This window comes from Garra rufa, chromosome 19 (genome assembly GCF_049309525.1).
Source record: "Garra rufa chromosome 19, GarRuf1.0, whole genome shotgun sequence".
Lineage (NCBI taxonomy): Eukaryota > Metazoa > Chordata > Actinopteri > Cypriniformes > Cyprinidae > Garra > Garra rufa.
Window position 1 is genome coordinate 26,729,008 of NC_133379.1, and position 72,089 is coordinate 26,801,096.

Genomic DNA, 72,089 nt, shown 5'->3' on the forward strand with positions numbered 1-72,089 from the left:
TCCTAAAATAAAAAAAAAACTGACATAAAAACACAACAAAATAATTAAAATTCTCACTAAAATGAAAATGAAAAGGAACATACAAAGATAAAAAACAAAACAAAATACTACTAATAAAACTATAATATATCAGCGATACTAAATGAATAGAGATTCATTTCCGCGAATCGGTTCTTTCGAACAGTTTATTTCAAAGAACCGTTCCATGGAAATCATGCCACCCATAAACCGTTTTTAAAGTGTGTTTATTGACATTTTTATGTAATAGTTCACATTGTTGCAGCTACTTCAGATAAATAAAGCATTTTGAACCTACATAATTTGCATTTACATAAAAACTTGAATTAATTTATATATCTACCTAAAATAAAAGCGTCTGGTAAATGTCTAAATGTAAATGTAATGTAAATATAAAATGCGTTTGAACAGTTTAATAAAATACAGTTTTTACTGTGTGTTTGATAAACCTAATAAACAATTAAACAGAAAAATATATATATTTCCAGCAATATTTGTAACATTTCTGCTTAGGCAAATTCAGTTAATTCAGCGAATTGTTCAGACGCTTTGTGAGCGGTTTCAATTGAATCATTTTTTTTTTTTTTGCAGCTAACGTTACCTCAGATAAATAAAGTATTTTGAACCTATATAATATTCATTTACATAACAAAAACTTAAATTCATTTATATATCTATTCTCCTTAAAAAAGCTTTTGCACTGTTTAATAAAATACTGTTTTATAACCTATTAAACAATTAAGCAGAAAAAATATATTTGTAGTTGTAATATTTTTTTGCTATTAGTGAATTGACTCGAGAGTCGCTCGGAATAATTCAGTCCGTTCAGCGAATCGTTTAGACGAGATCTCATTTTGCAAGCGGCTTCATTTGATTCATTGAAAAGATTCGACTCAGCACGGTGATACATCCGCGAATCGGACATCGCTAACTCAAACTAGAAACAGCTTGTTTAACGTTGTTTGGCATTATCAGTTATGGAGGTCACCGGTCCTGATAGTGATTGGAGAAGTCCAGCCTTTCGACAGAAAGTAGTGGCTCAAATGTGAGTATACAAATATTTTTTCTATATTTTATACTGGCGCATTCTGGAAATAACAGAGTGGAGCTAGCTTGTTAGCTGCTAACTAGCGGATGCTCGGATCAGCAAGTCTGTTAACACGGTCGAAATCTTCAATGATAGGCTGTTTGTGTTTTTATACGTAGTATTTATCTAATCACGGCAATATGGTTATTAAATGAGAAGACGTATTTTCAGCTTGTTTTGAGCTTGTTTAGCTATGCGGCTAGCTAATATAAAGTTAGCCTCATTAAAAATCTACAAGCGAAACAGTCTGCAGATATAAATATTGTTTATTACTTAATGCTCATTTCGCACTTTTAAATAACAAATATCCACTTATTTTGTAGTTGAGCGTATCGCAAAGTGTTTTGAATGGACTTTTCTAATATTTTTAAAAGGAACTTAAGATTCCACAAAAATGTGGAAAAATTGTGGTGACTGTAAACACAGCGTTTTTATATTAAAGAGATTAAAGAGAAGTTCTGTCATATATTCATCTTGCACTTGCTCCAAACCTGTGTGAGGTTTTTTCTTCTTCTGCTAAACACAAAAGAAGATATTTTGAAGAATGTTGGTTGCCAAACAGTTGACTTCCATAGTATTCTATTCATTAAAGCTATTTATTCCCGTACTGTAGAAGTCAATAGCTACCGTCAAATGCTTAGTTACCAACATTCTTTAAAATATCTTCTGTTATGTTCAGCTGCTGAAAGAAATATATACAGGTTTGGAACAACTAGAGGGTGAGTAAACGATGACTAGATCTTAATTTTTGATTATTTCATTGCAAAATATTACATTCATAAATGCAGCTTAACCCCTTAACTGTCACCCCCATTTTTTAAAATAGGCATGAAAGTGCACTATCCAAACTTCAATTGTTGTAATTCATGAACACTTTGGAATACAGATCTAAGGTTGGTCTCTTTTTAAAGAAGACAATCGGCAGATTATTGCAGAAGTGGAATTTTTTCAAAAAAATAAAGTATCAACAAATTATAGAAGTTTAAATTTACTGTAAACAAAATGCACTGTACAATTTTTATTATATTTTATATAAAATACATATTTTACATAACAGGTTTTATCCTAAATTTGATATCAAATTGAAGCCTCACATCTAAATAAGTTATGTTCCAAATTTGAAGTTGATATGAAAAAAATTAAGGTCCCTGTCAAAGTTTGTTAAGGGCGTTATACCACAAACAGCCACCGGGTGCCCTCCAAATGCCATTTATATTTTTTCTGTCACAAAAGTCTAAATTTTTCTGAAAATTTTTATTCAATCACAAAATAACCACCAAATATGCAATTCTGAGACACAGACCTTTCCAATGATATGTTTTTTGTCAAGATTGTAAAAAGTTGTGATTCTAAAAGACCGTAATGCATTTTGTAATATGACACCGCTAAGGGGGAGGAGACCGCCAAATGATTTTAAAGTAACATTTCCATGGTAACGCAATGTCCAATTTCAAAATGGTTTTCACTGGATGATTCTTCAGCTTCTAAGCTTTCAAATGATATATAATTTATGATGGTTACTAAAAAATTTGATAGAGAAAAAGGACAACGAAAAAAAGAGCGCCAAGCGTCCCACAGGTGGGACGGTGACAGTTAAGGGGTTAAGATGTTAATATATGTTGGAATTCTTTGAAAAACTGAATAATAAATAAATGGAAAACAGTTCCTTTAATAGTGCGCATGTTCCCAATATTTCTTAGATGATTGATAGTCAGTAAACAATAGATAAAACTTCTTGTTTCTCATGCATCACTTTTGAAATTAATCAGACTTCTTCTTTATTAAATTGCAGAGATGAAGCCATGAGAAAAGCAGGAACTGCTCACACAAAGTCCAGTACTGACATGGAAAGCCATGTTTTTATCAAGGCAAAGACCAGAGTAAGTATTACTTTTAAGTGTATGCCACAGTCCAACAGAACAGATTTTACCTATGTGTTTGTTAAAAGTGCAGTAAACCAAAAAAAACGTTTTTTTTTTTTTAACAGGAGGAGTATTTGTCTTTAGTTGCGAGACTGATAATTCACTTTAGAGACATTCGTAAGTAGCCAATTCTCTGTTTTCATCTTTAATTTTTTTGTCTTATTGCTGTGATGTTTGTAAATGTACTATGTATTGATCAGTTTGTTTTTCATTGCAGATAAAAAGTCACAAGGTGGGCCTGGTAAATTTAAAGAGCTATTTATGATCTTATCTCTACTATTAAACTGTAAGAATTAATTTTCTGCCCAATTTCATTGTGTTACTGTTTATATTTAGACCCCATGAATGCCCTGCAGAATTTACCAGGAGTGGGTGGAGGTGGTCCTGGAGTTATCGGCATTGGACCACGACCCCCTGGTGCACAAATGGGTGCTATGGGGTCAATGGGGCAAATGCAAATGGGTCAACATGCCATGCAGGGAGTAGCGGGAGGCCAGCAGGCTGGTAAGCTCAGTCGATTGTGAGACTGCGAGACTGTGTGGTTTAATAATCTTAGTTTTAATTCTCATACATTGCCTGTAATGCAATATCAACCTCAGCAGGTGCTCCTGGGCAGATGCCGATGATGCAGCAGCAGCAGCAACAGCAGCAGTCCATTCAGTTTCAACAGTTCCAGTCGCAGCAACAGGCACCCATGCAGCCTCAGCAGCCAGCAACTATGCAGCAGAATGCCATGCAGTTCCAACAGATAAGGCAGCATCATCAGAATCAACAAATGCAGCATCAAAATCAGCAACAGCAGCAGGCGCAGACTCAGCAGCAACAACAGAACCAGGTAATGGAGAGATTCATGTTTGCTCCACTTACAGGGATTCTGTCATTATTTACTCACCCTCATGTTGTTCCAAACCCATAAGACAGCTGTTCATTTTCGAAACACAAATTAAGTCATTTTTGATGAAATCCAAGAGCTTTCTGACCCTGCATAGACAGAAATGTGACACGTTCAAGGCCTAGAAAGGTAGTAAGGACATTGTTAAAAAGGTCCATGTGACATCAGTGGTTCAATCTTAATTTTATGAAGTAACGAGAATACTTTTTGTGTGCAAAGAAAACAAAAATAACTTTATTCATCAATTTCTTCTTTTCACATGAGTGCCATGAAGCGTATGTGTGGTGCTGCTGACACAGAGGAGAGGAAATTGTTAAATAAAGTAAAAATTTTAGTTTTCTTTGCACACAAAAAGTATTTTTGTAGCTTCATAAAATTAAGGTTGAAACACTGATGTCACAGACTGTTTTATTGATGTCCTTACTACCTTCTTGGGCATTGAACATGTCAGTTGCATTGCTGTCTATGCAGTGTCAGAAAGCTGTCGAATTTTGTAAAAACAAAAAAATAAATAATTTGTGTTCAAAAGAAGAGTCTTAAGGACTGGGTTGACAATATTGATCAAACTGTTTGAATTGTTCTAAATTTTGCTAAACTGATTTTCAGATGAGCTGTCATTTTAAGTCAATACTCAAAATGTATAAAAACATTTAAATTGCACATAAGGCAGTACATAAAATTTTTAATGATAAAATTACATTTCTACTTCAGTTCGTTGTTGAAATATAAGGGCTATTCTACAGAATTGTTGCAAACCCCTGTTCCACAAACAAAAAACGTGTGGAAAAAGTATTGTTTACTAAGATCCTATTATTATCTATTGAAACCCACAATAATATTTAAAATATTAGTAAGCTTAATAAATAAAATCATCATTTATTGGGTACTTTCAATTGGGAGGTGGCTGTCCCGAACCCTAACCCCTAAATTTCAACCTAAAATAATTTCCATTGCTGTTTTTAAAAGTGCCTTTTTGATTCTTTTAATAAGTGAAGTTCAAAAAATTATTTTAGATTTTCTTTGTAAATTCTGAAACGTAATGCAGCATTTTTCATGTCACTACCAAAACAGTGTATGTTTTAGTAAATTTTTCTGCAATTAAGCTCCTCGAGCTAGGTTCAAAGTATCTCTAATTGTCACTACTGAAACAGTCATTTCCAAAACATTTGGTGGTGTTGCGGTAGTGACATCTTTGTTTTTTGGGGTGTTATCCCATAAAATTGTCACGACTGAAACAGTCACGACTAGGGATGCACGATATGAAAAATTCTAACCGATACCGATAGCCGATAATTAAGTCCTTCTTTTGGCCGATGCCGATACCGATACAAATAACCAATACATTCATATTTTTATATGATAATTTTGTGCACACAGGAGAATACAAAATCTAAGATAAACTAATGAAATTTATATTATATATCTGGGTCTAACAATCATAGCAAACAGTCCTGACTCTTCAAAAATGTTTTTAATTTTTTGTGTAAGGCACCGCAATTCTAAATAAAATAAAATGCTTTGACATTTTGTCAACCTGGAAAAAATGAAAAGTGCATCATGGAGTAAAGTCAGATGTCCAAATGTTTGTGGTAAAGCTTACATGTAGTCCATTCTTATTGATCATATTATGAATGTGTGCAGCAGCCAAATCGTACAAGGCGGGGAATAAAACATCAGAATCGAGATAAAAACATCTCAACTCTTCAGAATGCTACAAGCGCAACGCAGGTCATGTGACATGAACCAACCAATCAGCTTCATCCTTTCCCTTAATAACACTGAAAGCACTGGCAAGGTGGAGAAACAGCTTATCAAAGCTGTACAGGAATAAACATTTTTAAATAAATTTGCTACTGCAAGCGATTTTTAATGCTGAAAATCCATTTATTCTTTGCTGAAACTACCACGTCTTTATGGAGAGCGCATGTCATGGCTGCTTAGCAACGGCAGACGCCACTGGAGCTCAAACTACAGAGCGGTTTGGCAAAGACTTTGGGTTTGGAAAGAAAGAGAAGGCGGCGCTTCAGCGTTTTCCACGCGTTTTTAGGCGCGACATGTGAACGGCCCCTAAACCAGATTCACCGCGATGCCGACCGCTGAAGTGAGATATAAGATTGTTAAAACTTGACGGCTTTTTACCTCCTCTCGGAATCCTTGCTAAACATGTGTTGCAAATAGCAGTAGCATTGTCCTTCTCTGCCACCGCGAAAAACTTCCAGACCTGCGAAGGCGATGATGACCACACAGATGATGATGTATTAAACACGTCAAAGGCCGAGAGTCACTGCAGTTTACAGCTGCAGCACTTGCACTCGGAAAGCAGATGAATCTCAGATAAACCAGACTGATTGATTGATTTTACCAGCAAGAGTACTTTATCAGATCGGGTTTCATTTATTTATCGGAGCAATAAAAATGACGTAATTTTTACCCATATCGGTCGATAATTTATCTGTCCGATAAATATCGTGCATCCCTAGTCACGACTAAAACATGTCATCATTGTTTCAGTTGTGACAAAAGGGAACACATAGTCCTTTATTTGGGGGTAAAAAAACAAAACAAAATTTTACTACAGTTATGCAAGTTTTTTTGTGTTTTAGTAGTGTTTTAGTTTGCAAGTAAAAATTCTATAATGTGACCAAAACAGTCACTAATGACACTGTGTTGTCACTACCGAAACATGGGATGTTTTGTCAAAAATAAAGTATACTAAATTGTTAACTAAATGTTATGATAGTGTTAGGTTCAATGTATATTCAAACTAATTAATCTTTAACTTGGACATCAACATGATCAACTTCATCGTTATTGATTTACCTCTGAAATAAAAAATAAAAAATGTACAATGTAGATGCAAGTAAAATGTTAGTAGGTCAATATAACCCTTCTAATTAAGTATCATTACTGTGTTTCAGTAGTGACAAATTTGGGGATTGGACAAATATTCTACATTCAATTAACTGCACAATTACTAGAAATGTGTAAGTTGTATATTATACATCTTTTTAAGACTTTTCCAACTCTGTAGAATGGCCCATAAACATTTGAACAGTAGCTAACTTGTCTAATGTATGTTTAAATAGCATCACTAGCTGGTTAACTAAAACTTGTTCAATTTAATGTTTTTATACAACTCTGTTTTGAGTATTGATGATTATAACTAAATATAAATAGCAATTGGGTTATGTGCAACAAACTTCCATATTCTGTAAAACAGGATGTTCAACATATACCCCACTGATTTTGGAAACTTGTTAGTTTTAACCTTTTAAAATTATAGTAATGTACCAAATGACACGATACCCTGTATAGTTTACAGTATTAGTAGAAAGATCGGAATTGAATTAAGAATTTGTGAATTGGAGTTCTTTTAGTGATGTTTAATTTCTCATTGAGGATTTATTGTTTTAATGGCTTTGACTCCAGTTGCATCAAACAAGACTGCAGCAGCAGCAGTTAGCACAAATGCAGCAACTGCAACAACAACACCACCAACAACAACAACAGCAGCAGCAGCAACTGCACCAACAACAGGTCCATGCTCAAGCTCAAGCGCAAGCTCAGGCCCAGGCTCAAGCACAGGCTCAAGCACAAGCTCAAGCGCAAGCTCAGGCACAAGCTCAAGCACAGGCTCAGGCGCAAGCCCAAGCTCAAGCCCAGGCTCAAGCCCAAGCTCAGGCCCAGGCCCAAATGCAGCAGCAACAGCAGCTTCAAGCTCAAGGTCAAGCCCAGGTCCAGGCTCAAGGAGTGGCAGGTCAGATGCCCCCTCACTCACAGCAGCAGCAAGTCATGGTGCCCCAGTCATTAGCACAAATGGCTCCCGGACAGCATCAACCTCAGCTCAGCTCACTCACCCAACAACAGCAGCAACATCTGAAGCTCCAGCAGGCAATGCAGGTAAAGCTTATCTGCCATTATAATGCAAAAAGCATAAGAACCTATAACTGACAACCGGTTGATGGGATCATAAGTGGTCAGATGAGACCTTGTTGTCTTATATACCTTCCTATTTGCTTGTGTTTACAAGCAGGCGAGAGTATTACAGCAGCAGCAGCAACAACAACAACAACAGCAGCAACAGCAACAGCAGCAGCAGCAACAACAACAGCAGCAGCAGCAGCAGCAGCAGCAGGTTCAACAGGTCCAGCAGGCAAACCAGCTCGCTGCAGTCTCTGGCCAGGTAAGCTCAGTGCAAGCTGCGGTGAGGATTAAAATAAGAGCGTGGAGTGATTGCATGCTACCAAAATCAACACTTGAATTTCTTTTGGATGTCAAAACTGTTTATTCTTTGCCTGGTGGTGGGTTGTAATGCACATGTCCTAATAACAACAGAAGGATTCTACATCAATATTATTTTTTAGTTGTGGGCCTCATTCTGTGGTCGATATATATGCACATAAAATAAGGGTCAGAGACGAAAAGGGATTTTCAGGCATCAAACCTAAGTTGAACACAGATTTATTTATTTTTTCCTGTACATTAGATGCCTTGTTTAATTTATTATTTTTTTTCTGAGCAAAGAACAATGACTATTGTACATTTTTACTATGATTTACACTGCCATTCAAAAGTTTGGGTTAAGATTTGTAATGTTTTTAAGGCAGTTTCTTATGCTCATCAAAGCTATTTATTTGATTAAAATACAAACAAGTAATATTATAAAATATTGTTGTAATTTAAAAGAACATAGTTAAATTTTAACACACTTTAAAGTATAATTTATTTCTGTGATGCAAAGCTGAATTTTTATCGGCCATTACTCCAGTCTTCAGTGTGACACAATCCTTCAGAAATCATTGTAATATGCTGATTTATTATAAATGTTGGAAACTGTTGTTAATATTTTTTTTGAAACTGTGATACTTTTTTCAGGATTCTTTAATGAATAAAAAGTTCTAAAGAACAGCATTTATTAAAAATAGAAAACTATTGTAGGTCAATAAAATAAAAGTTTTATTTCTTTCAAAGAAAGAAGGAAAGAAAAAAAAATACTGACTCCAAACTTGTGAATTGTTACAAAAGATTTCTATTTTAAATAAATGCTGTTCTTTTTAATGTTTCATTCATCATTTCAACATTGATAATGAATCAGCATATTACAATGATTTCTGAACTATCATGTGACACTGAAGACTGATGTAATGATGCTAATTCAGCTTTGATCGCAAGAATAAATTCTATATATAATATATTAACTTTAACTTTAAACTGCAATAAAAGTTCACAATATCACTGTTTTTTCTGTATTTTTAATCAAATAAACAGCCTTGATGAGTAAACCACTAAAATGTAACAGTAGTTCATATACCAACAAAAATAGGCATAATTAGAAAGGGGATCATTAGATGACATTACTCTATTGAAGGATCACAGCCCTCAAAAACTAACGAATTGTCATTTTAATTCTTTACCAATTTTTCCACTATCCTTCAAAAGGTTTTACCTATTGTTCTGCAAGATTTAAAATAAAAATACTAAAGAATAATACAAGAGGGATCATACAAAATGCATGCTAGTTTTTATTTAGTACTGACCTGAATAAGATAGTTCACATAAAAGACTTTCACATATAGTCCACAAGAGAAAATAATAGTGCAATTTATAAAAATGCATTAAGAGCTGGGGGTGAAAACTTTTTGAATTTGAAGATCAGGGTAAATTTAACTTATTTTGCCTTCTGGGGGAACATGCAAGTAGCTTCTGAAGGGCAGTACTAAATATGATATTTAGGCAAAATAAGAAAAATATACACATCCTCATTCCATTCAAAAGTTTACACCCCTGGCTCTTAATGCATCAGTGAGTGTTTAAGCCTTCTGTAATAGTTGCATATGAATTAAAAAATAACATGCATTTTGTATGATCCCTCTTATTTTGGAAAAATAATGGACATTTTGCAGATTTTGAAAGGTGTGTGTACACTTTTGATTTCAACTCTATGTATGCGTCTTTGTGTGTTTAAATCAAAATGTACAGGTTGAAACTGATTCTGATACAAAAAATCTCACTGCTGAAAGCATAGTTAGCTCCACAGCTAATATTACATAATAAACGTAAAACACTACTACAAATGCATTCTGGAGGCTATTTATGCTGTATTTGTTAGCACTTGCCATTAGCAGGTACATATAAAGCACATCCTGTTTGTACCTATATATATATATATATATATATATATATATATATATATATATATATATATATATATATATCAGCTAAACTAGCTGCCTGTCTTACTTAGACATTCATTTAGTCATATCTCTCCCTCAAAAGGATTACCCTCCCATCTGTGAGCATTCGGCGGATAACTTTTGCTTCATGTTGCTTTCATTTACCTTGTCCCATATGTGTGGCCACAGTTTATACTAAATACAGAGATGGAAATACTATACCATAGAGCTGTGAAAACCAACAGAGCAGTCAGTTTAAGTTTAAGTAGCAGCGTTAGTTTTTAATCTCATTTGCATTATGCGTGTATGTGCGGCTAACAGCTTGACTGCATGCTTGCTCTTTTGAATCCACAAGCACTTTCTGCATGCACCTGACAAGAAATGCTTTCCTTTCTAGGTTAGCTGTGTAAATTTGCAATGAATGGTAACAAACTGTAATATTGTCATTTGGGGCTTTAAATGATTTCCTGAACGTATTTGCAGGAAGGTATTGATGGTTGAATAGCATCCATGTGTCGTTTGACCCGTTCGAAAGCCATTAGTACATGGCAAGCTTTAATTTACAGTTGAAAGGCTTGTTGGAGATGCAGAACCCATTGCATCTTTTCTTGCCTTGCATGATTCTGGTACATAAAAGGATGGCATGAAATCCATTGGCCTGTGGCTTGCCTTGCCTTGCTTTGTCTTGACAAACAGTGTTGTTAAAGGAACATTTCAGGTTCAATACAATTTAATCTTAATTGGCATTATTTTAATTGACCACAAAAAAAACAAAAACATAAAACATTACAACAAAGGTAAATGAAGCCATCTTTTGTAGGATTAAAAAAAAAGTGAAACCTAGAATTTTGTAAAATTATGTCCTTTTTTAGCTTAGCTTTAATTAGAAAAGTTAGTAAGTGACTTTTCCCACTATGTTAAAGGAATAGTTTACCCAAAATGAAAATTCTGTCATTAATTACTCACCCTTATGTCGTTTCAAACCCGTAAGACTGTCTTTCATCTTTGGAACACACATTAAGATATTTTTGATGAAATCAGAGCTTTCTGACCCTCAATAGACAGCAATGGACTGAAACATTCAAGACCCAGAAAGGTACTAAGAACATTGTTTGGGCCATTAGCATGTACATAGGTTAGAATATACTCTCAAAATATTATAACTTCAATCTTGTAATTGCTACAAATGACTTTATTCTCAAAATATTTTGGCTTTATTTTCATAATTTCGACTTTATTCACAAAACACTTCAACTTTATTCTCGGAATTTTAGATTTTCTATTTGAAATATTTTGACTTTATTCTCAAAATATTTTGCCTTTATTTTCATAATTTCGACTTTATTCTTGTAATTTTGACTTTATTCTCTAACACTTCGAAAAAATTTGACTTTATTCTCAAAATATTTTGCCTTTTTTCATAATTTTGATATTCTCGTAATTTCGACTTTATTCTCTAAATATTTAGACTTTATTCTCGTAATTTCCACTTTATTCTCAAAATATTTAGACTGTATTCTCAAAACACTTTATTCTCATAATTTAGATTTTATTTTCGAAATATTTGGACTTTATTCTCGTAATTCTGCTTTATTCTCAAAATATTTAGACTTTATTTTTGTAATATTTCAACTTCATTTTCGTAATTTAGATTTTTTTTTTCGAAATAATTGGACTTTATTCTCGTAATTTCGGCTTTATTCTCGAAATATTTTGCCTTTATTTTCATAATTTCGACTTTATTCTCGTAATTTTGACTTTATTCTCTAACACTTCGAAAAACTTTGACTATTCTCAAAATATTTTGCCTTTTTTCGTAATTTCGATATTCTCGTAATTTCGACTTCATTCTTGAAATATTTAGACTTCATTCTTGAAATATTTAGACTTCATTCTCAGAATATTTACTTTATTCTCGTAATTTCCACTTTTTAATCTCAAAATATTTAGACTGTATTCTCAAAACACTTTATTCTCATAATTTAGATTTAATTTTTGTAATATTTCAACTTTATTCTCATAATTTCAGCTTTATTCTCAAAATATTACGAGTTTAATCTCGTAGTCTTAATTCTTTTTTTTAACATTGCACTAAAACGCAGTTGTATCAACATGTTCACAATGCAAAGAAATTGTGAATAAAGTTGTTACTTTTGTTTTCTTTAAGCACAAAAAGTATTCCTGTAGCTTTATAAAATTACAGTTGAACCACTGATGTCACATGGACTATGTCCTTACTACTTTTCCAGGCATTGAACATTGCTGTCTATGCAGGGTCAAAAAGCTCTCAGATTGCATCAAAAATACCGTAATTTGTGTTCTGAAGATGAACGATGGTCTTACGCATTTAGAACAACATCAGGGTAAGTAAATAATGAGAATTATCATTTTTGGGTGAACTATCCCTTAACTATCCCCACTCACTTGCGCACAAGTTGCTGTTGTGCTTAACTTGTATGGAACCCAGGATATTCTTTTACATGCACAAGTGGAACGAGAGGAAGCTCACTATACTGCCACATTATTTTATTTTTGGAGAGCCTTGTTTTGCGTAATTGAATGTGACTTTATGTGCATCTGTGCTTGCAGACTTGTCGAATCTATTTCTGTTTGCATTCTTGCATGTGCTTCCTCATGTCCGCTGATGCACTGCATTTATTGTTTTGCTTGTGACATGTCTGTTGTCCCCTCTGTCCTCCTCAAAGATGATGCCCCGTCCTGGGATGCAAATGCCACCCCGGTTGCCCCGCGCCACCCCGAACTCTGCCATTCCTCAAAACCCTGTTGCCATTGGAGGACAGCAAATGCCACAGGTATTTACCGCAGGGCTGAGTGCTGGGTCTCAGCGCTGCAACCCAGTGGGTGCGTACGTCTGTGGCTTTACACTAGAGTGAAGGCTGTCCATAATCCACATTCATTTGCCTCTCTTTACCCACCATTCCCAACCCCAACTAGTTTGAAAATCAGAAACATTTAGTCAGGAATGACCCAGGCAGCATAAAACTGAAATGAAAAATGTGTGGCACAGGTAAGTGAACTGGATTTAGGTATTCTCTTAAAGTGACTTGCTAGGACAGCTAATAAGAAGCAAACATCTACTGGTTTTATAGCGCCATCTACTGGTGCTGTACAGTCAAAGCAGGTAACTAGGTAACTGGCTTCACCAGTGCAGTGCCAGTTTTCCTCCACTCACGTGGTTACGTTGAACGTGTTTTCATTTTCTCTCTCTCCTAACTTCTTCAAAGGGTCAGCAGATGATGTCATCACCCTCCCCAGTTCAGGTGCAGACGCCCCAGCCGATGCCACCTCCTCCACAGCCCCAGCCGTCCCCCCAGCCTCCTTCATCTCAGCCCAACTCTGTGAGGTATAGTAAAATAGTTTAGTTTTCCCTACTATATTTAAATAACTGCAAAAGTTTAATTAAACCTTTTTCACTCTAGCTCTGGTCCGACTCCGTCACCAGGAGGTTTCCAACCCAGTCCCTCTCCTCAGCCGTCCCAGAGTCCTGCATCTTCACGCACCCCCCAGAGTTACTCCCTCCAGGTACCTTCACCTGGACCTCTCAATACACCAGGTACAGTACTGCTTTCTTGTTATACTCATAAAATAGTTTTTTTAATACACTTCCAGACAAAAGTTCATGATTTTTAATGTTTTTAAAGAAGTTTCTTCTGTTTGCCAAGTGAAATGATTCTGATTTGCTGCTCAACAATATTTTGTATTATTATTAGTAGTATTAGTATAATTATCATCAATATTAAACATTTTTTCAGGATTATTTGATGAATAGCATTTATCTAAAATAAAAAGCTTTGGAGTCTGTATAATTATTTTGGGGAAAGAAATTATAGAAATTCATATTTTTTTTTTAGCAAGGATGCTTTAAATGGATTAAAAGGATAACGACATAATAATGTTACAAAAGATTTCTGTTTTAGATAAATGCTGTTCTTCTGAACTTTCTATTCATCAAAGAAACCTGGAAAAAATTCTACTCAGTTTTCAACATCATAATAAAAGTTTTTTCATAATAAAAGACTGGAGTAGTGATGCAAAAAATTCAGGAATAATTTTAAAATGTACTCAAACAGAAAATTTTAAATGGTAAAAATATTTAAAAAGAAATGACTGTTTTTGCTGTACTTTGGATCAAATAAATGCAGGCTTGATGAACAGAAGAGACTACTTTAAAAAACATTAAAAATCTTACTGTTCAAAACCTTTTGACTGGTAGTGTATACATTAGTTAATATTGAATGTTTAATTGTGCACACTTGTTTTCTCATAATTATTTGATTCATTTATTTTTTTGCATTAGTCAATCCAGGCTCTCTGATGAGCCCTGCAGGGGCCTCGCAATCTGAGGACCAGCTTTACATGGACAAACTGAAGCAGCTGTCGAAGTATATCGAGCCGCTGCGCAGGATGATAAACAAAATAGACAAAAATGAAGGTACTGGAGACTTCTAATCTTTTGATGCTGATTTTTGTCCCCACAACTTAATCTTAAAGATCATGCTTTGTTTGGACTTCACAGATAGGAAGAAGGATCTGAGCAAAATGAAAAGTTTGCTCAACATTTTGACTGACCCCAACACAAGGTAAGAAACCAGATGTATTGTATATTGTCTCCTGTGTCGAATCTTTGTCTTGTAATAAAGGTTGCGTTAATGTTTTCTTCCACTAGATGTCCACTTAAAACCCTACAGAAGTGTGAAATAGCATTGGAGAAACTGAAAAATGACATGGCAGTGGTAAGTATCAAGTTTTAAGATTAAAGGAGTAGTTCACTTCCAGAACAAAAGTTTACAGATAATTTACTCACCCCTTATCATCCAAGATGTTCATGTCTTTATTTATTTAGTCTTCTTGAGGGAAAACATTTAAGGATTTCTCTCCATATAATAGACTTCAATGGTTCCCCCAAGTAGATTACACACTTCTTCCTCAGCTGGGATCATTTGGAGCCATTTGAAGCTGCACTTAAACTGCATTTTGGAAGTTCAAACTTGGGGGCACCACTGAAGTCCAATATATGGAGATAATTCCTGAAATGCTTTACTCAAGAAACAATTTATTTACGACTGAAGAAAGAAAGACATGAACATCTGGCAAGGGTGACAAGGGGGCGAGTAAATTATCGATACATTTTTGCTCTGGACGTGAACTAATCCTTTAAAGTCAAGTTGTGTTGTTCAATGACGTCTGACTTTGGTTTGCAGCCGACTCCTCCCCCTCCTCCAGTGCCCTGTACTAAAAAGCAGTACCTGTGTCAGCCGCTGCTGGACGCTGTCTTGGCCAACATCCGCTCGCCAGTTTTTAACCATTCACTTTACCGCACATTTGCTCCTGCTATGACAGCAATTCATGGACCTCCAATCACGTAAGATCAACAGCTGAAAAAATATACATATTTACTTATTCACGTCAGTTATGTTCCTTAAAAGGATAGTTCAACCAAAAATGAAAATTGTCATTAATTACTCAACCTCATGTCGTTCCAAACGCAAGACCCTGTAAGACCTTCGTTCATCTTCAGAACACATATTAAGATTCTTTTAATGAAATCTAAGAACTTTCTGACCCTGCCTAGACAGCAACGCAACTTACACATTCAAGGCCCAGAAAGGTAGTGAGGACATTGGTAAAATAGTCCATGTGACATCAGTGGTTCAACCATAATGTTATAAAGCTACAAGAATACTTTTTGTGCACAAAGAAAACAAAAATAACTTTATTTAACAATTTCTTCTTTTCTGTCAGTTTTTTATTTGATCAAAATATAGTAAAACAGTAGCATTGTGAAACAAGATTTAAATTTAAAATTTGGGCTGTATTTTAAAATGTAATTTATTTCTTTGACAAAGCAGAATTTTCACAAATCATTATTCAGCCTTCATGATCTTTCAGAAATTATTCTAGTATGCTGATTTGATGCTTCAGTAACATTTCTTATCATTAATGTTAAAAGCAAGTGTGCTTTTTATTATTTTTGTAGAAACAGTGACACAGTTTTATAAGGATTCTTTTGAAGAATAAAAATTTTGAAAGAACAGCATTTAGTTGCAATAGAAATGTTTTGCACTTGATATTTTGTCACTTGATAAAATGTGTCATTGCTGAATGAAAGCAAAAAAAAAATCTTAATGACCAAAAACTTTTTAATGATAATTAATGATAATGATAATCTATAATAATATCTATTATTAATATTACAATAGTAGTAATTTTATAATGAAGTACAGCAACATCGTAGTTATTTTATATTACATAGCCATGTTATACATGTATTTAATACTTGTTAAAGTTTTTCACAATATGTTACCCTGGACCACAAAACCATTATAGGTAAATTTTTTAAATTGATATTTATCATCTTGATAAATCAACTGAAAGCTGAATAAATAAGCTTTCCATTGATGTATGGTTTGTTAGGACAATATTTGGCAATATAAAAAGATACAACTATTTGAAAAACTGGAACCTGGGGGATTAAAAAAATCTAAATATTGAGAAAATCGCCTTTAAAGTTGTCCAAATGAAGTTCTTAGCAATGCATATTACTATTCAAAAAATTATGTTTTGATGTATTTATGGTAGGAAGTTTACAAAATATCTTCATTGAACATGATCTTTACTTAACATCCTAATGATTTTTGGCATAAAAGAAAAATCGATAATTTTGACCCATACAATGTATTTTTGGCTATTGCTACAAATATACCCGTGCTGCTCAAGACTGGTTTTGTGGTCCATGGTCACATATATATTTTTGAGTTTAAAATGAAAAGCAGTGTATGGCATATACCACCGTGCATTAACTCCTAAATTTAACCATTAAAATGCATATTCTTCCATTCCAGGGGCCCTTCAATTCCTTCCCGTAAACGGAAGCTGGAGGATGACGAGCGCCAGACCATCCCTAACATACTTCAAGGGGAGGTGGCTCGACTGAACTCCAAATTCCTGGTCAATCTGGACCCGTCTTTTTGCAGCAACAATGGAACAGTGCATCTCATATGTAAACTAGGTCAGTTCAGACCTTGTGGCTACTTTATTTAAAATATAAAATTTACAAATGGCCACGACCATATTTACGGGAAAAATCTGACTAATCACTCCTGCCATTGTCTCTGTCTAGATGACAAAAATCTTCCCAGTGTTCCCCCTCTTCAGCTGAGCATTCCAGCCGACTATCCCGATCAGAGCCCACACTGGGAAGATGATGGTCAGCAGTACGGTGAGTCTAAGCCTGATTTGTGCATTAAATGTCAGCATGCTGCCTTTTACAAATGTAAACACTCGTAAGCCCCCAATTTAAATGAAAATCCATAGGCTGTGAAATGTATTAACTCATCACTTCCTTACCTATTTTCAGAGGCCAACCCCTTCTTGCAGACTGTGCATAAGAACATGACCTCTAAACTCCTTCAGCTTCCTGACAAGCACTCGGTGACGGCGCTGCTGAACACCTGGGCTCAAAGCGTGAGGCAGGCTTGCCTTTCAGCTGCTTAGAAATGTTTTCCCATCAGCACTAGTGTAATCCTTGCACCTCTATGGAATGATGGCAATATATTAATATTTTCTTTGTCTTTTTTTATTTACATGAATTATCAGCTGTTTTGTTTAGTCCAGTACACTAAGGCCTTAACTGTTTGTGCATTGCTTCAGTAATAAAGACATTTAAACTGCTGTTTCGATCTGAAATGTGTGGAACAGAGGTCATATAAGTAGTCATGTCACCACATGACTGGTCCGTCAGCGTATAGTCCTCTGTAGACGACGTCTCTGCATAGCCTGAGTCCTCCGGTGTCTGTCTGCGATGTTATTGAGGGTCTGTTTGAGGGCGGGGAGGATCACTTTCTCTGCTTTACTAGCCTGAGACACAGGTCTGTATAAATAGTAAAAGAGCAAAGGTTGATATCTCCAAAACTTAACTGTTTATGTCAGACAGTTTGGAAACAATATATACAGTGGAGATTAAAACTAGAGAACAATATTTGATTTCAACTAAAATTTGGCGAGGTACAGCTTTCAGAAATTAGTAAGTGTAGAGGCCCTTGCTTTGAAAGACCTCAGCATATCTGCGGCCACAGGACATCACTAGGCATTTCAGACTGCACTGGGTTGATCTTGGTGCACTCATAGTTTGGTGAATGAAGTGGATTTCTTAGCCATAACTTTGAGATTTTCAAGAGACCCAACTCCTGCTGCAGAAAACATCTCCCGAACCATCTGGCTTCCTCCTCTACCTTTCTCTTCAACTGCTATACGCACTTGGGGTTCCTCAGATTGACACTGAACAAAATGTTTTCCATCAAACCCAAATAAAATTAAACTTGCTCTTATCACTAAAGTGAACTTTGGACCAGTTCTTTCTCCCCACAACATGCTTCTCAGCAAATGTGAGTTTGGCCTTTTGATTCTTTCTGCTGAAGAAACCAGTTCACCATTGAGAGTCTCTGCATTATCCTTTCTTCACGTGGATGACCAGCCTTTTTGAATTTGAGTTGGTGTCTACAGCTGCATTTCCATTACCCCTTAAACTACGCATTGAAAATACGCCTAATGAAAACGCGTCAATTGCGCAAAAACTCCCATATAATGCAAAAACAATTTTACGCTCGCATGAGGTGGTTTTTCAAGCAATTTCGAAAAAGGAATATTTCACAAAACAGCAATGGAAATGTTTTTTTTTTTTTTTTGCATTTACAGGTCACATTCGATTAATATAGCCAAAATCCCACAAAAATCTGTTGCCATGACTTATAAAGACTTTTTAGTTACATAACATTGGTTAATGAAAATGCCGTCATTTTGTAATACTTTTTAATCGACATTCATAAAATATTGCCAAAGTTTTGTGCAAATCTGTAATGGAAACACGTCTATTGTTAACCTGCAATATATTCAAGAATAAGGAGATTTGGAATGACCAACTTCTCTTGCAATGGCTGAAAGGGTCATCACTTTGGCCTTCATCAGTTAAATAGGGTTTGTCATATAATTAAGGAAATTAGCACCAGGTGCCAGATTAACACTCTTAACTTTGAGGTATCTTGTGTTCTCTAAATTTGATCAGAGTTCTTTTTCAAATATGTCATTTAAGTTTTTTTATACTGTGCTTCAGAATACAAATAATTTATGAAATATGCTTATGTAAGGACAACTTCAAATAGTACTAAGCAGTGACAAATTCTAGGTTCTCTAATTTTGATCTCCACTCTATATTTTAAATACAGATATTTACAAGCAATGACTTACAGTCCTTTAGGCAGTGTTTGGAGAGAAAGCTGAGGAAATGTGTCTGAATTGTCAGCTCTGTCAAAAATAAAAGAAAAAAGATTAAAGGCCATCTGGATATATCTCCGAAAACAAAAAAGGGTAATATTTGCTCAAACTTTGTGACGTCATACTCATAACTCACAATATAGCTTCTCTATAGCTTTTGTGAGAACTTGTAATATTAGCTACTCAAATGTCAGCACATATATGGGCTAACTGTATGTAGGTGTAACATCTCAAGCTAATTCTGTTTTCTAATAGAGGTTTAATTGTGTTAAAAAACAGCAATGTTGAATAGGGGCTGAATAATTATGACATAGCTGTGTTATTAGTAAATCCTAAAACTTAAAAATAATTCTTTTGTTTTGAATAATTTTAATTGCAACTATATTCTTGCAATCTTGGATTTGGGGTGAGATGCGAAAATGAAATTACCTTTTACCATCAGCAAGATATGCCTTGGTCAAAATGTAATTCTCTGCAGTTATTTTCTTGTTTAATACAATGTCTTTGAGAACAGCTTTCACACGTAGGATCTGAGAGGAGACAAATTAAAGTTGTAAATTATATAATATATTGAGAGGAATTAATATATAATCTCACCTCCTGGGACTGCAGGCTGTTAGCGCTGTATAGCTGGCGTATGATGACCTCACATTCGTGTAGAGTTGGAGGTCGAGGAGCCTGAAATGGACTACATTGGATCATCAGAGGCTGTAGGGAAGTGATGAACCGTGGTTTGGCTTCTGAAGGACCTTCTGTTCTGTCGGCCGTGAGGGAATTTGATCTGCTTTCTCTACATTGTAAATGACTGCTGTAGATATGAGAAGAATGTTACTAGTCCATGTATGTAATACTTCATAATAATAATAATTAATTAATAATATCTTATATGTGACCCTGGACCACAAAAACAGTCCTAAGCAGCACGGGTATATGATTTGATGTATGCATTTTTAGTTTTGTGGTCACCTTTTCTCTGTGGCTTGTGGTGAGCAGGTTTCCTCCAAAGTCTGTTCCAGATAGTTCCTTCCATCTCTCTGGAACTTGTTTCTTTCTGTATGGTGCTTCTTACAGATTCTACGGCTGGATCCTGTCATGAAAGTGTGGTGCAAGTTAAACAAGTACCAATACATCTATCCAATGGTTTTGTTTGAGAAGATGTAAGCGAGAAAATAAGTGTCACTCAACCTTTACTGCTTGACTTTGGAAGCTCCATTATCAGCTTATACTGCAACTCTGTAACCACATAATTACATAACAAATACACAATGGAGAATGATGTGTAAATATGATACATAAAATGTATGTATGTGTCTTGTTAAAAGACCAGGGCTAGATGTCATACATTTCACTTTGTTGAATATTTCTCAGAATAGGGAGTTTTCACGATGCGTCATCAATCGGCCATATTGACAGCACCAAACAGAACACGCAAATTTAGCTGAAAATGATCAGTTATTGTCATGTTTTGGGCTGTACTAATCAGTCAGACTAGGAAAAACACTTACCCCGAGTTTCACAGACATGGCTTAAGCCTAGTCCAAGACTAAAATGTAAGTCTGAGCTGTTTCAACTGAAAGAAACCTGCACTGACTTATCTTAAAATATATTGGTGCTTTTGTTTTGTCTCAAGATGTTGAAGTAATGTTTTTTTTTAGAGATGCACCGATTGCAATTTTCTTGGCCGATTCCGATTTTTCAGTAAGTGTGACCTGCCGATTCCATTTTTTGCCGATTCCGATTTTATTTTTTTAAGAACTGTAATGAAAGCATAAGCCTATACAGAAATATTTTCTTTAATTAAATTTACTTTATAATAAAATACATTTTTAAACATTACAGGATCTTCTTACAACAAAATAACTTTAACAACAAAATAAAGTGAATCAAAATAAATATCGGCTAGGAATCGGCAAGAGGAGAAATTGACCGGCCGGTCACCGATCCGGGCCTATCATGTGAAAAATCGGCTGATTCCGATCACTAGCCCATCAATCGGTGCATCTCTATTTTTTTAAAGCACTTTTAAAAATTACTTAAATGTCTTAATTGAACTATGGCCTAATTCTGGCTTAGTCTAAACTCTGTCTATGAAACCAGACCTTTAGAGTACTATAGACTGCCAAAAGTCAACAAATCAAGGAGTAAAGTACAAAAAACTGAGAAACAAAAGGCGTTTGTGGTTGGCCAAAGTGAACCAGGATTTCTAGGGCAAGAATCTTGACAACAGTCATCTTTGTTCTTATTATTTCCAGTCCGGTAGGTGAAATAGGCTAATATCTTGATAAATACTGCTTGTACGTATCTTTACCACATGTTAACTTTAGTTTGTCAAAATATTGCGCCCTTTTCTTGCTTATTAAGTCCTTCTCTATATTATTTAGCAGCTTCCACGCGTTTTTTTTGTGGTTTAAAAAGCATAAACTAGCACAACAATGTATTCAGTAGTACATTAACTGCAAAATACCTTTGCATATGATCAAACAAATCTCCTTTTGACAGTCAGAAACAAAACACCAAAACGTTTGTCTGTGTAAACCGATACTTTGCCACCCACAGAGGTTACAAACGCCATTCTTTCATTTTCCTCATTCAGCAACTCGACGTCACCAGGCAACCTGTAGGCTACTAGACTAGAGTATCAGCTCTGATACACCTGCCAGCAGGCGTCCATCCTCATTAAACCTGAAAAAGCACATTCTGTCATCATTTACCAACTCTCGTGTTGCTCCAAACCTGAATGACTTTCTTTCGCAGAGAAGAAGAGATGATTACAGTATCAGTCTCTATTCAGTTTCAATCCGCTTAACATTTAATTTGTATTTCAAAAGAAAGAACATCCTACATGTTTTTACAATATGAGTGTGAATGAAAACAGAATGGGCTAAAATATGCCTTTAACTGATACATTTAGGTAAGCAGAGATTATAACAGCAAAACAGACATTATTAATGAATCTTGTCACATTTTTAGTAAATTCATCAAATACAATAAGAATGATAAAGTTTGTCGTAAGTGTACAAACAAATACTACCTATGAAACACAAGAAAATATTTAATAGTTGAAGCACACTTGTCCCATCGACGTATCGTTCATTAATTCTGTAATTTATATTAGGAAATGTATAATAACTGTACCTTTATTTTCCCGTTTCAAACTATCTATTTCACTGTGTAATTTCTCCAGAGTTTCTTTATGCTGCTTTTGTAAGAAGTCAATATTCCTCCGCAGTGAAGCAACGCGCACATCCATTTCTCTGTGAAAGAAGTTCCCCCAATTCTGATACTTACGTGACAAGCGTCTACTTACGCGGATGACGCTTCACTGCTACGTTGCGTCATAACTCAAGTTTTATCTATAAACCTACGTGTACACGTGTTTGAAAAAGCCGGTTTGTTTTCAAAGACTATACACTCCTCTCCCACTGGAACTTTTAATTTTGTAGTGGCTGCTATGGTAACAGCACTACTTCCTCTAATACTGCTGGGATATAACAAATTTAAAAATGTCAATTCAATACTAAATTCATTTAAAATTACCTGCAGTTCTTATCCACCTTTTTCTTTAATGCGAAGTAAGCCAATGGGCGTGACTTACAGATTGTTACCATTATAGAGAAATAATGAGAAGAATAACATGCAGTAAGGTAAAATTGTTTTCATTACAAACCTGTGTTCATAATTAAAATAATATGGTAAGACACCAATTTGCAACATAAAGGAGCAAAACAAGCTGTTTGTACAGCTAAAAATAGCTTCACGCGGATGAGACCGGAAGCCTGACCCATAAGATTTACAAATAAAAAAAAAAGGTGGATGTACATCTGTTTCTATAGCAATCAAAATCCAGCAACTTATTAGACATTCATTATGTCCTTTTAATGAAATGCAGTCAATTAAGTGCAAACTTTAGATTGTTCTGACAGTCACATTAGCAAAAATACACCATTAAAAATGAACTTAAATGACTGAAAAGATGGATTAGTATTACCACCTCTCATGGATAAAAAAAAAAAAAAACACTGTGCATTGGATACAACATTCCCAGTTCAATTTTCTATCATTATAAATGTACCGATACACTCGCAGTGCAAATACTGTGTATAAAAACCTTCATGCACCTTTGAGAAAAGGTTGCTAGAAGTTTAGTATTGACATTAAAAAAATAAAATATAAAAAAGGCATCATGAATCCTTTTACTGAGTCTTTAGTTTTTCATGAAAGAAACGCAACAGGAGCTCATATAGAAAGCTGATGATGAGAACGAGTCCAGTGCTGGAGAGAACACTGAATGACATTAGTGCAAACAGGATGTAGAGCAGGAGGAGGATGGCGAGGGTGCGATAGCTGGCTAGCACCCGCAGGCTGAGACGGGCTCGTTGAGGACGTTCTCTGATCTGCCGCGTCACTGGACTCTTCCGCCGTTCCACTTTTGAGGAACTGCTCAGGTAGTGTCGTCCTATACTGCCCAGGAGGTCCGGTCGAGAACACAGCGCCTCCATGTGGTCTCCAAACTATAGGACACAACCAATAGGGTCATGTTTGATAGGTAAAAAACATGAGAGAAATACTTTGATGAGCAATGAGCAATAAGCAATAGTCTTACTCTTGCATTAATGAAGGATGAGATCTGGAACATCATCCGAACCAAAAAAGCACTTTCGTAGCTCCTGATAGGCTGAAGCTCTGGATCTCCTTGATACTCGATTTCAAATCTGCGAAGCCCATTGATGATCTGTAAAATATAATGAAATTCAATGAGTAGAATATTATTTTTATGACTGGCAAAATTAATGTTGAAGATCAACACACTAAAACTCACCTGCAACCTGCCTAGGTCTGTTAAAACAAGGCCATTTTCACTCGGGATGCAGTCTGGCAGTTGTTTAGACGCCCCTTCATCGTCTACAGATGCCACATTGACCATGAGCTGAGACAGCTGCCCTGCATTCAACTGTACGACATATGAAATCAATTAGGAATGAATACAGGGATAGTTTACTCAAAAATAAAACTTCATTAATTACCCACCCTCCATTCATCTTCAGAACACAAATTAAGATATTTTTGATGAAATCCGAGAACTTTCTGACCCTGCATAGACAGCAACGCAACTGACACATTCAAGGCCAGTAAGGTAGTAAGGATGTTAAAATAGTCAATGTGACATCAATGGTTCCACTTTAAATGTTATGAAGTTATGAGAATACTTTTGTGTGCAAAGAAAACAAAAATAACTTTATTCAACAATTTCTTCTCTTCCGTGTCAGTCTTCACCACGCATTCACAAGAGTATCACTACGCAACGGCTGAATCACTGATGTCACATGGACCATTTTATCTATGTCCTTACTACTTTTGGGCATTGAAGCGGTCAGTTGTGTTGCTGTCTATGCAGGGTTAAAAAGCACTTGAATTTCATCAAAAATATCTTAATTTGTGTTTCAAGGATAAACGAAAGTCTAACGGGTTTGGAACGACATGAGGGTGAGTAATTAATGACAGAAGTTTCATTTTTGGGTAAACAATACCTTTAAAATAAGCAAAGACATTAAACTGATCAAAAGTGAAAATTTAAAATGTTACTATTTTCATTATATTCATCAAAGAATCCCATTTTTCATTGGCTGCTGAATATTCAGCTATGCCTTCACAATAATATATTACATAACTACTATTTGTATTGTATTTTTGATCAAATAAATGCAGCTGTGGTAAACTTATGAGACTTGACAAAACATTTAAAAAAATTTAACCGACCCCAAACTTCTGAACAGCAGCTTATGACATACAAGTTGAATTCGAAAGTTTACATACACCTTGCAGAATCTACAAAATGTTAAATTATCTTAATAAAATAACATGCATTTTTGTATGATCGCTCTTATTTTGCTATTTAGTACTGACCTGAATAGGATATTTCACATAAAAGATGTTTACATAAAGTCCACAAGAGAAAATAGTTGGATTTATAAAAATGACCCTGTTCAAAAGTTCACATACACTTGATTCTTAATACTGTGTTGTTACCTGAATGATCCACAGCTGTTTTAATTTTTTGGTTTAGTGAAAGTTAAAACTAAGAAAAATGTACACATTTTCATTCTGTTCATAAGTTTTCACCCCCGTTGTGTTTCTTTCTGGAGCATCAGTGAGTGTTTGAACCTTCTGTAATAGTTGCATATGAGCCCCTCAGTTGTCTTCAGTGTGAAAAGATGGATCTTAAAATCATACAGTCATTGTTGGAAAGGGTTTAAAATACACAAAAAGGCTGAAAACCCAAAGAATTTGTGGGACATGAAGGATTTTTCTGAAGAACAGTGGGCTGGACAACTGTTCAGGACAAACAAGGGACTCATGAACAACTATCACTAAACAAAAAAAGCACAGCTGTTGATCATTCAGGTAACAACACAGTATTAAGAACCGAGTACATGTAAACTTTTGAACAGGGTCATTTTTATAAATTCAACTATTATTTTCTCTTGTGGACTATATGTAAATGTTTTTTATGTGAAATATCATATTCAGGTCAGTACTAAAAACAAATAACATGCATTTTGTATGATCACTCTTATTTTGGTAAGATAATTAACATTTTGCAGATTCTGCAAGGTGTAAAACTTTTGACTTCAACTGTACATCTTAAATAAAAGCAGTTATAGACTGACCCGGAATATCTGACAGAGGTAGTCCAGAGCTTTGTCTAGGAACTCATGAGTTTTCTTCACACCCTCTCCCATATCGTCCATCTCTCCTCCGGTAAAGGTGTTGTTATGATCTGAGGAGCCAACACCAAACCATGAGAGAAATGAGCTGTTTGCAGCCATTTCCATGGAATGATCCGACATCCGTTTAGCTGTCTGTCGGGCTTGGGCGATAATTTGGATGAGCTTGAGCACCTGGAATTGACAGAAGGATATCATGATAACATGACTGCTCATCAAATGCATCCATTATTGATTTTAGCACTAGGTAGATCTAGCATTAAAGGGATAGCTCACACAAAAATGAAAATTACTCCATGATTTACTCACCCTCAAAGCCAACCTAGGTGTATATGACTTTCTTCTTTCAGACAAATACAATCGGAGTTATATATATATATATATATATATATATATATATATATATATATATATAAAAAAGTCTTGGCTCTTCCAAGCTTTACAATGGCAATGAATGGGTGTTAAGATTCAATAAAATGCATCCATCCATCTTTTATTAACACCCCCCCCCCCCCCCCAGGAATCTTTTTTAATATAACTTTGCATTTGTCTGATAGAAGAAAGTGACACACCTAGTATGGTTTGAGGGTTAGTAAATCATAGGATAATTTTCATTTTGGGGTGAACTATCCCTTTAATTGTCAACTTACATTCTTCCGTAGATCAGGACCGAACATTAGGTTGTACTGGCAGTCCTGTCCTTCCAGGCTGTAAACGTGACTTTTGACTTTGAAGACACTGTCAGTCCCCACTGGTTGACGGGAAGAGAGAAAGCTGCCACCATGTGAAGGTGTCAGAAAGACACGGTTCTGTCGTTGCAGGATGGCATGCTCTGGCTCTAGGAACAACTGCTCACCTGGAGATACAAATTCTCAATGATTTTCTCATAATAAAGCAATATATCATATCATATATATAAGAAAATCTCTCTCACATACCCTTTTGGATCATCTCTGACAGGTTTGGTTGAACAAAGACTTTGGCAACCCTAAAGACCATCAGGGCGTTTTTGGCATTGACCAAGTCTGTGCGCATGGCTCGGTTCAAGAAGCCCTGGAAAAGCTTTGTGTACATAAGCAGATTCTCCTGGACAAATGAGGCCCTGTGAATGACAAAGACCCTAAATCATTCCAAAAATCATTAGGACATTAAGTAAAGATTCATGTTCCATGAAGATATTTTGTAAATTTCAATCAATATTTTGTTTTTTTGCACCCTCAGATTCCAGATTTTCAAATCGTTGTCTCCTAACAAACCATACATCAAATGAAAGCTTATTTATCAGCTTTCAGATGATGTATAAATCTCAATTTCAGAAAATTAACCCTTATGACAGATTTTGTGGTCCAGGGTCACATACAACGCTTAAACATTAGTGTATGTAATCTTTTACCAAGCACCCTATATATAAAATACCATTTATCGGGAACAGTTCGGTTCTGGCCATCTGCTTGTAATGCTTGCACATTATTTTTCTCTGCAGTGTATCTCCAGGGCTGTATGTAACTAAGCCACGTCTCTAGTACCTAAAACACAAAACAAACACATTAGATAAAATTTAATACATCTATTTAGCATCATAGCCCTCACTATGTTATGAACAGCGCATAATGTTTACTGCCAATGTATAAAAGTAGGCTCCAAACATCAGTGTGCACTCAAGGACATTTACCGCTCTGAATGAGGCATCCAAAGGCCAGTGACCAAAGCAGTGTTGTAGGAAGACATACAGCTTTTGCTGGACAAACCTCTGTACCACCACACTAAGGGAGACAGAGAGTGGAGGCTTATTGACAGAGCAGTAAAACAGAAGACAGCTCAATCAAGTCGGCGCCTGATCGGGTGAATAGCTCCTCTTTACGACATGCCAGCTTAGATTTACAGATGTTTTAGTTCTACAGCCTGATTCTCTGAAAGAGTTGACAGAGGCTTGCAGGCTATAAAAACCCACCGCTTGAGCTCTTCCAGAGGACTGCTGTGGGAGTGTGCAGAAGGTGAGGAAGAGATCGACTCCTGCTTCAGGCTGCTGGAGAACGCGTGCAGATGCTTGATCAGGAGACGCACAACAAGGACGTGCTCATCCGAAGGCGTGAAGGGCTCCTAAGACATTGTCCAAACACAAGGCAGATTTTTACGATTATTAAAATCTCTTTGAGATCCCATTTACACCTGGTATTATCTGGTTTGTCTGACATTTACATGCAGTGGCAGAGTTAATTTAAAGGATTAGTTCTCTTCCAGAATAAAAAAAAAATCCTGATAAATTGCTCACTTCATGTCATCTGAGATGTTCATGTCTTTACTTCTTCAGTCAAAAAGAAATTAAGGTTTTTGAGAAAAACATTCCAAGTTTTTTTCTTCATATAGTGGACTGCAATGGAGATCAATGGGTTGAAGGTCCAAATTTCAGTTTCAATGCAGCTTTAAAGGGCTCTACACGATCCCAGCTGAGGAATAAGGGTCTTATCTAATGAAACGATTGGTTATTTTCTAAAAAAAAAGAAAAGAAAAAAAAAAAAGAAAATTTCTATAGTTTTAACCACAAATGCTTGTCTTGCACTTGCTCTGCAATGCCCATCTACAATTTCACACATCACACAATTACATTGGAAAGGTCTCACGTGCTTAGTTTGTCTGTGTACTTTGGTTCAAAAAAGTAGGGTGAAAAACTCCACCTCGTTTTCTCCTCAAACTTCAAAATCGTCATCAACATCGGTTTACCTTTTTTCTTTGCACATTCGCTTTGTAAACTCTGTACTTCCACCTACGTTATGCGTGACCTTTCCAATGTGATTATGTAATGCTAGTGCAAGCATTTATGTTTAAATGTCTAAAAATGTATTTGTTTTTAGAAAATGACCAATTTTCTCCAAGTTTTGCTAGATAAGACCCGTATTCCTTCGTGTAGAGCATTTTAAGCTGCATTGAAACTGCAATTTGGACCTTCAACCTGTTGATCCCCATTGTTTCATCCCCAATGTTTTCCTTCATTTCTTTTCGACTGAATAAAGAAAGACATGAACAGCTTGGATGACAAGGGAGTGTGTACATTTTTATTTATCCTTTAAAGATCCTTATCATTGATTTCAATAGAGTAGTATTACTACACAAAACACTTTATTAAATATATATATATATATATATATATATATATATTATATATTAAATTAATTCTAAATTATACCATGCAAAACTTTGCACATTTGAAAAGTCATTAATGACAGGTTAAGATATAATGTAGTTTTTGTTAAAAAGAAATTGTTTTATAAGCTTATTTCAACAAAAATGCATTACTTATTTAAACAAAAATAAATAAAATATGTAAATAATTTTTTTAATGGAATTTAAATACTCTTTAAAAAGAAAACTTAAATAAAATTAAAGAAAACTAAAAAGTTCATTAATGATGTTTGTTACTACCAGGTGTAAATGTCATTTGTCTCATCTATCCACTTTTGATCAGATCGGTTGTCAATACCAGGTGTAAACAGGCAACATATATTGATTGACAACAACAACTTACATGACATCCACATTGTAAGTGTACTTTATCGAAACCATCATATTTGAAGCTTCATATATACCAACAAGACATTTTCAAAAAACAGTAAACAAAAGATGTCTGGGCAATTTGGTCTGCATATTCTGTGTAGTGTTGCAGTAGTGTTTGCATAGTTGAAGGCACAAAAACAAACACTCAAAAACGATAAATAATAAGAGCAAATCACATAAAATGTGTTAAAATCTCCATAAAAATAGACATGCTTTAAAAAAAAAAAAAAAGACATTTCTCACATTTACGAGCTGTCAACATCACAATATCCTAATAATTTAGTGAATCACAAGACTTATTAGTCACATTAATTCAATCACACACTATAATCAGACCAAATCTCCCAATTTAAGACTGGCCTAAATCATTAGCGTTAAAACCAACCCCTAGTCTAACTCCTATCTAATCTTAGGTTACCTCCAGGAAGCCCGTGGAACTGAATGAAAAGGTAAAAGTACTTGGTATGTGTGGAGGGTCCCAGAGCCTGGTGGGGCGGGGGGTTGGCACAGCATGCTGGACATACTGAGGCGGTACTGCAACAACGCCAGCTGAAGGACCCATCACAAACGGGTGGAGGGGAGGGGAGAAGGAAGAAAGGAGCACAGTGGGGGGAGGAAAGGAAGAAAAAGGGGAGAGGAGCAGGGCAGTGAACATGAGAGTAGAAAGGAAAAAAGGACAGAGTGCAATCCAAGAAAAATAGTTGGACATAGTCAGGACCGAAATGGGGGTGTAGAAAAGGAAAGAAAGAGACAAATCGATATTGACCACAAAAGAGAAATGCAATGAACATGAAGGTGATGCAGTTGTCCTTTTCGCACTGTGAACCTCTAGTGTAACATTGATTTTCTATCTGAAATATTGCCAAAGGATATATTCTTAAGAAAATGGCGTCTGTTCTACAGCAAAAAAGTAAAAATTTGGGAATAATGCTAACTAGAATATAAACTATAGAAAACTTTGACTATAGAATAATTGTTTGCCTCAGAAAGACTGAAAAATGTAGTCAAGACAACAAAGAAATATCATGTGTAATCTAGGCCTTGATTCTCAAGTGAAGTGTCTGTTTGATGAAGTATCTTATATTACCTTTGGCTTTGCAATTTTGTCTAATCTCTATGATTTTAAATAAAACCAAATGGAGCTCATGAAAGAAGAAAAGGAGACACTGCATCTTTTTTCACCATGAAACACACTGATAGGAGTCACCAATTTACTCTTTTTTAGACAAATTACTGACTTTTGCTAAAATTTAGCCCATGCAAATGGCTTTATATATTTGTGAATAGTTCACCCCCAGAAAGTTTGGGATCAGTAAGATTTTTAATGTCAAAAATACAGGAAAAAAATTATATTATAAAATATTATTGCAATTTAAAATAACAGTTTTGTATTTTAATATACTTTAAAATATAATTTATTCCTGTGATGCAAAGCTGAATTTTCATCAGCCATTACTCCAGTCCTCAGTGTCACATGACCCTGCAGGAAATCTAAGCATTAAGGCTGCATTAATTTGATAAAATATTATTGCAATTTAAAACAGTGGGTTTATATTTTAATATACTTTAAAATAGAATTTATTCCTTTTATGCAAAGCTGAATTTGCAGCATCATTACTCCAGTCTTAATTGTCATATGATCCTTCAATTCTAATATGCTGATTTATTATCAATGTTGAAAACAGTTGTGCTGCTTAATATTTTTTGGAACCTGTGATACTTCTTTCAGGATTCTTTGATAATTTTTATTTTTTTTTAAAAGAACAGCATTTATTCAAAATGGAAATATTTTGTAACAATACAAGTCTTTACTATCTTTACTACAATTTAACACATCCTTGCTGAATAAAAGTATTAATTTCTTTCAAAGAAACTTTAAACGGTAGTGTATATTGTTTCAAAAGATTTCTATTTTAAACAAATGCTGTTCTTTTTAACCTTCCATTTATCCAAAAATCACAAGTTCCAAAAAAATTAAGCAGCACAACTAAGTATCATGTGACACTGAAGACTGGCGTAATGATGCTGAAAACTCAGCTTTGCATCACAGGAATAAATTCTATTTTAAAGTTTATTAAAATAGAAAACCACTACTTTAAATTGCAATAATATTTTACAATATTACTGTTTTTTTCTGTATTTATAATCAAATTAACGCAGCCTTAATGAGCAGAAATGCCTTATTTAAAAATAAATTAAAATTGTACTCATCCAAAACATAAAATGTTATTTTTTTTTGTTGTGTTAAAATAACAAAATAGCATCATAGAGGTTCAGAACAACATGAGGGTGATTAAATAATAACTGTTTTTTTATTTTATTTTTTTTGGGGGGGGGGTTAAACATCTCTAATTCTCAGTAAACTGGTGACTTCCAGTTCATAATCTCTACCACAAAGATGTAAAATAAATGATGCCAGACTTAATATGCTCTGGGCTGACTGGAGGGAGACTTGCACTGATTTACTGACTGTAAATAACACACGGAGAGGCAACAGACTCTAAGCCAGAGACACCAAAAGCTTACATACACCCCACAGCCAAAGAACAAAGACAGAAGAAATATCAAGGAGCCAGCGGGCTGCATCATGCAGACTCAAACATGAAGCATTAACTCGACCACTTCAATCACATGCCCAGTGTTCTACGCTTATTCTGCCCAAATCATCAAACAACAGAGAACAACGCAAACATGAATTAAAAAGCTGTAGCTTTTTCTCTTTTATCCTCTTCTATGTTTAACAATCATATGACGTTGGGTTGATTTTAACTGTAAGTCCTTGAGAACAGAGAAAATAAAATTTCATTGAGAATTCATGTTGTACACAACTGCAAGAGTCAGAAACCACTAGGGGGCCTCAGTAAACTTCAAGATGAACAAAACATATGAAATACATCAGCAATATGGTTAAAGCATGTTAGCACTGGATCAAGAAGATGATGAAGTACCCAAAACCAGCTATAAAAGACAATAATGTTCAGTTAACATTTAAAATCAAGCGCTTACGCAATCTGAAATGAAGCTGATAACTGGATTAGTTAGAAAACTCCCAAAATTATATTCATAATAAGGTAATATAAAGACATAAAGAAAAAAAAACTACATGGAAAACCTTGATTGTTTATGAATTTCTTTTAGTAAGGAAGCAGAAGTGAATATAATACATAATATACTTCAACCAATCTGTTTGCGGTATATGATGTAGTATATATATATTGCACAAGAAAATTAAACTTTCTTTGTACATTTTGCAGCAAAAATTTATTAAAGAATGAAAGAAGCTGGGACAACTGCAATGACTTAAATATGATTAAATATATGAAATGTTTTAAAAAAAAATCTGTTTAATTTTTTTTCTAAATTCCATTTTAATTTTTTTCCTAATTCAGTTTTTTTTCTGGTTTTATTTACTCTGGATTCCATTTTTTCTGTTTTAAATTTTCTAGACTCTGTTTTACTGGTAATAATTAAAAAGCATGTCTAATTAATCAAAATAATAAAACTTACACAATTTAACAGAAATTTATTGAAAGTTTAACAAAAACTTAATTCTTAAGGCTCTATAAAAACATTTTTCCCCTCAAATTCAGTTTTATTTATTCTTTGATTTCCATTCATTTTCTGGATTCCACTTTAATGGTTTTTATTAAATATTAACTAACAAAAGCATCTTTAAATAATCGATTTTATAAAAAAAAAAAAATCTGAAATACTATGTTGTGTATTTACATTTTTCTGGTAAATATTCCTTTAAAAAATAATGTTTTAATATTATTTCTTTAAATAATAAGTTTCTATATATAACAACAGTTATTCTCAAAAGAAACAAATTGCGCCATTCAACCATATAGAGACGCAGAACATGCAGGATTCATATTTAAATATTATTTTTATGGCTTAATATTTACAGACACTATTCCATATTGCGTTCTAATTTAAATGCACTAAACTAGTTTTGATTTATTCATTCAAAAATTGGCAAATTTTGCATTATACAGTAAATTCCATTTTTATGACTGGATTCCTCAATTTTGCAAATCATAGGCCCTTATATTAACAATAATTTAAAAAATGACTACTAATATCTCAGAAGTAGTTCTAAATAGTTTTTACAGGTTGATTTAATAAAAGCAATAAAAGCTTAAAATGTCATTATTAAAAAAAATCAGAATAAGAATTAAGAATATTAGCAGTGTAATAGCACAAAAAATAACACATCTGTTAAAATGTGGAGGACTAGTTCAGATTCAGTCCAAGCTTTAAAGGGCAAAACGTTGTGGTATTTATACTATCTGTTCAGTTCTAATATTTCTGATTCCCATCTTAAAAAAAAGCTTACAAAAATGCCAATATTGACACTATGAATGACAAAAGGTATATCTGTAAACAGAGCAGAAGTGTGTCATTCACAGAGGGAGAGGAAGTGCATGAGTCAGGGTGGGTGTCGTGCAGCAGTCCCTATGCAGTGCGGGGAGTAAAGGGTTGGAGCCAGCCAGCCGTGCGCAGAGGAGGAAGGGAGTGTGTAAGTCTGAGGGCCCGTATCACATTCTTACCTTCACCTGAGGAGACTGCAGCTTCTGGTACATCTCCAGAGAATAGTGATGGAGCCACATTTCCACAAACACCTTAAGAAACACACACAACTGTGAAGTTCATGCCAAAACATGAAGTAAACGCATCACTGAATGACAATTAAAAACATGTGTTTTTACCTGTAGTAGTGTCTCTGACCTCCAGATCTCTTGAGCAGCAGGGTCAGCATTGACTGAGGGCTGATGGGTAATATGACGCTTCAACAAACTGGTGCTGTGACCACCATATCCAACATAAGGCACGCTGGGAGACCTAATACAGGACGAATATAAAACTATATAAAACTGGAGATTATTTGCTGAGAAAATTATATGTTGAAAGGACACCATGATACCTTGGAGCAGGAGAGGCCACGTTTCCCCTGGGGTCTGAGAAAGGTGATGGAGGCACATTGCCTTCTGTAGGGAGAAAGTACTTGAGGTAGGTGTCGACAAGCACAAAGTATGCGCTATCTGAACAACTCCCATGCTGCCCTGGAGGGTACATCTGAAAAGGTTATTAAACAACATTTAAATGAACTTATAATGAGCGTGTAATTCTGTTAAATAACCATCAGGGTGTTAAAATCAAGTAAACAGTACATTTGTCTCTTGCAAAATGACAGCAGAAGAGCTTTTACCTTTGGTGCAATGAGACTTGAGGCAAAGTTGAACATATAATATTCAAAAGGATCTGAAAGATTAAAAACAGTTATGTGAGAGAAAGACATGGAGTGATGAAACAGCCTTGTAATGTTACACGTTATATAATGGATTTTATAGCATAATACAAAAGTGAGGGTGTAATGAGCCAAGACGTACTGAGCAATAGAAGGCCTGACATGGGGAACTGGATTTTATTGTGAAACAGAGGGCAGTCCGGCAGAACCCCAGCGTGAATTGACGACTTTATAGGGCCCTGTGCAATGAATATACATGTTAATGCAGACATGGTTATTAACGCCTTTACCACTTTGAAATTAATTAGGGATGATGCATTAAAACCTAAATGAATACACTTACTGGCAGATAACTGACTGGAAACTCATACTTGTATTCCTCAGCTTGTAGTTTGTACACCAGTTTCATCATAGGACCACTGTTGAATAAATAATAACATTTGATTACAACAGAGCAACAGTTTAATATCAACACTATCATTCAAAAGTTTGGGTCGGTAAGAGTTTTTAATATTTTCAAAAAGCACTTATGCCCTTATGCTCACAAAAGCTGCAACTATTTTATCAAAAATAGAGTAAAACAGAAATATTGTGAAATATTATTACAATTAAAATAACTATTTTAATATATATATATATATATTTTAAAATATTTCTATTTTAATATGTAATTTATGATGGCAAAGCTGAATTTTCAGCAGCCATTACTCCAGTCTTTAGTCCCACGTTTTTTTTTTTTGTTTGTTTTTTTTCCCCCCAGGATTCAGCATTTTTCTCAGGATTAATAAAAAAGCAAAAAGCAAAAAGCAAAAAAAAAAAAAAAAAAAAAAAAAAAGCAGCATTTATTTGAAATAGAAATCTTTAGTAACATTACAAATGTCTTTAGTATTACTTTTGGTCAATTTAATGCACCATTACTTAATACAAATATGAACAATTAAATAAAATACATTACCAGTTTTTTTTTTTTTTTTTTTTTTTTACAAGTCTCTTCTCATCACTTTTTAAAACAACTGTCGAATATATTTTAAAAAGTATACATAAATGAATAAATGTGTTTATTCCTGTGATCAAAGCTAAATTTTCAGCATCATTATTTATTATAATAATAATTCTAAAAAGTTTGATGAATAGAAAAATCCAAAGATCAGCATTTATCTGAAATAAAAAGCTTTTGTAACATTATACACTACACAATTTAAACGCTTGGAATCAGTGTATATATGTATACATGTATGTATATATATATATATATATATATATATATATATATATATATATAACTAAAACACACACACACACACACACACACACACACACACACACACACACACACACACACACACACACACACACACAAGTTTGAGAATTACATAAATATTGGAAATTGGAAAAGTTGCTGCTGAAGTTTTTATAATAACAATTTGCATATACTCCAGAATGTTATGAAGAGTGATCAGATGAATTGCATAGTCCTTCTTTGCCATGAAAATTAACTTAATCCCGAGAAAAACTTTCCACTGCATTTCATTGCTGTCATTAAAGAACCTGCTCAGATCATTTCAGTAATCGTCTTGTTAACTGAGGTGAGAATGTTGACGAGCACAAGGCTGGAGATCATTATGTCAGGCTGATTGGGTTAGAATGGCAGACTTGACATGTTAAAAGGAGGGTGATGCTTGAAATCATTGTTCTTCTATTGTTAACCATGGTGACCTGCAAAGAAACGCGTGCAGCCATCACTGCGTTGCATAAAATTGGCTTCACAGGCAAGGATATTGTGGCTACTAAGATTGCACCCAAATCAACAATTTATAGGATCATCAAGAACTTCAAGGAAAGAGATTCAATTCTTGTTAAGAAGGCTTCAGGGCATACAAGAAAGTCCAGCAAGCGCCAGGATGGTCTCCTAAAGAGGATTCAGCTGCGGGATCGGAGTGCCACCAGTGCAGAGCTTGCTCAGGAATGGCAGCAGGCAGGTGTGAGCGCATCTGCACGCACAGTGAGGCCAAGACTTTTGGAAGATGGCCTGGTGTCAAGAAGGGCAGCAAAGAAGCCACTTCTCTCCAAAAAAACATCAGGGACAGATTGATCTTCTGCAAAAAGTATGGCAAATGGACTGCTGAGGACTGGGGCAAAGTCACATTCTCCGATGAAGCCTCTTTCCGATTGTTTGGGGCATCTGGAAAAAGGCTTGTCCGGAGAAGAAAAGGTGAGTGCTACCATCAGTCCTGTGTCATGCCAACAGTAAAGCATCCTGAGACCATTCATGTGTGGGGTTGCTTCTCATCCAAGGGAGTGGGCTCACTCACAATTTTGCCCAAAAACACCGCCATGAATAAAGAATGGTACCAAAACACCCTCCAACAGCAACTTCTTCCAACAATCCAACAACAGTTTGGTGATGAACAATGCATTTTCCAGCACGATGGAGCACCGTGCCATAAGGCAAAAGTGATAACTAAGTGGCTCGGGGACCAAAACGTTGAAATTTTGGGTACATGGCCTGGAAACTCCCCAGATCTTAATCCCATTGAGAACTTGTGGTCAATCCTCAAGAGGCAGGTGGACAAACAAAAACCTACTAATTCTGACAAACTCCAAGAAGTGATTAAGTGAGCAAAAGAGACTTCTTCAAAAAACATTAAAAATCTTACTGTTCAAAAACTTTTGACTGATAGTGTAATTATTTCAAATAGCAGTATATATCAGATTTGTACTCTGAATAAACAGTTGTAATACTAGGCATGCATATACAAATACACAAAATAATACAAAACAAAAAGAACCTTGGGTTCAGAAAGTCCATGGCGATGTTGTACTCTGCAGAGCGAGCCTGCAGAAACCGCAGGTTCCAGCCAGTAAGGATTCCATCCAGGCTCCCGAACACACTCTCCACCAACCAGGGAAAGATTGCATGCAGCTCCTAATCAAACATATGTCATATAAACACAAACAAGACTTTTCATGGCTTTCTTAATACAAAGAGCAGTGGCGCATGCATGCCATCCTCTAAACAATCCAGGCAAACACGGGCCTTACAAGTGACTAAGCCAACAAATGAAGCAAGAGAACAGGCATGTGTGGCCTGCACAAATGCTCAAATAAATCTGAGAAAGGAGGTCACAGAGATCAGCACTAAACAAACATCATTCAGACAGCACTGAGTTCAGTCAGGGTGAGGGGGAAGTGGCGCCAGCAGGACAGCAGCTGGTCCAGTGCCATGTGCCAAGCGTTTAATGTCTAATACACGGGCAACGGCACATTTGCCTTAACAGATTTCTCTGAGGAATTTAACAAAAAGCTGCCTGTGTTGGGTGCAAAAATAAGGACTTTATAAATGGTTATAAAGTGTGTCACAACACTGTTAATAATATCATTAACCATAAATGTACTATTAAACCCTGGTGAAAAAAACAGCTAAAACCAGCCTAGGCTGGTTGGCTGGTTTTAGCTGGTCAGCAGGCTGGTTTTAGAGGGGTTTTGGCCAATTTTCCAGCCTGGTCTTAGCTGGTCAGGCTAGGAAACCAGTTAAAAACAGCTAAGACCAGCCAATCAGCCTAGGCTGGTTTTAGCTGTTTTTTCAGCAGGGAAGATGAGTATTTCAATATTCTTCTACATATTAAATCAGAAGCCGTACCTTTGCAGGATAATCGTCTATAATTTTTCTCAACTCGTGACATCTTTGATGAAGAGGTTTATTGGTCCAGTCTGCCTTTAAATTGGCCTGCAGGGATCAAGACAGGAAGGTCAGACAGAGAAATAAACATAAGTAGACTGTAAATATAATATATAAACAGCTCTAGTACAAACCAGAAAATAACTGGGCTGTTGCAGGGCAGGTGCAGCCATGAAAACTCAGTCCACAGATCAACACCAAACCTGAAAATATAACGTTATAATAGTCACATTTCAAAACATTCAGCATCTCTAGTGAGGTAACGTTACTTAAAATAGCACTCCAGTGCCAGTCAACGTTATCAATGAACAAATAGCGTATTTCATGCCTGCTACTAACACATATTAGCTTATCCTTAAACATAACATTTTAAGTTTATCTAAGTATGTTTTTATGCAAAAATGCCGCTTAGAGGTTAGCCAGCTAGCTCCACTATCTGCTAACTGTGTAGCCTGCACATTATTTTTCCCTCTGTGAAAGAGCTAAACGCTCAGTCGGTTTCATGTTCAATTAAAACAGACATTAAACATGTCACAATAGTTTTTGAGTATATTACCTTACACGCAAGAGAGAGGAAAACAATATTTCGAATAAATTCCAATAGACCGCGCTTAGAGCCAAGAAGAGTCAAAAGCGTTGGTTATGATGTCATGTCCGCCTAGCACTGTAACAGCGCCGTCTATAGGCTGAGGGCGGAGAATGACGTCACGAATAAAAATGAACTTCCTAATGTAAATAAAAATAGATGTCCTGTGTCTAAACTATTTTAATCCAACATTGGCTCTTTTATATTCGACGCCGCCAACGTTATACAAACTTTTAGTACAAAAAACATTATTTTTATTATTATGATATTAAAAGTAAACTCATATTGTCATTTTTTTATTCTACATGCTAAATATTTTATTTATAAGTAGTTCGAATCCCATCTTTTCTCCTTCTAAAAAATGAATTATACAAATTTCTATAATTCATTTTGCTTTATACAGTACTTTATACAAACCCCATTATAAATATTATCTTAAATATTCTTTAGAAATATTTAGGTGCTTTCCCTGTGTATGTATGTTTTTGTTTGACATATAAATGCAGTAGTTTGTTTCAGATAAGTTTTTCATAAAACTTTCAGAGTTTTATCTTGCTTTCTCTCAGATGTCATTCTTCATTTTTTTTTCTTTTTTTTTTGTATTTTATTATAACTGTTCTGGAAATAGTTGTAATATATAATTTTTATATTAATTGTAACAAAAAAAAGAAAGAAAAGAAAAAAAAAAGAAAATGGATTTAAATGGAATTTATCAAATAACATAATTTAAACTCGGAATTAATATATGTAAATATAAAAACTTGCTGTTCTACAGATAAAACATTTCCAGTTAACATTAAGAACATACGTTTCCATTTTTTTTAAAAAATGGCTTAAAACCTGTATTTTAATTTTTTTTTTTTTTGATTAATTTAATGTGATTACATTTTTTTTTTTATTCAAACATATTAGTCTTGCATATATTTACAAGAAATATAATAAAAAATACATTAAAATTCTTTGTTTTACTTTATAAAAAAAGTAACAGGCTAAAAACACATATTTTATATAAAAAAAAACATTAAAATGCTTTTTATGATTTTATTTTTTTATTTTATCCAAATGTTTCCATCTAGCATATGTTTAAAATTAAAAAAATGTCACAGGCTCAAAACACATATTTTAGGAAAATTGATAGGCTTTTTATACAAATTTAATGTAATGTAATATTATTTTTTTATTTAATTTAATTTAATTTAATTTAATTTAATTTAATTTAATTTAATTTAATTTAATTTTATCTGTTTGGATATGCTTGCAATAAAACAATGTCACAGGCTGAAAACACATATTTTATGAAAAAACACATTAAAATTAACATGCTTTTTATTAAAATTTTATGTAATATTTTATTTTATTTTATTTGTTTAAAGATTTCCATCTAGCATGTGTTTACAATTAAAAAATGTCACAGGCTCAAAACACTTATTTAAAAATGAATATACTTGTTTTTATAAAATTTAATTTAATACTTTATAATTCATTTATTTTATTTTGCTTTATTTTATTTATCCAAAGATATCAGCCTTGCATATGTTTGCAATAAAACAATGTCAAAATGCATATTTTATGGAAAAAAACACATATTAAAATGTCCATGATTTTTTATTTTATTAATTTTTTTATTTTATCCAAATGTTTCCATCTAGCATATGCTTACAATTTAAAAAAATGTCTCAAAACACATATTTTTAAAATGAATATACTTTTTTTTAATTGAATTTAATATAATTAAATATTTTATTTTATTATTTTATTTTATCCAAACTTATATCTGTCTTGCATATGTTTGCAATGTTTGTCACAGGCTCAAAACATGTATTTTGAAAATTAATATGCTTTTTATTAAAAGTTTTATTTAATGTAATTAAATATTTTATTTTATCCAAAAAAATAATATATAATATATAATTTCTTATTAAGTTCAAAGTTAATTCAAAATATGTGGAGATGACTGATAAATTACTACTTAATTACTTTACATTAAATTCCTGCTTTCTATTGCACTTACACCTCAATCTAGTAGTTGACTGATGAATATTTAAAATATGTATTCATAAAAAATAAATACTTTTCACCTTTGAACTAAAGATGGCAGATCATTCCAGTCCAATTTAACTCCTGGTTATAACACATGTCAGCTTTGAACCTGTTTTGTAAATATTCTAGTTAAGATAACTCTTGGAAATACTGTTATTCTATTTCCAAAGTTTGACATGTGAATGATGCATCTGTCATAAACTATGAATTTGTAAAATCTTAAATCTTTTATTAGGTTTATCGGATGAAAATGTGCAGGATGAACCACAGGCCCAGCTATGGGAGGATTCAGAGGAACATAAGACTATGTTAGTCATAAAACCCCTAAATTTGGATGCAAATTAATATCTAATCTATGTGATGATATGAAATTCAGAGAGCAATAAGGACAAGTCTGTGGAAAACATCTGTCAAACTGAATAGACTTCAAAATGAACCTGAGGCAAAATAGCACCGATAACACAAACAGCAGTCTAATGTAATAAAAGTGTGGCATGTCCATCAGCTTTAGATATTTCTGTATGTCTCAGTCTATCATATGCATTTATTCAGTTTGGGTTGCAATCTAGCAGACACATAGTGACAGTCTGGATAAGTGACAGTAATATTTGGAAAATAATAATCTGGAAAAATTGCTTTATATGAGCTCTCAAATTGGCTCGGTTTTTGAAACAAATGTTAATCTCGCACTAGCAAAACTCAAAGAGCAAAGAAATAACAAAGAGCTGTGAACTTCTCATCTCTAATTCAGAGCCATGTCTGTGCCAAGTGAATGTGGTTAGTAATTGGTTTTATATAAGGCTCATCTTGCATTTGAAATACAACAAAATAATGAGGCCTGTATTGAAAGAATGTCACTAATGCGGAGAAGTATGCGAGTTGTATCCCACTCGGTTTTCATTTATTATTGTTTGAGTCTCGAGATGAATTTGTTCATCATTTCAGGAGAACTTGCACTTCGGAAGAGATTGCGTTTTGAGTTGCAAATGTTCCAAAATGTGTATTAAAAAAGAGAGACACATAAGATAGAGGCTGTTACTGATCTTTCTTTTCTCTTACACCATTCTTATAGACCATTTCAAGGATGTAAACAATAACAAGCGCGTTGGAACGTTACTGCGCATGTCCGGTCCTGAAACATTTCCGGTAGCGCTATTTCTCCGATCTGTCAATACGAACACATTCTTTTAAAATCTAGCGAAAAAGCTAGTTAAGGTAAAAAAAGCTGCTCATTAACTAATCGATGCTGCGTGCGTGTACACGGGAGATTGCTAAAAGCATATCACATGAACGGAAATATTGTGAACATTTATTCGTACAATGGATGTCATCAGTCTGAAGCAAGCAGTGCAACTTACTTCATGTTTTGTTCCCAAGATATCCGGAGGTTGTTCGTGATTAATTTACTTGCATTGCGTGGTCAGTCTGTATTTCTGTTTAAATATTTGTTTTCATTAGTACATTACTTTTCACAATACATATCGTTCCAAACAACGCTAAATGTATGCTATTAAAACTAAGCGCTCGATGCTATTATTACGTGTTGAATTCATTTCAACATGTGTTCAACGTTAGTTTGGTCAAGTTTGTTGCTGTGGAACAGTGCAAGTGGAGGGTATGAATGCTCCGAGTCATCATGTGATCACAAATAAACAAGATCGTCGCAATTCAATGATGGCTAACGTGTTTTACATAAACCTGTAGATCTGCAGATTAATAAATGCACACACAAACACACATAAAGCATTCATATATGTTTTTATGCACGTATTTACTGTTCACACCCACACAAATTTTATATATATATATATATTCATGTGAAAATGAATACTGGTGTAATGTAAAGGCTGATGCTAATTCAGCTTTGCACAACATTTTTTATAATAGAAATCATTTAAATAATTAATCATGTTAATAAACATAAAATACTTATTTCAAAAACATAAAAAAAAAATACTTTGTCCAAACTTTTGACCAGTACTGTATATAAACAAAAAGCATTCTCTCACTTTCAACTGTTTTTATTTCCAGCACATGTATTGATATGTAAATATTTGTATGAACATAAAATGCTTCAACAAATGAAAGAACAACAACTGAAACAACATTTGAACTGAAATGGAGTACAAAGGGGGAACAAATGTCAAAAGCAGCAGTCTGTATCCGGCCTGGTCATCAGTCGCTTTAAGTACTACACTAAATTACTGAATACTACACTCAAGTTCTCAATCACATCTGGGTGTTGATATGGTCAGATGTGGTTTGTCACTGCAGGATGATCAGCTGTCCTTGGGTGTCTACAGATGATGGCTCTCCTTACACTGCCTTCTCAGATTTGGTGACCCTTCTGTATTTCTGCAACGGTTTACATCAGTTTAGAATACTTTCTAGAAAACAAAACAAAGGATATTAGCCATCATTATGAAAATGTATATAACATTTAACCAATTCTATGGGAATTACAGGGAGCTAACAAATTTCAGTATTACACTGTATTGTCAGATTTAGTGACCCTGCTGCATATTTACAACTGCTTACATCAAAATGCTTCCTTGACTAAGAAACAAATGATATTAGAAATCACCTGTATGAATTTTGTTTACATTATATAAGGATAAAAGTAGAAAAACAATTATTTAATATAATGCACAATATAAAAAAAAATAATGCTATTATTGCTTAATACGTCAGTACATCTTGGAATTAACATTACCAAAGCTTATGTGATGGAAAATAATATTTACCATAAACATTACGTTTTGTAAACTACTGCCGTTAACTGTTACACAATACGACATTCACGTACTTTCATGTTACTCACTGCATTTGTCAACTGGCAAAATAACTAGACGACTAATATGAATTTAACCCACATAACACTTAGCAATAAAACAGAAATAAAAAAACTTGCCTTTTTTCATTAACGTTACACACGAAAGCTAGATGCATATGTAAACAATGACAAAATGCTACTTTAAATTATACGGCATCATACTTGAAGAGTTAACGTAAAGATATACAAATAAACTGATTAATTAAAAACGATATTTACTTGCCTGAATCGAAATGTGCGCTGTATATCCTAGAGTTGCTTGTTGTTATCCAGCCTTCTCCTTCACTGCCGCAACACGGGTACGTTTCGCGGAAATCTACCGTTAAACACGTCTCAGAATGTTAGTACCGCCCCAGAGGGAGCACACAACCACCGAACGACAAGGATCTAATTTTAATTTAGACATTTAAGCAGGATGTTTGTATATATATGACCGCAATCCCACTGTTCATAAAGCGCTTCTCGCCATTGTTTTGAATGCGCTGGACCACTAACCGGAAACGTCCTGGGACCAACGACGTCACTTCCTTAAGCCGCCGAATAGCGCTTGAAATGGTCTATAAGAGGTTAATCTTATTCTCATCATGCTCAATCAACACATCTAAAATTACAGAGGAAATATCAAGTGCAACATGAAAAAGTCTCAGTTGTCATTTCCATCTTCATTAAAAAAAATTCCACTGAAATTCTGAATGTCATTATGAATCCTTAAGGTTCCATTACAGATAAATGACTTTAGTCTTTGTTTCTTCACTCCAAAAATTAGACTTTTGGCAGGCATCATTCAGAATTATTACGGTGTGCACCCTCAGTTGAAAGGTCATTCACATGGGATGTTGTCCAACATTTTATAGATGAATAGTTTTGAATAAAATTAAATAAAATTAATTTTTAATTGAAATCATATTTATTTTTAAAGTATATGTTTTGAGCCTGTGACACTGTTTTATTGCAAACAAATTCAAGATAAAAAATAAAAAAATAATAAAATAAAATAAAATAAAATTAATTAATTGAAATAAAATATTTAATTACGTTATTTTAAAGTGTAATAAAAAGTATATTCATTTCTTAAATAAGTTTTTTGAGCCTGACCATTTTTTAATTGTAAATATATGCTAGATGGAAATCTTTGGATAAATAAAATAAAATAATTAAAAAATAATCAAATATTACATTCAATTCAATTCAATTTTAATAAAAATCATATTCATTTTTAAAATATGTGTTTTGAGCCTGTGATATTTTTTTATTGCAAGCTAATGCACGATGGATATATCTGAAAAATAAAATAAATTGAAATAAAATATTGAATGACACTGAATTAAATTTTAATTAAAATTATATTCATTTTCATTTTATGTGTTTTGAGCCTGTGACTTTTTTTATTGTAAACATAAGCTAGAAGGAAATCTTTGGATAAAATAAATTAAATTTTAAATTAAATTAATCAAATTCTAATAAAAATCATATTAATTAATAAAATACGTGTTTTGAGCCTGTGACACTTTTTTTAATTGTACACATCTTTGGAAACATCTTTGAAAATCTTTTTAGATAAAATAAAATAAAATAAAAATGTAATAAAATATTAAATTACGTTAAATTAAATTTTATTAAAAATCTTATAAAAATAAAATAATCAAATAAAAATCATATTAATTTTTAAAATACGTGTTTTGAGCCTGTGACTTTTTTTAATGGAAACATATGCTATAGATATCTCTGAATAATAAAATAAAATAATTAATTACATTAAATTACATTTTAATAAATATATAAAATTCATTTTTTAATTGTAAACATATGTTAGATGGAAATCTTTGGATAATTAAAATAAATAAATAAATAAAATAAAAAATAAAATAATATAAAATTTTAATAAAAATCATATTAATTAAAAAAACATGTTTTGAGCCTGTGGCATTTTTTTTATTGTAAACATATGCTAGACAGAAATCTTTGGGTAAAATAAAATGAATCATTTTACTAAAAAGCACATTAATTTTTTTAATAATTAATTTTAAAATAATAAGAAGAATGTACCCCTGTGTAAATTACCCTTTCCTTCCAACCAAAGCTGTGTGAAACATTGTTGGACAGTAAGACACTTGAATGCTTTGTCACAGATACCAGTCAAACAGAGTAATGTTTCTTTCATATTGACTCTTCACATTATTTCTCCTGTTTTTTACCATTTTTTTCCTTCACTTTGTGGTTGAGACAAATAAAGGCAACTGCCGCAATTTCATCCCCATTGCCCCTAAGGTAAATTGGCCCTTTATCAAAGGCAGGCCTCATCTATCAGTGCAAAGACGGGTATTGAAATTGCTCTGCTGGCCACAAATCAGGCCAATGGATCAGTCCCTTATCTGGAACAAGGCCGTCATCACTCTCCAGCTGGAAAAAAAAGAGGAAGAACGCTGGCACGAGGACCTTTTTCGTAGCTGGACTGATGGATATGACCTCCCTTGACCTTTGGATGACCAGTTCACCTGGTGTGGAGTCACATCAGGGGCTGGTAATCAGGGTCATTCTCTATCTCTTTCAACTTCATCTTCTGCAGGTCAATGCAAATAGATAAAGAACATCATTCAAGATGGAGAGCAGGAAATAGCCTGTTAAAATGAGGTTGTGAAGGCTGCTGTAATCACACTGGTTCCTAGTTTAAATGTTGAGGTTTTTTTTTTTTAATACCCCTGATTTTTTCTTCTGTTGTAGATGTGGCACCATCATAAATAAAAGTATACAAATTACGTAACTGGGAAATTATTTTTACCATAAAAATTGATTTTTGATCAGGATTGATGAAATGCCATTGATCATGTCATGATAAATAACACCCTGAAATCATGGTGTTGAAAACACATTCATCAAAATGAACATCCAAGGTCAGTCTTTGCATGGGAAGAAAATAACCATTTACTGCGTTTGAATTCTTTCTCATGATAATTTTCCAAGAGCTCAACAAGTAATTGAACTCAAGAAGTAAAAACAATCAGAAAATAAACATTTAGTCATCATACTTTAGCATGACTTGGTGAAAATTTAACTGCTATACTGAATGAAAAAGCATATACTTCTTCATTGTTTTGTTCTACAGATTTGTGTAGGCCTACTAATGTTTTTGATAGTGTTGATAACGTTTCTGACAGATAATATCATGTTTTTTTGCATTCGCCTTGCCTTATATGGTATCCTGTCAGCAATGGGGATTAAGTGCAGCAGACTTCCATTTGGTCAGGTGACTTTCAAAATATACTGAATAGCATTTCTTTTTTTCTTTTTTAATTAGAGTCGGTGATGCAGCTGGCGATGCAGTGTTGCCAGATATTGCTTTGAAAACAAATAATAAAAGAAAACAAATAAAAAATAAAACTAAATTAGTTCATTTTTTTTGTAGATAAGATAAGATAAATATATCACTAACCATAAACTGCAACGTCCCACTTTATTAACTATGAAATGTCACATTATGTGCAAAAGACAAGTCCACAGATGCTTATAATAGCTGGATCTGGCAACACGGAGGCTGCATCCGCACCCTCTCAAATCTCTCAAGCCCCATTCACTTTGTCTCGCAGCATTTATTTTCATACCACAGATGCTAAACAAACTGTCTAAACTTAATTAAACATACATTGAATGCTCATATGAAGATTTTTACGGCAAATCAGTCATTCAGAGAAGAAATTTCATTTTTGACAATGCAAAATCCGGACTTCGGTGACCCTTTTCTTCCCGTAAGAGTGGGCGCGGCAATTTTATGGATTTGGCTTTTGGTCTCATCCGCGTCCAACTATTTTTAGCTGTACAAAACAACTCGTTTTGCTGCTTGATGTTGCAGATTGGTTTGTCTTACCATATTATTTTATTGTATTATCTTAATTATGAACAAACTGGTTTGTAGTGCAAACAGTTTTACCATTTACTGCACACTGTTATTCTTCTTGTTCTTTCCATAAAGGCCAGGGTGCCCAAACCTGTTCCTGGAGATCTACCTACCTGAATACTTTAGTTCCAGCCCTGTTTCAACACAGCTGTCTGTAATTATCAATTATCAATTAATTAGCTGGTTCAGGTGTGTTTGGACTGAACATGGTAGGATGGTAGATCCATAGACATATTAAATACATAGACGCCTTGCTTTGGTCCACTGCTTGTGAAACGTCAACGCATACGCCATGTTTTTCCAGGCAAGACTGCCTTAAAAACAAATGGAGGTAAACTGCTGTGTTTTTTTCTGGGTAAAAACGCACAATAACGTTTACATTTATACACATTAAAAATATTATTAATTTTTATAAGAAATTGTGAATGCTCACACTTGGCAGTGTGCAGCGCAAAAACTGGTGGCTCTTGAGGAACTTCCAAAGGCACCGTTGACAAAGGCGGGTGAGAATGAGGCTTTCGACTTCACTGACAAACCATTTTCACTCAGAATTTGACTGAAAAAGTAGACCAGTAAAATGTATTGCAATAATGTTTATCTACCACCATGAAAAAATGCTTTTACAGTATGGAAAGAAAGAAGATGAAAGACAGGTTAAGAGAAAGATGAAGGAGAGAGAGAGATAAATGAGGGAGAAATTCATAAAGACAAGGCTGAAAAAGAAAGAGAGACACTTAGCCTTGAAAAGATAAAGGAGAGAGGACATGTGCTGCAGAAAAATAGAGAGTCTGCCAAATTCAGAGAGATCCAGAGTCTCGAAAGTTTGATGGAGGGAGAAAGTAAGCATAGAAAGGCTGGAGAAAAGAAAAGGAAGAAGAGAAAGCTGAAGGAACGAGAGACCACTGAGCCAACACCATTTCTTGTGGATGTCAAACCTCAGCAAACCCCAGTCAGTCTTCCAGTGAGATCTTTCTTCTTGAAGCCAATAGAGGGAGAACTTCCACTGCTTCCAAGTGTCTCTGAACACTTTGCTCTACCAGCCGTTCACTTCAAGTCCCTGCCGCCAGTGACCAAACTGCCCACGTGTCCTCAAAAGCCAGCTCTTGCACCTGAGGAAGTGACCCTGCCAGGTCTTCCTCTTTAAGTGGATCCTCTGAACACTTCGCTCTATCATCCACTTGCTTCAAGCCCCTTCTGCCACTGACCAACTGGCTCATGTGTCCTCAAAAGCCAGCTCCTGCACCCGAGGAAGTGATTCTGCCAGGTACTCCTCTACAGGTGGATCCTCCAAGTGTCTCTGAACTCTTCGCTCTACCAGCTGCTCGCTTCAAGCCCCTTCCGCAAGTGACCAACTGGCCCACGCGTTCTCGAAATTCAGCTCTGTCACCTGAGGAAGTGACCCTGCCAGGTACTCCTCTACAAGAGGATCCTCCAAAACTGTTTATGGTTCCTCCACATCTCACTCCACCACGTGATGAACTGTTTTCTCTCAGATGCTCCCAAGTCCTCCCAAACGACTGGTGGTTCTACCAAGCTCCACTCCTGCATCTGATGAAGTTGTTGCTCTGCAACATTCTTCAAATAAAGTGTGTCCTCCCTGCCTGGTGACGCCTCAGCTGTCCACTTCTTCCCTGTTTGAGCCACCTCCACAACTCATGCTCATCGACATAGAGGATGAGGAAAACAAGTATGTGGAGTGCACAGGGAAGACCATCTGGGTCTGTGACTTACCTAAGTCTGAACGCCCCCAACTACTGGAGGCTGAAATAAATCCAAGAATGGCTGCTTGATTGGAGAGTGACAGTAAGGTGCTGGAAGAAGTGTGGGAGAGTGAAGTGGTGGAGGTCCAGGGATTTGAGGAAGAGAAAGATGACCCCAGTGAAATGGGAGACTCTAAAGACATTCAAGGCCATTTGGATATCGCCTCTCAGAAAAAGAAAGAGATGGATGAGCACATGATGAAGCTGTTCTGTGTAACCCTCTCCTGAAGTTCCCAAGAATGAGACCCAGCACCATGTGAATGTCCAGGAAGAGCTACAGAGAAAAAGAAAAGTGTCAAGCTTTCTGTTCACCTGGGCAGTAGTTAAGGCCAAGAAAAAGGAGAAGAAAATATGGAAGGAGAAGGAGCGAAGAGATAAAGAGTTGCTGCTTGAACGCTACAGAAGCGATCCAACACTGAAGCACTTGTTGATCAACAAGCACAACCGCCACTACCGCTCCTCTAAATGAAGATCATTGTACCTCCCCAAAATGTCTTCTTCACCTTTAACCTACTGCACAGTCCTGTGTACAAATAAAACACTGTGCAAAGTAAATTCTAAAAGATGCATGCAAGTGTCCTGACTATTAAAACATAAAAAACATTTAATATTTAAATTATTAATGTTTACACAGTAAATCTTTACACTTGATTTGAGTAAGAGGTAAGTTCACAGGTAAGTTGCAGTTAGTTTATCATATTGTCTATGATGTGGATATTTCCAATACCTGCCACTCTTTTTTTTTTTTTGTTTCCTCTATTATAGGCCCCCTTTGTGGTTTTTGGAGCATTTTCTCCCTAAAAATACATAGCATATTCTATTGTTGTTTTTTTGGACCAAATATGCATGTGTATATTTATTTATAATGTATCTTTCAGAAGCAAAGACTGTTACACATTAATATTAACGGTCATATAAAACCATATTTGAAAGAAAACTATTTCAAATTTTCTAAACAAAGTTGTGGTAATGTTACTCTTCCTTCATGACACTTTATTTTTTGTTTACTTAAAAGTGAGACATGCCAAGTCATGACTGAGCAACAAATGCTAATAAATAACAAATACTGGAGTCAACTTTACATATGTTTCCATACACAACACTCTCAGAAAAAAAGTGCAAATGCTGGGGCAGAACCTTTTGGGTACTACTATGTACACTTTATGTAGTAATATGCACTTTAAGGTACCAATATCGACTCTTTAGGTATGAAAATGTACCTTTAAAAAAGGCACTGACTTACTTTTTGTACCTTTTATTCTGAGACTTTTCAAAAAATGAAGACTAATTTTATTCTGCTTAATCATTTTACCAAAATAAGAGGGATCAAACAAAATGCATGTTATTTTTTATTTAGTACTAATATGCAACTATTACAAAAGGTTTAAACACTCACTGATGCCCCAGAAGGGAAAACAATGCTGGGGGTGAAAACTTTTGCACAGAATGGAGATGTGTACATATTTCTTATTTTGCCTAAATATCAACTATTGCTGTGTGCTTAGTGTCATGTTAGAAGGTGAACCTTTTGTCCATTCTGAGGTTCTGAATACTCTGGGCTGGGTTTTCATTAAGGTTGTCTCAATATTTTGGTGCATTGAGCTTTTCTTCTACTCTGTAAAAGTAATTTAAAGCAGTTTAACATAAGGCTGCAACATAACAAAGGGGTATGAATACTTTCGCAAGGCACTGTATGTGGCTTGTAGAAGCAGTCCACTTTAGCGTATGTAATACTCTCAGTAACTCACTCAGTTTCGTGAAAATATATGGTATTATAATACACAACCAATCAAACAGGACTTCTGTACAGGAACACACAATAATATTCTGTTTTTTGCAAATAAAGCGGTGGAGTGTTTATGGCATGGAGGATGGAAAGCTCTAAAATGACAAAATAAATACAAAAAGGCAATTCTGTCAAGCTGTAGGCATTTCCTCCACTCAGTGTGTGGTGTTATCAGTCCCTCAGGAAAGGAAGAGGACCTTTCGTCTATTCGGTCTAAGTGCAGCTGGCATAAAATGTATGAGCCAGATTTTGACTGGCAGTAAATGCCCGCAGAGAGTTAACAGTGAGGTGACTCAGAAAGATGGCTCTTAAATGAGAACATAGACCAAAATATATCTCTTTTTCTCATTCTCTTATCAGAGCTAGTGGGGTGCTGTTAAAATAATCTGGAGAGAGCTTGAAAAACGGCCTTGGGTTCTCCCATTGTATTTGAAAAAGGGACAAAAAGGCAAAAAGCAAAGCAATTCTTTTAGGCTCCTATCAACAGAAGTTATAATCTCAAGTGCAACTAAACAGGTTTATTACTCTGCTTCTTGAAAACATGCTTTCAGATTGGTTGGTTGTAGAATTAACGCTATGATTTTTGCCCTGAAACTGGCACTGTTTTCATGTTTCACACAGAAAATTAAGGTTGAACCACTGATGTCACATAGACTTTTTTAAACAATGTCCTTACTACCTTTCTTGGCCTTGAATGCATCAGTTGCATTCCTGTCTATACAGGGTCCGATTTAATTTGTCTTCCGAAGGTGAACATGAGGGTGACTAATTAATGACACAGTTTTCATTTTTGGTAAACTATCCCTTTAATGTCAGTAAACTTAGTGGACATACCTTTTCTATTTTTGTACAGTGATTTTTTCTTTCAGTGTAGTTGTGATTTGTTCAGTGTACTGATACCTTCAAACTTTATTTATCTCGCTTAGTCTCTTGAATTCTCTTGCACATCTGAAAATATCAATAATGCATGAAATGCTTAATTTGATGAAAGAGCAGTCAGCCGTATTTATCTACCCAATCATGGTTCACTGCAATAATCGCATCAAAATGTGATGACACAACAATCTGTTCTCAACAGCCATGACAGCGAGTCAATGAAATGCATGTTTTACAACTTGTCGCTGAGATAACTGTTGGCGTACAATATTCAAATTGTTATGAGAAGGTAGGGGAAGGTTTTACACCAACCAGCAAACAAATCAAATCAAGTAAAAGCACAAGAAATATTTCATTTACAAAATAAAATAAATACAGAGATCCATAGCTGAATTAATATATCAGTTAACATTAAGAGAGAAATGAGGTTCCTCATTTATAGAGGTATAGGAGACTGGTAATGTGAATCTAATAGGACAGAAAAGGTCTGGGACAGAACAGGCAGTCCATCTTCTCTTTCTAATGATTACTTCAGTGAATGCTGTAATGGGGTCGGATGTCACAGTGTGTTTGATTTAGAGTCGCCGGCCCTTGGCTGGTTGATGGCAGGACTGTACGTTCAATGAAAACCAACTTTAGCTGAATGTCCACATGTGATGTTACAGGATGACCGCTGGACATAACCACCTAAGGTGAAATTAACTTTATTATTTTAATGGTAAAAATATATAGATTAGTGTAGGTTTAGATGATGTCTTAAATAAACAATAGTTCACCCAAAAATGAAAGCTTGCTGAAAATTTACTTACCCTAAGGCCATCCAAGATGCCATCCAAGATGTACAGTGGTGGCAAAAATTATTAGTATTTTCACTAGCTAAAAATGGTTTAAAGTCACTATTTTTCTATCTTTTGCTGTAGTGTGTCAGTATAGGAAATATCAGTTTACATTTCCAAACATTCATTTTGCCATTAATTGTAACTGACTCCTTGTGCAAACACAAATCTCACTGGATTATTACAATTAATGGCAAACCATGACTTCTCAAAACCCTTGTTGACAATCACAGCACACATCTCAGAAGGGATTATGTCCCTCTCCAAGTCATTAAGGTTTCGAGGCTGACGTTTGGCAACTTGAACCTTCAGCTACCTCCACAGATTTTCTATGGGATTAAGGTCTGGAGACTGGCTAGGCCACTCCAGAATCTTAATGTCCTTCTTCTTGAGCCACTCCTTTGTTGCCTTGGCTGGGTGTTTTGGGACATACCTATCCACGATCCATTTTCAATGCCCTGGCTGGCTTCAATGTCCTGGCCCTGACGGTACATGGCTCCGTCCATCGTCACTTTTATGCTGTGTAGTTGTCTTGTCCCCTGAGCAACAAAACACCCCCAAAGCATAATGTTTCCTCCTCCATGTTTGATGGTGAGGATGGTGTTCTTGGGGTTATAGGCAGCATTCCTACTCCTCCAAACGGCGAATTGAGTTAATGCCAAAAATGTTCGATTTTGGTGTCATCTGACCACAACACTTTCACCCAGTTGTCCTCTGAATCATTCAGATGTTCATTTGCAAACTTCAGACGGGCCTGTACATGTGCTTTCTTGAGCAGGGGGACCTGCAGGATTACAGTCCTTCATAGCGTAGTGTGTTACTAATTGTTTTCTAAGTGACTATGGTCCCAGCTGCCCTAAGATCATTGACAAGATCCTCCTGTGTAGTTCTGGACTGATTCCTCATCGTTCTCATGATCATTAAAACTCCACAAGGTGAGATCTTGCATGGAGCCCCAGACTGAGGGAGATTGACAGTTATTTTGTGTTTCTTCCATTTGCATATAATCACACCAACTGTTGTCCCCTTCTCATTCAAGCAGCTTGATGATGGTCTTGTAGCCCATTCCAGCCTTGTGTAGGTCTACAATCTTGTCCCTGGCATCCCTGGACATCTCTTCGGTCTTGGCCATGATGAAGAATTTGGAATCTGATTGGCTGATTGCTTCTGTGCACAGGTGTCTTTTATACAGGTAAGAAACTCAGATTAGGAGCACTCCCTTTAAGAGAGTGCTCCTAATCTCATTTTGTGACCTGTATAAAAGACACATGGGAGCTAGAAATCTTGCTGATTGATAGGGAATCAAATACTTATTTTACTCATTTACATGCAAATCTATATAGAACTTGTTAAAATAAACCTGCTATTAAAATGATAGACTGATCATTTCTTTGTCAGTGGGCAAACACAAAATCAGCAAGGGATGATTTTTTTTCCCTCACTGTAGTTTTAATAATGTTAAAAAGGTTTAATAGGTTTGTCCAGTGTAGACAGGCTTAAGACAGGCCAGTTTAGAGAAGTCTTTTTGATAATCACTTTTTTTAATTGTTCAATTTATTCAAACATATATTTGGAAGATGTTAAGAAAAACCTCTTGTTTACATTTGACAGAATCACAAGTCAATAATAAAAACAAAACCACTGAAAGTGGCTGAGAGGGAATGAACTTTTGCAGTTACAGAAGGTCATCTCATCACCTTTGGATCTCTAGACAGGCAAACAAAGCAGGGCCAGGCCTGAGGGACATTATGAGTAAACAGCCCCTGTAATGGGCTCTTAATCGGACCGGGCAATCTGGAGAGGGAGGCCCGGAGCTGTGCTGGACCGACAGCGAGCTGGAGGTGACTATGTGGCAGTTATTATTAGCGCTATCATTGATCAGAAAGGGAAAGTGCTGCAGATGAAGTGGAATGATGGATTTCATGGCTCCAGCCCACTCTCACTGCTGGCACAGAGGAAGGAAAGAGGGAAAGCACAGGCACAAGAGACCACAGAGAAGATGGGTAACTGTTGCAAAATGAATTTGCAGCGCTCTAAGCTCATTTTAATTCTCAATTGCTCACTTTTCTGTTTTACACAGCACACACACACACACACACACACACACACACACACACACACACACACACACACACACACACACACACACACACACACACACACACACACACACACACACACACACACACACACACAAGACACTGTAAATATATGTATTCCCTTCATCTTTTTCAATCTCTATTCTTCTTCCCCTCCTTATAATGAGATATCCCTTAAAGGTATAGTTCATGCAAAAAACTAAATTCTGCATTCCTCTTGTTATTCCAAACTAGTTTGAGTTTCTTTCTTTTGCCAAACACAAAAGAATGTACTCAGGGTAGTCTTTTACAACAACAACACAAGACTGTAATTAAAGGCAATGATGCTAAAAAATGGTTTAAAATGACATGAAACTCAAATGGCTTCAATTTGTGCTCGCTGTGTCTTTAAGAGAAGGTTCTACTGCAATTATAAAAGGCATAGGCAGAATTATGGCATGACGGGATGCTGCTAAATTATCTTATATCATGTCAGCAATTCATTGTGGAGAGCTGCCTCTAAAATAACTGGCTTGCTCACTCCGTCTCTAAATGTCAGCTTAAATTCCTGCCAGATGATCAGACTGAGCAAAGCATACTGACATGATTTATGAGGCAGCAGAAGACAAATGTACATCTTAATGAAAACAGCAGTGAAGTCTGATGCTAGCTTTATATCTTAATACATCATACCTAAAATAACTGGGCATGAGCTTGCATAAAAATGCTAGATTTCACCATTTCCAACTTCCTTTTGTGTTTCTGTATTTCATATTTATTTTTCTTCAATTCATCAGTTTGCCAGGATCATGAAAACATATTGGCGAAAAATAGCAAATAGCAAATTCAATATAGTTCAATATAGTCTATCACTAAAAACAGTAAAACAAAAACACTGACGTTCAACGCTAAAGTAATACATAATCCTACACTGTAAACAAAATCTGTAGAAATTACAGTATTACTGGCAGCTGGTTGCCAGTAATTTACTGTAGATTTTAATTTATGCTATTTACTGGCAACAGTTTGTTCAAAGTTAATTGAACATTAAACATTAACAAGTCTTTATCTTTACAGAATAAAACTAAAATAACAGCCTCATGCAAAGCATTCTGGGAACCAAAATCTGAAGGAAAAAAACAGAAAAAGGTTGATGAAGGTTTCTGGTTCCCAGAATGCTTTGCAGTAGGTTGTTATTTTATAGTTTTATTCTGTAAAGACAAAGACTTGTTAATGTTTAATGTTCATTTAACTTTGAACAAACTGTTGCCAGTAAATAACATAAATTAAAAATCTACAGTAAGTTACTGGCAACCAGCTGCAGAACTACAGCAAATTTTTTACAGTGTATGAATTTCTGCATTTGTACATGAGATCATGTCGGCTCAGCTAGTGGAATACTGAGCAATTATATTTTGTCCAGAGGCAAAAGATTTTACTTTTGAATATGTTAATATTCAGTTACATTTATATTTCTGCAATCAAAGCATTTCTCTTACCCTGATTACATCTTAACTGACTTCTTAACTCTTAACTTGTTTGTCTTAATCGAGTGTGAGATGAAGAGGATATATAAAGACGTGCCCGTCTGTTTAACATTTATGAGCTGAAACTGCCAATTCACAGCGGAGCCATGGGCATGGATTAATTCATATTAAGTCAGTAGTTTATTAGGTCTGGATATGGGCCTAACAGGATTTTACAAGAGAGGATTATATGAGGATACGGTTTGTGAACAGTTGAGTTTAAATCCCATATGTATCCCTTGATTGTTTGCATTAATTGTACGTTCAACAAATTCATTGAAAAACTATTTTCTAATTGATCAGGCCTTGTGATTCTAATAGTGTGAAGCAAAGCTTTGCTTTGCATCACTGGCTACTAGGGGTGTGACGAGACACTTATCTCACGAGACGAGACGAGATTTTGGGTTCACGAGAACGAGACGAGACGAGATTTTTTAACTTTTTTAAAATAAATCCTCAATGATGAAATATATAGGGGACAATAGTATTTTATTCAACAAAAAACACAAAATGCAAAAAAAATTAAATAAATGTAGGTGTCACACCCCTGGACTTTATGTTGGTTTCTCCCATTCTCCCCCGCAGTTCAGTGTGTTTTGGTTTCTCCCTCATCGTCTGCACCTGTGTTTGTATTTAGTCTGTGTATATAAGGTGTGTGTTTTCCCCTGTACTCTTGTCGGTCTTTGATGTTATCCTGATGTTTCCACTCCATGTTCCTGTGTCTGCCTGTTCCCATTGGATTTATTTAATGTTCGTTTTTTACTACGTCGTTGTTCGTGTGTTCCTGCCTACAGCGTGACAGAAAGACCGACCGATACAGTTTTTTTTTGCGTGTTCACCTCCGTTTTGTTTTCCGTTCGTTTTCTCCAGTCTTTTATTTCCGTAGTGTGTTTCCCCCATGGATCCCTTCCTCCGACCAGAATTCATCCTGCTACGGCTGAAGCAGGGGGAATTACCGCTCGAGGGCTACACGTTAATGTTCCAACTCGTAGCTAATAACACCAGCTACCCGGACGACGCGCTCTGTGCGTTCTATGACGCCAGCCTCAATGCGTCTTGCAGAGCGCCGTCGTCCGAAGACGGCCCTCGAGCGAACTTTGCCTCGTTTGTGGAGTGGACACTGGCGAGAAACCGATCCTCGTTTCCCAACTGTTCCACGGAGAATCTCGCCAGTGTCACTCCGGACCCAGAGCCCAGCCAGCCACCCCGACCCGCGGATTATGAGCCCGTCACTGACGGAAAGCCCGAACCCGGAGCGACAACATTATGGACTGCCGAAGAGGTCAAAACTACTGATCAGGTGCGTGAGCCAACCATTACATCCGCGCCGGTGGAATGCTTCGAAGAGCAAGAGAGGGCTGTAGAGAGCCCCGTCCACTGCACCGCCACTGGGGGTGAGCAAGAGCACTCTGGGGACTTAATGGACTGTGTCATGGAAATACCTATCTGCCTGGATTTCCCACCCACCCTCCCTCTTCTGCCTAGTCCTGAATCTCCGCTGGTCCCGCCCAGCCTACCTGAATTCCCGTTGTCGACTGTCTGTCCCCTTGCTCACCCTCAGCCCACCATCTGTGCAGTGGGTTCGCCGCAGGTCTGCCAGTCTCCATCGGTGTCATGGCTGGAGGATCCCTCACCATCGCCTCCAGCCTCAGAGTCCTGGACTCCACCTCGGCCCTCCGACCCTGCGGCTCCACCCCGGCTCTCTGCTCCCTCGTCTCCGCCGTCGCCCGTCGATCCACCAGCTCCACCGGGCTCCATCGGCCCTCCGGCTCCGCCCTGGTCAGTCGTCGCCCCATCTTCGCCTCAGGACTCTACTCCTCCGGCTGTGCCTCGTCGCTCCGTCCCACCAGCTCATTGGACCTCCTCCCTCCCGCGGGCACAGCCTCGGCCCTCTGTCGCTCCGGCTCCGCCGCGGATCTCCGGATCTCCATCTCCGCCTTGGTCGCCAGAGCCTTGGGTTCCGCCTTGGCCCTCCGGATCCGCGGCGTCACCCAAGATCTTCGGCTTTCCGTCTCCGCCTCGGGCTCCACCACCACCTGCTCCGCCTCCGTCGGTCGGATCCATGGAGTCGTCAGCCTCTCCTCCACCATGGCTCCTCCCTCCATCGGCTCCACCGTGGATTTACATCTTGGCTGCGGCCTGGGTCTCACCTGGCTCCTCCTGCTCCAGCCCCCTCCTGTCACCTCCTTGGCTCCTCCCTCCGTCATCACCTCCATGGACATTTCTGTCACCTTTCTGGACTTCATTCCTGGCCCCCCTTCCGGAAGAACGTCCTCCACCCAAACCCCCTCCTAAGGACTTTGTAGTTCGGTCGGCGCGTGGACGCGCCTTTTCCGGGAGGGGGGTGTAATGTCACACCCCTGGACTTTATGTTGGTTTCTCCCATTCTCCCCCGCAGTTCAGTGTGTTTTGGTTTCTCCCTCATCGTCTGCACCTGTGTTTGTAATTAGTCTGTGTATATAAGGTGTGTGTTTTCCCCTGTACTCTTGTCGGTCTTTGATGTTATCCTGATGTTTCCACTCCATGTTCCTGTGTCTGCCTGTTCCCATTGGATTTATTTAATGTTCGTTTTTTACTACGTCGTTGTTCGTGTGTTCCTGCCTACAGCGTGACAGTAGGTGCATTTTGATATGAACTTGTACTTTATGAAATTAAACTTATATTTTAATGAATTATATGCAGTAATAAAAATGCTGCATGATTCTGGGTAAACTGAAAAACAATTGTCTTTTATAAACTGGAGATCACGATTCTGAAGAAAAAAAGGATTAGAAAATTAAACAAAATTACATAATTTACTAGTGGTTCTGAAATAATGTTCATTGCTTAAGTCTGAAAAAAAAATGAAGGAGCCCGTGTCTCAATTAATAAAGACTTTCACTATTGGAATCTCTTGAATGTTTAATTCAATGAAAAATACTTTTTTTAAACGTGCAGTTGTCGCCCACTCCTGGTGAAGAGAATAAACCTTTCTCTACATACGTGTTATATTTTCGTTTTTGATCGCTACTGTAGACAATAAGTGTTTATATCCAAACTATAAGCTTTTATCCCAGTACTTATGTTATTTAAATGTCTGTAACAAAGACATGATGATGATTATGTGGTTAAAAAGACTGTTTGTGTTGCTTTCTGAAACCATAGCAGTAAGAATGCAGATTTGAATGTCTTCAATAACTTTCACATCGGCGTCAGTGGAGCGTGAAACAGTTGTAATAGACAATGCTGAATCGTTGTCATTCATGAATAAGATCGCATGGGTGTTTGAATAGAGATCGTGATATTTATATAACTATTAGTCATGCAGCCCTAATGTAAACACTAGGTGTGTTCGACTTCATGCAGCGCTGCGCAGACCGATCGGCGGCTGACTTGAAGTAGTGCATGCCGGTTAGAAATTTTGTCCGACTTGAACCGGCGCAGACGCCACGTGACGTTCACGTGTGGCATCAAAGTAACGCGAGAGCGTTTCGAGAACAGCCGGTTTGCTCAGCCAGCACAGCATTTCAGAAGGGACTGCGCCAGGCTGTGATGACGTCACAGCTTCTCATGATTGGCCACATTCACCACATGAAGATGATCTTGTGTTTCTGCATAACAAATCAATTTGCATGCCATTTCGTAAATAGTTTACGATCTTTTGACTGCAGTACATTTTATTCCCTTAAATTCTTTATATTGGATTTATGCATAAGTTTATTATTGTACTTTTTTCATACAGACCACTTATAGTATTCAGCTGCATATTTAAGTAATATTTTTTGTGGAATAACTAAAATGTCACAGACATTTAATGTAATGTGGTCAACACTGATTGATGCTGAAATCTGTAGTTGCTGCTTCACTTGCATGTGCTGCATTTCTTCCAACAAAAAGGTATTTCTATAGCTTCCAATTCATCTGCAATAAAGTAGGCAAACGCCACGTGATCTGCCATGTTTGAGAGAGCAACGAGATCTCCAACTTGTCCGACTTGACGGCTCCGTTTTCAGCTCCTCCCCGACTGCTTTCGGCTAATCTCGCCGATCGGTCTGCGCAGCGCAGCATGAGCTCGAACACACCTACTGCAAAATGTTTTGCCATGATATCGCCACGTTCTCGCGAGACCAGTCAGATCTCGCGGGACACATCGGAGTCTCGCGAGATCTCGTGCCACGAGATCTCGTCACACCCCTACTGGCTACTAATCTTCTTTCTTTCTAGGAATTTTTCTTGGTGATTTAAACCATTTTTTAGGGGTGATTTACAATGTTAGACTTTTTGGATTTAAAAATGAAAACTGTAGGGAAGTAGAATGACAAAACGCATGAAGATTTTTTAAGTTGAATTTCTGAATTTTAGAATGCCAAAATTTCAGGACTACCAGACGAATGAACAGTTTTTTCCCCCAGGCAATCCACCTTATGAACAGTTAAAATGTTCCTCCCATTGTGCAAAAAAATGTGTGGAATAATCTGACATCTACTGCTACCACCTAACACATCCCCTGCATGTGGTAAGTACTTGTGTCTCTGCATTATAACTTTACACAGAGCACAAGCATCACAGTAATCAGACTAAAATGTCGGCGATTCAAAACGGCAGATTCAACAATTAAAAGCGGCTAGAGCTCCTAATTAAATATATATTTTTATCCATGTGCCAGTGAAACATCCAATCAGAGCAGCGCTCATTAATATTCACGAAGCTTCCAAATAAGGCAATAACAGAGCATTTCATTATAGGGACAAATCCTAGGGTTGTAAATGTACCTGTAAAACCATTTCTGGAGATTTTTTTGCCCTTTCCTATGCCATATACCTTCTATGTAGATATCAGAGAACAATTTAAAAATATTGTATAAATGCATTCTATGGCACCTTTAATATTTTTTCCTGTTTTGCAAAGTCATGCGCAAATGAGAATGCAAAGAATACTGGATACTAGATTTTTTTTTTACTAGTGGGTGCAGGACACCATAGTTCATTTAAGTAATTGAGGATAGCAAAATAAAGTAAACTGTGACATATTATACCCACAAATTCTTAATACAGTGGACTACAAGTAAAATTAATAAAGATTTAGGACCAAAAATTTGATCTGACACTTTAACCTGACCATGTTTTGTTATATATCTTTCTATCAAAGTTATCTGACATGATCAAGATGAATTTGTTCTCACGCAGTTTAATTGTTGAGATTTTATTACCATTTTCTAAACTATAGTGAATAAACCTTTGAAGGTGTCTGAACAAATTTTGGTTTGACTGTAATTGATTTGTGATTATCAAGATGAATTTGTTCTGACACAGATCAACTCTAAGTTCTTATCATGTTTTATTACCATTTTCTAGCGAATAAACTGTTATAATGTGAAGAATGTTGAAGGTGTGAATAAACAGAGCATGTTTTTGCATCCAAAAACAGGAGATACAGGGCAGTAGAATAAAAAAAGCAATGTCGAGAGAAGTTTTTCATATTTAAACTTGAGCAACACGTTTTTAGAACTCACGTCACGTGCTCCAAATTGCAAGACACATGCACAATGCTCAAATGTTCTCTGTGAACGGCCTTTAACTGTAAAATTGGTCTAACACTAATGCGGACTGCAGATTCAGAATAAAATAAAAATGCTTCAAAGGGCAGACCAGTATAAAATGGAACGGTTATTGAAATGCAGATTTTATTTGCATGCAATCTCTGTTCTGAAGTGTGCATTATCATTTTCTCTAAGGCTTCCTCTTATCTTTCAGAGGAAGGGATGTTCCCTGCAATGAATTAGAACCTTAATTACACGCAAGCTTATGAAGCAAATTAATCATAAGATACTATAATTCATGCATCGAGTGGACATCTGTAGACATTTGAACAATGGGTGTGATTACCTCACCGTTTTAATAGCAATAAGGCCATTATTGGCTCATGTAAACATGATGCCAGATATGATTGCTGGTGTGTGTATATGTCTTGGAACACGATCAATCTGAATTTTTGTATAAAAGAAAATGTTCCTGCAGCCATGAGCTGAAAGAAATACAAAATAAAACAAACTATGAACCCTCTTCTTTATGAACACGGAGGTCTCGCATAACTGGAACAATGCTTTACATTTCCGGTCTCTATAGACAAATTAACATATTCTCTGAGCTGATAATATAATGTTAAACCTATGAAAATGGTTTTAGAAACCACATGGCGCTATAGTTTAATCACTTTACAGTGTCACAATGACCATCTTTTTGTGGTAACTCACTTGTCCTAGTTTAATGAGCAGGAAGATGACGTAAAGCGACGTGAGGTTTGCTGCAAATAAAAACAGAAGTGCACATATCCTACATACAGCTCCGATTGGTACGAAGTTCAGGTGATTTTGTCCACAAAATGATAAGAACACATATCATTTTAACATTTCATTTATTATTTCACACCAGTGTTGGGGAAAGTTACTTTTAAAAGTAATGCATTACAATATTGAGTTACTCCTTAAAAAAGAAACTAATTACATTGCTTAGTTACTTTTAATGAAAAGTATTGCGTTGCGTTACTTTTGCGTTACTTTTTAAATCTGGGCAGGGCTTTCTTGTTTGTTTTCAATATAAAAAATTATACTTTTGGCAAATGTAAAAGCCTTTTTAAACCAAAAGCCTCAGGCTTAGAGAAAAGTAAATTCCCGTCTGTACAGTAGACCGCAGAAGAAAAAACTCTTCAGCAATTAAAAAAAAGGAGTAATTTTTGCTTATTAGTATGGAAGCATTGGATCATCAAAAGTCGGCAGCAAAGACAATAAAATGGGATTAAATACATAAAGGATATTTGTATTATTAAACATTATATTGCAGGTTTGCATTGAATTTCACAGTTTTTATTCTTTTTGATGAATACTGTATCTGTTTTTTTTTAGTTAGTGAGATGAATTAATGCATGTTCACATTTATTCTAGAACTAAAGTAACATCTTACTCACAATTTCTCTCAACATGGGGACAGGAGAGCTTTTAATCAATAAATGGAAGGGAAAAGTAACTGGCGTTACTTATTAAAAAATTAACTGAGTTGCCAGGTAACTGAAAACAGAAAAGTAATGGATTTGCGTTTCGGTAAGGGGGTTTCCCGGTAAAAATTGCGTTTTGAAGGGCATTAAAAAACTTCTTTTTTGGGGTTCCCCTGGTAAAATCAGGGTTGCCAGGTTTTCACAACAAAACCCGCCCAATTGCTACTCAAAACTAGCCCAAAAGTAGCCCAATGGCATTTCGAGGGGGGCCCCCGGTAAAAATCACGTTCTGGTGGGTAAAATAAAAGTTTTTGGCTTGGTTCCCCTGGTAAAATTTGCATTCCAGGGAATAAATATCACATTATTGGGGTTGCTTCAACCCGCAGACATGAAAAACAACCCGCAGCAGCATATTAAAGTAGCCCAATTTCGCAGGAAAACCACAGACTTGGCAACACTGGGTAAAATGCTTATCTATCTCTCAGGTAAAAGATAGGTAAATTAAAGAATTAATGTCATAAATGTACTATAAAAAAGGTCCATATGTGACCCTGGATCACAAAACCATCATAAGGGTCAATTTTTTTAATTTATCTAAAAGCTTAATAGCCTAAATAAACTTTCCATTGATGTATGGTATTTATGGTATATTAGGATAGGACAATATTTGGCCCAGATAAAACTATTTGAAAATCTGGAATCTGAGGGTGCAAAAAAATCTAAATATTGAGAAAATCACCTTTAAATGTATCCAAATTAGGTTCTTAGCAATGCATATTACTAATCAAAAATTAAGTTTTGATATATTTACGGTAGGAAATGCACAAAATATCCATACAGTGTATTTTTGGCTGTTGCTACAAATATACCAGTGCTACTTAAGACTGATTTTGTGGTTCAGGGTCACATATGATATATCTTCTATATTCCCAAGTTTTATGAAGATAAGTGACTTGGAATGTACTGCAGCAAATCATATGGACCACTTTTACTATAGTTTCATGTAGCTTTTTTAATAATTTTGGAGCTTGACAGCCCAAATCACCATTCACTTTCATGATATACAAATGAGCAGGCAGAATATTCTTAAAAATTTGTTAAGAATGAGATGAGGGTGAGGAAATAAGAACAGAATGTTCTTTTTTAATATAAAATATCAAATTATCAAAATATCAAATTACAAATTTGATTTTGTTTTATTTTTTCATTAAAAAAATCACTTTGCTTTAAAGTCTATGGGGGCATGTGGGCATGCAGCGTCTGGATCCCCATATCAACTAATTCAGCAGAATGGCACACCAGGGCAATTTGACTAATCTATTAAACTTTGCTAAATTGTTTTGAAAATGAGCAAGAAGATGCATTCTGTAATCAGGTAAATTGTGTTGCTGCAATGACTCTCAATAAACACTGTTGAAGAAAAAGAGTTTAAAAAAATAAACTTGGTCTCTTGAAGACTTGAAGGATGGTATTTTCTCTGTGAATTTGATTAGCCAGGCAGGAGTTTATTACCCTCTGTAAAACATTCAGCCGCTTAATGTGCAATAGACTTCCTTCTTTATGCTCCGCAGCAGTTTTCTCTGCTCATTATAAACATGCAAACCCTGCAATTCAACACCCGTTGGGTTCCCCGCAGTTCCCTCAGCTCACAAGGGTTAAGCACTTTCATATTTCACACTGACAGTGGCCAGGACCAATGGGTAAACACTTTGTGTACGCTAAGATTCCTATTTCGGATACATAGTTGTAATGAAGTTTGTGTTTTTTGTGGTTTTCAAGGATGCATTGTTATTATGAAAGAAGACAACAAAGAACACGCTAACCTTGGGGGAAGAAATTAGTAAGATACCATGCTTTGAATAAAAAAAAAAAAATCTGAAGGAGAACCAACATTCTAATATACTGTTGAAACAAATAAACGATGCTGCATATATTTATTATTTGGTTTCTAACTAGCTTTAGCTCATCTTGAGTTAGTTCATTCAAAAATGAAAAGTCTGTCATCATTTACTCACCCTCATATTTTTAAAACTTTTTCTTTGTCTATACAAAGCCCTTGGGTTTTAAAACAACACTAAACACCACTGACTTTCATTGTTTTACTAAAAGCCAAAAACACTATGGTGCGTTCAGTCCAGACGCATTATTCGCGCAAATCCTGCAAGTTGAAAAATCTGAACTTGTATTGCATTTGACAGAATGAATATGGTCATCGTCGTTGTATGTGGATACTTGGAACTGTAAGATACATCTTCGTACTATTATAGAAACAGGAATAAAAAGGATCTTGCTTGGAAGAAAGTGAGTAAGGGGGTCGGGCAATCTAGTAAGTTGTAAAAATTGCTCTTTACTCAATTTGAGCTATATATATATGTATAGGCAAAGCACAGTAACTACACATTTGATCAAAATTTAGTTAAGGCTTAAAATGGGCTTTGTGACAACTGTTTTGTCTTGTGGCAAAGTCTCCTGGTTCAATTTTGTCAAAATTGCAGTAACTACAAAATCCAAACTAATACCAAGGCAAATCGCAGTAAGTGATGTTACTGTGTTCTAGCTTTGTTTTCCCGGCTTTGACACTGCATCTGCGTTCTGCCGTTAACCAATATACAAAGACGGGTAAAGAGGGTAGCAAAATATTAACTCCTAGCAAGGCAAATGACAGCTTTATCATCATTTTTTTGAACTAGCCAGCCGCTGGCAAATTAAACAAGCATTTAAGCCCACCTGCACTGCTCCATTGAAGGCAATTATCCACTCTGACAATGTAATGTTAATCTGATTTATAATCGCGCTAATGTTTTTTTGATTTGGACATCTCTCCACATTTCAGGCAACTCATCAAATTGTAGTGACAGCGGTCACTCCTTCAAAAGTTAGCTGACTCTGGTAAAGCAAAGCGGACCAGCGTCCCCGGCATTAACGGTATTGAAATAGCTTTCAATCTGCCTGTGTTTGCAATCCACAATTTGCAAACCATGTTAGATCACATGATTAAAACAGAATTTAGATAGAATTAAAGCTGCAAGCAGCGATGATAGGGCCCTCGCACCCGGGCTCACCGCTGACCGGTGGCTTTAGGAAAACAGCGAACGGTGGGCAGTATGCTTTTAATATAGTAAATATGGAGAAATATGTCATTTATATGTGCCAAACTTCCTGCTGCCAGCTGGTGGCGCTATGCCTATATAGATGTGTTCAGGCCAGCACTTTTATCAAACATATGAAGTTTGTTGCAGATTGACCTTGGTATGTTTGAGTTAGTGAAAGATATGATATATCCTGCTGCCAACAGGTGGTGCTACGATAATATCTGAATATTGGCCTTTAGGTGTCTTCAGGCCAGGACTCTTACCAAACCTGTGAAGTTTGAGGCAGATCGGACATTTTATGGCTGAGTTATAACAACTTCCATGTCCATGGCGAAACATCAAACTTTGTCAGGCCGCCACAGACACGCCCTTTAACGAAAACTCAAGATCTTAAAAATTTAACATCTCTAAGGCCTTTAGATTAGACTGACAAAATATAATGTTGATATCATTAAATCTCTGGGAGGAGTTTGCTACAAGTAATTTCCTATTGCCAACAGGTGGCGCTGTGATTATAATAGAATATTGGCCTTCAGTTGTGTTCAAGCTTAGACTCTTATCGAACATGTGAAGTTTTAAGCAAATCGGACATTTTATGTTTGAGTTATAACAAGTTTTATATCCATGGCGAGACCTCGAAATTTGTCAGGCCGCCATGGACTAAAGCCTTTATATTAGACTGACCGATTTTGGTGTTGATCTGTATAAATCTCTAGAAGGAGTTTGTTGCAGAGTGCAGCATGACACTTCCTGTTGCCAGCAGGTGGCGCTATGACTATAACTGAATATGGGCATGCAGATGTCTTCAGGTCAGGAGTGTTATCACACATGTGAAGTTTGGGACAGATCGACATTGTATGCCTGAGTTATAGCAACTTCCTTTTTCATAGCGAAACATCGAAATTTGTCAGGCCGCCACGGACACGCCCTCTGATGAAAACTCTAATCCTTCGCAAATTAACGTCACAAAGGGCTTTAGATTAGATTCACCAAATTTGGCGTTGATCGGAATAAATCTCTAGAAGGAGTTTGTTCAAATACGAGGCCTGAAAATAGCAAAAATGACACAAAATTTGCTGAAAAAATTATTAATAACCAACTACATGTTGGGTTTTGGATTTTGCTCCAAGAGGCTTTTTGTAGGTTTTGGTGTGTTACATGTGTGTACCAATTTTTGTGCATGTACGTAAATCACAGCACACCGCGGAACGTGTAAAGGTGGCGCTGACGAGCCATTTTACCACACCCACTTCTGAAACCCATATCAGACGTAAATTTTCGCCAGGTTTGATGTGTGTGCAAAGTTTCATGAGTTTTCGGGTGTGTTTAGGCTCTCAAAAATGCGATTCATTTTGGAGAAGAAGAAGAATTAAAGCTGCAAGCAGCGATGAACGGGCCCTCGCACCCGGGCTCACCGCCGACCGGCTTGGGCCCTAATAATAATAATAATAATAATAATAATAATAATAATAAACGGAGCAGATCCAAGAGGGTCCTCGCACCATCAGTGCTCGGGCCCTAATAATAAACAGAGCAGATCCAAGGGGGTCCTCGCACCACCGGTGCTCGGGCCCTAATAAGAACCCTTAGAAGAACAATAGGGCCTTCGCCCTTTTGGGCTCGGACCCTAATAATAATAAACAGAGCAGAAACAAAAGGGTCCTCGCACCACCGGTGCTCGGGCCCTAATAAGTCAGCCCTAAAATGGCAACCTAATTAAAAGACTGACACACCTGCTTTTATGATGATGGATTTCTTTGCATAATCAGTAAATTTACTAGAACTGGGCAGTTTAATTTGTGTCCTGTCATATTCAAGAATAACGATCTGCATTTCAGTTGTCAGAGTCCATCTTGCCAATCATTTTTTTTTTTTGGATTTCACAGATAGCTAAGAATACATAAGAATCCTCGATTTTAATTACTAGCCAAATTATAGCTTTAAGTGTATAGATAGCATAAATAGGAAATGTACACGTTTGAGAATAGCCTACACACACTAGGCTACTTGTTTGTTTTTCTTTTGTTTAAATTGTGTGAGGTTTTTTTTCAGCTAATGTTGTAAAGCAACCTAGGTCTGTAATGAATTACTTTTTTAATAAAATGAGCAAAACACTCTCTGTTGTGAAAGTAGCAGATGACTCTTAATATTGAGGCTTACTACTAAGCAATTGTAACATCCACAGCTTGCAAACATCAATAAAACTATTGAAGTTATGTAGACATGTAGTAAGAAACACAACAAGAATGTTGGTTGAACACATTTAGTTTGTAGATACTGCACTTTGCTTTTGCAATAGTGTTTTAGGTTTTTCAGGTCATCCAAAGGCAGAGTGCAGTATCTGCATTTTGGTGGTCAAAGGTCACATCAGTCAAAATTTTTGAATGCATTACCACTACATGTTGGACTGGCTGGTGTAAAAACTTCAAAGGCATTTTTTTCAGTTTCAGTGTTGGCGTAGTTACTGCACTTAGCCTTTGTAGGGCAGTACTTATACACACATATTGAGATTACAAGCTAGCTAATGCCAGCAAATTGAGCTTATTCAACGTTTTTTACAACTACTTTCCCACTGACGAGTGGCAGAAGCCCCTCACATGACGCAAATTCTCGTCTGAAGTAAATTTCACGTGCGAATGAAGCAAGTAAACTCTAGTAAAATGTTCAAGCATCCAACTACGCACTTACTGATTTATTCGCACAAGTCGCGTCTGGTGTAAACGCACCATAAGACATTTTTCAAAATATCTTCTTTTGTGTTTCACAGAAGAATAAATGTCATGCAAGTTCGGAACAAAATGAAAGTGAAGATGACGGAATTGTAATTTTCTTTAAATGTTAAAATCTTTTTTAATGCTTTAAATGTGCAAAAATGTTCAGATCATACAACAGGCTTCTTTTTTTCCATTTGGTTTTCCAATTCCACCCTTTTAAGCACCTGACTGACACGGACTGATATAGTTTTGCCGATGTCGGCTGTCTACCCTAAATGTCACTGATTAGGTTAGAGAGGAGAGATTTAAAATGTGGGCCAGGGCTACACAGGGCACAATGCAATCTATTTGTGTCTATCTTGGTTACTTTTGAGAAGGACTGTATACTTCGCAGGTGAAAAGCTTTTGTGGCTCACAGTGCAAGTACAGTTCAGATAGGCGAGCCGTAATCCACTCCCGTACCTTTTAACACCGCAATAAAAAAGTAAGCACTGGTGCTAACTCTGCAGCTGAAGAGAAAGGGGGACCATATTCATTCTGTCAAATGCAATACAAACTTTCCTTTCTATTTGGCAAATGGCTCAAAATGTCATTTAGTAACTAACTTTACATCCAGGTTAAAAATTTAAAAAATGGTCAGTGTTCAGAATTCCACCATCAGAGGAACCTTAATATTCAACAAAAGGTTCTTTATAGTGAAAAGATTATTTTCAGAACTGTTTATGGTTCTTTGGGGAACCCAGATAGTTATTCTATGGCATTCATATTACTGTGAAAACCTTTATTTTTAAGAGTGTAGTGGAGGCAAATAATATAATTAAGTGACCAAAAGCATTTCTTTTTTTCATATTTATGATCTTCAAGTAATGCGCATGTTTTACCAGCATGGATGTCAGCGTTGTTGACATACAACGTAATAAACAGAGAACATAAACTGCCCTGAACTATTAATTATTATGGTACGTGTCTTGTAATTCGAGTCTTAAACTGTTCCCAGAGGCATCACAATAATTGGCTTGCACAACTTCTGAGACAAAAACGGGTCTTTAGGCGGTCATCTGTGTATTAAACCTTGAATAAATGACCACACTAATTAGCTTCTGTCATCAAGGTTATCTATTTTTACATGACACTAATAAAATAAACAGATTTAAGTCCTAGCCAACACAGAAATCTCAATTAAGTTTTCGAGCTTCGTTCCATCAAAATTAACAGACACCCAAGGGAAATTTGACCGATGACTGCTGCTAAAGACTGATGACAAAAACAACTGTTATAATTATAATATCACATGGATGGTTATTTCAATCACTGCAGGATTAATGTCATTGCATTTAATAATAAAAGCTCGTCTTGGTCACAGAAAACATTGTTTAGACAGCATAAACATTTTATGGGAACAGGCACATTTATAAAATTAATGCACTGTAAGTGAATTGCTTGCTTGATTCTTTACCGTCTTTTTCTTCAGTAAAGCTGAATTGTTAAACTAATTGTTCTTTGACCTCACAGGCTTTTAAAAAGTTAATAAAAATAACAACAACAACAATATTGTTGTATGTTTAAAAGATGTTCACCACTTTAGACTCTTCACTTAGAATGTGAAAGGAGTCAAAATGGAAAAATCTAGTTATTATAAATGCTGTTTATTCCAAGAATAATATATATAAATAATTAAATAAGAATCCTAAAAAATGTATCAGGGTTTCATGTAGCCTAGAGTAACAAATGCTCAAAATTTAGCTTGCTATCACAGCAATAAATTACTTGTTAAACATTAAAATACAAAAGAGTTATTTTAAACTGTAATAATATTTCACAATATTACTGTTATTTTCTGTATTTTTGACCCAATGAATGCATTGGTGAAAGTAAGATGCTCATTTCCAAAACACTAAAAATATCCTACCAACCCCAAAATATTGAACAGTTATGTAACAATATTCAAGAATAAAGAAAAAATAGGTTGCAAATTGATGTTATACTTTAATAATTGACTTTTAAATACCATGTACACTACCAGTCAAAAGTTTTTGAACCGTAAGATTTTTAATGTTTTTGAAAAAAAGTCTCTTCTGCTCACCAAGCCAGAATTTATTTGATCCAAAGTACAGCAAGAACAGTACAATTTTAAAATATTTTTACTATTTAAAAGAACTGTTTTCTATTTGAATATATTTTAAAATATAATTTACTCCTGTGATCAAAGCTACATTTTCAGCATTATTACTCAAGTCTTCAGGGTCGCAGAAATCATTCTAATATGCTGATTTGCTGTTCAAGAAACATTTTTAATTATAATTTTAAATATTTAAAACAGTTTAGCACATTTTCAGGATTCTTTGATTAATAGAAAGATCCAAACATCAGCATTTATCTAAAATAAAAAGCATTTTTTATTTTATTTTATAGAAATTAATACTTTTATTTAGCAAGGACGCTTTAAACTGATCAAAGAAATTTATAATGTCACAAAAGATTTTTATTTCAGATAAATGCTGTTCTTCCGAA

At 35.7% G+C, this 72,089-nt stretch overlaps 4 protein-coding genes across 8 annotated transcripts in view; 2 read left to right on the plus strand and 2 right to left on the minus strand.

Annotated features, from left to right (window-relative positions):
• The first annotated feature begins 920 nt into the window (after nucleotides 1-920).
• On the plus strand, nucleotides 921-17,785 carry med15 (mediator complex subunit 15). 4 transcript variants are annotated; one of them, XM_073824118.1, is made up of 18 exons: nucleotides 921-1,063; nucleotides 2,898-2,985; nucleotides 3,093-3,144; nucleotides 3,245-3,268; nucleotides 3,364-3,531; nucleotides 3,627-3,862; nucleotides 7,349-7,819; nucleotides 7,950-8,102; nucleotides 12,798-12,905; nucleotides 13,338-13,456; nucleotides 13,533-13,666; nucleotides 14,411-14,545; nucleotides 14,630-14,693; nucleotides 14,780-14,846; nucleotides 15,315-15,475; nucleotides 16,956-17,122; nucleotides 17,234-17,332; nucleotides 17,471-17,785. In XM_073824118.1, the coding sequence occupies exons 1-18, from the start codon at nucleotides 996-998 to the stop codon at nucleotides 17,605-17,607; spliced, it is 2,451 nt and encodes an 816-aa protein (XP_073680219.1). In that variant the 5' UTR covers nucleotides 921-995; the 3' UTR covers nucleotides 17,608-17,785. The 4 variants fall into 4 exon arrangements, with proteins under 4 accessions (XP_073680219.1, XP_073680220.1, XP_073680221.1 ...); XM_073824119.1 differs by having other exon boundaries at nucleotides 7,953-8,102; XM_073824120.1 differs by having other exon boundaries at nucleotides 3,630-3,862.
• Nucleotides 17,786-17,826: 41 nt separating this feature from the next.
• Nucleotides 17,827-23,020, minus strand: ccdc74b (coiled-coil domain containing 74B). Its single transcript, XM_073824122.1, has 7 exons — nucleotides 22,519-23,020; nucleotides 20,569-20,616; nucleotides 20,350-20,470; nucleotides 19,981-20,173; nucleotides 19,813-19,913; nucleotides 19,357-19,413; nucleotides 17,827-17,983 (listed from the first exon to the last, which is right to left on the minus strand). Exons 1-7 carry the CDS (start codon nucleotides 22,631-22,633, stop codon nucleotides 17,851-17,853), a joined length of 768 nt encoding a protein of 255 aa, XP_073680223.1. The 5' UTR covers nucleotides 22,634-23,020; the 3' UTR covers nucleotides 17,827-17,850.
• A 3-nt stretch (nucleotides 23,021-23,023) lies between these two features.
• Nucleotides 23,024-39,249, minus strand: smpd4 (sphingomyelin phosphodiesterase 4). 2 transcript variants are annotated; one of them, XM_073824116.1, is made up of 20 exons: nucleotides 39,147-39,249; nucleotides 38,725-38,793; nucleotides 38,552-38,638; nucleotides 37,701-37,837; nucleotides 35,255-35,330; nucleotides 35,054-35,150; nucleotides 34,873-34,925; nucleotides 34,588-34,739; nucleotides 34,373-34,505; nucleotides 34,214-34,285; nucleotides 30,120-30,209; nucleotides 28,060-28,208; nucleotides 27,781-27,871; nucleotides 27,525-27,634; nucleotides 27,047-27,210; nucleotides 26,759-26,964; nucleotides 26,052-26,282; nucleotides 24,203-24,334; nucleotides 23,987-24,115; nucleotides 23,024-23,894 (listed from the first exon to the last, which is right to left on the minus strand). In XM_073824116.1, the coding sequence occupies exons 2-20, from the start codon at nucleotides 38,761-38,763 to the stop codon at nucleotides 23,577-23,579; spliced, it is 2,466 nt and encodes an 821-aa protein (XP_073680217.1). In that variant the 5' UTR covers nucleotides 38,764-38,793; nucleotides 39,147-39,249; the 3' UTR covers nucleotides 23,024-23,576. The 2 variants fall into 2 exon arrangements, with proteins under 2 accessions (XP_073680217.1, XP_073680218.1); XM_073824117.1 differs by lacking the exon at nucleotides 30,120-30,209.
• A 15,850-nt stretch (nucleotides 39,250-55,099) lies between these two features.
• LOC141292045 (transmembrane protein 132C) overlaps nucleotides 55,100-72,089 on the plus strand; it is a 190,801-nt gene continuing 173,811 nt past the window's right edge. The window contains exon 1 of the mRNA XM_073824015.1: nucleotides 55,100-55,202. Coding sequence (XP_073680116.1) covers nucleotides 55,100-55,202 — 103 coding nt within the window. The remainder of the gene's footprint in view (nucleotides 55,203-72,089) is intronic.

Bases quoted from the DNA above. Each gene is read 5' to 3' on its own strand.
- med15 (XM_073824118.1), top strand. From the start codon at position 996: ATGGAGGTCACCGGTCCTGATAGTGATTGGAGAAGTCCAGCCTTTCGA. The intron at 13,457-13,532 runs GTATAGTAAAAT...TTTTCACTCTAG, and splicing joins TCTCAGCCCAACTCTGTGAG to CTCTGGTCCGACTCCGTCAC. The intron at 17,123-17,233 runs GTCAGTTCAGAC...GTCTCTGTCTAG, and splicing joins GCATCTCATATGTAAACTAG to ATGACAAAAATCTTCCCAGT.
- ccdc74b (XM_073824122.1), bottom strand. From the start codon at position 22,633: ATGGATGTGCGCGTTGCTTCACTGCGGAGGAATATTGACTTCTTACAA. The intron at 20,174-20,349 runs GTGACCACAAAA...TTTACAATGTAG, and splicing joins CCACAAGCCACAGAGAAAAG to AGAAAGCAGATCAAATTCCC. The intron at 19,414-19,812 runs GTAATTTCATTT...TATTTTTGACAG, and splicing joins TATCTTGCTGATGGTAAAAG to AGCTGACAATTCAGACACAT.
- smpd4 (XM_073824116.1), bottom strand. From the start codon at position 38,763: ATGGCTGCACCTGCCCTGCAACAGCCCAGTTATTTTCTG. The intron at 34,506-34,587 runs GTATCATGGTGT...GTCCTGTATTAG, and splicing joins GTGGCCTCTCCTGCTCCAAG to GTCTCCCAGCGTGCCTTATG. The intron at 23,895-23,986 runs GTAAGACTATTG...TGTGTCCTATAG, and splicing joins CATCCTTCATTAATGCAAGA to TTTGGAGACCACATGGAGGC.